The sequence below is a fragment of the Malus sylvestris genome, chromosome 8 (genome assembly GCF_916048215.2).
Source record: "Malus sylvestris chromosome 8, drMalSylv7.2, whole genome shotgun sequence".
NCBI classification, from domain to species: Eukaryota; Viridiplantae; Streptophyta; class Magnoliopsida; order Rosales; family Rosaceae; genus Malus; species Malus sylvestris.
This window is the reverse complement of record NC_062267.1, coordinates 4,374,487-4,445,757: the sequence shown is the minus strand read 5'-3', so window position 1 is coordinate 4,445,757 and position 71,271 is coordinate 4,374,487. Positions and strand designations below refer to the sequence as shown.

At 37.6% G+C, this 71,271-nt stretch overlaps 4 protein-coding genes, 1 long non-coding RNA gene and 2 other non-coding genes across 9 annotated transcripts; 5 read left to right on the top strand and 2 right to left on the bottom strand.

Annotated features, from left to right (window-relative positions):
* Window positions 1–2,115: 2,115 nt before the first annotated feature.
* Window positions 2,116–4,251, bottom strand: LOC126631222 (stromal cell-derived factor 2-like protein). The gene is made up of 6 exons (XM_050301394.1): window positions 3,863–4,251; window positions 3,638–3,778; window positions 3,415–3,555; window positions 3,127–3,176; window positions 2,901–3,030; window positions 2,116–2,426 (listed from the first exon to the last, which is right to left on the bottom strand). The coding sequence occupies exons 1-6, from the start codon at window positions 3,962–3,964 to the stop codon at window positions 2,343–2,345; spliced, it is 648 nt and encodes a 215-aa protein (XP_050157351.1). The 5' UTR covers window positions 3,965–4,251; the 3' UTR covers window positions 2,116–2,342.
* A 2,641-nt stretch (window positions 4,252–6,892) lies between these two features.
* On the top strand, window positions 6,893–13,911 carry LOC126632097 (sister chromatid cohesion protein PDS5 homolog C-like). Its single transcript, XM_050302324.1, has 14 exons — window positions 6,893–7,216; window positions 8,473–8,676; window positions 8,779–8,960; window positions 9,117–9,243; window positions 9,328–9,525; window positions 9,998–10,048; window positions 10,156–11,076; window positions 11,171–11,281; window positions 11,516–11,589; window positions 12,197–12,248; window positions 12,412–12,498; window positions 12,576–12,619; window positions 12,998–13,072; window positions 13,148–13,911. Exons 1-14 carry the CDS (start codon window positions 7,115–7,117, stop codon window positions 13,716–13,718), a joined length of 2,799 nt encoding a protein of 932 aa, XP_050158281.1. The 5' UTR covers window positions 6,893–7,114; the 3' UTR covers window positions 13,719–13,911.
* A 15,148-nt stretch (window positions 13,912–29,059) lies between these two features.
* LOC126631244 (uncharacterized) lies at window positions 29,060–34,585 on the top strand. 2 transcript variants are annotated; one of them, XR_007626332.1, is made up of 3 exons: window positions 29,060–31,680; window positions 31,781–31,861; window positions 32,010–34,585. It is a non-coding gene; the product is annotated as an uncharacterized LOC126631244 (long non-coding RNA). The 2 variants fall into 2 exon arrangements; XR_007626331.1 differs by having other exon boundaries at window positions 29,060–31,861.
* Window positions 34,586–35,907: 1,322 nt separating this feature from the next.
* Window positions 35,908–35,991, top strand: TRNAL-CAA (transfer RNA leucine (anticodon CAA)). Its single transcript has one exon. It is a non-coding gene; the product is annotated as a tRNA-Leu (tRNA).
* Window positions 35,992–36,506: 515 nt separating this feature from the next.
* Window positions 36,507–42,143, bottom strand: LOC126632892 (transcription initiation factor TFIID subunit 5). Of its 2 annotated transcripts, none has more exons than XM_050303422.1 (19): window positions 41,852–42,143; window positions 41,017–41,098; window positions 40,834–40,912; window positions 40,615–40,712; window positions 40,464–40,520; window positions 40,287–40,374; window positions 40,100–40,209; window positions 39,644–39,745; window positions 39,358–39,509; window positions 38,820–38,930; window positions 38,668–38,737; window positions 38,549–38,588; window positions 38,293–38,454; window positions 38,086–38,162; window positions 37,850–37,966; window positions 37,427–37,692; window positions 37,249–37,344; window positions 37,094–37,169; window positions 36,507–36,990 (listed from the first exon to the last, which is right to left on the bottom strand). In XM_050303422.1, exons 1-19 carry the CDS (start codon window positions 42,040–42,042, stop codon window positions 36,937–36,939), a joined length of 2,028 nt encoding a protein of 675 aa, XP_050159379.1. In that variant the 5' UTR covers window positions 42,043–42,143; the 3' UTR covers window positions 36,507–36,936. The 2 variants fall into 2 exon arrangements, with proteins under 2 accessions (XP_050159379.1, XP_050159378.1); XM_050303421.1 differs by having other exon boundaries at window positions 38,293–38,457; window positions 41,852–42,136.
* A 985-nt stretch (window positions 42,144–43,128) lies between these two features.
* On the top strand, window positions 43,129–43,247 carry LOC126633588 (5S ribosomal RNA). Its single transcript, XR_007627095.1, has one exon. It is a non-coding gene; the product is annotated as a 5S ribosomal RNA (ribosomal RNA).
* A 13,622-nt stretch (window positions 43,248–56,869) lies between these two features.
* On the top strand, window positions 56,870–58,801 carry LOC126631682 (CBL-interacting serine/threonine-protein kinase 5-like). Its single transcript, XM_050301809.1, has one exon. It carries the CDS (start codon window positions 57,269–57,271, stop codon window positions 58,589–58,591), a length of 1,323 nt encoding a protein of 440 aa, XP_050157766.1. The 5' UTR covers window positions 56,870–57,268; the 3' UTR covers window positions 58,592–58,801.
* Window positions 58,802–71,271: the final 12,470 nt, after the last annotated feature.

Below are 71,271 nucleotides of genomic sequence, written 5' to 3'. Positions count from 1 at the left end.
TTCTTTAGTACAAATGTATTTATTAATGGAGACGTGGGTAGGTTGAGCACTAGGGCCTCTGCAGCTTCTGGATTGACCATCAATGTATATGGTCTGATTTGAATTGTTTATAAATGAACACACAAACTGCAAATGCATGAAGGTGCTTTCCGGTGAAGGTAGGTCAAGATTTTAAATGCCATTACGTTTCTAGGCAATAAGAACCATTTATTTACCAAAACAAGTTCACAAGAACTCCGGGAGGATCCTCGCCGGATCCTCTGAGAATTTTGAGGACCCTCCAATTACATTCATTCATTGTACATTATGTGGTAAAAAATCATTGTAAATTTTTTATTTAAAATTAAATATAAACATTAGTTGACAAAAACTGACCGCACGATGTACGATGAATGGAGATCCTCACAAAAAAGGATCCGGCAAGGATCCTCTCTCACAGGAACTGATCTAAAAATAGGGTTTTTCTATTAATTAATTAGTATTTAAGGTGTGTAAGTTGCATCCTCCCATGATAAGTGCAATTCATTTTTGGGTATAACCTTCTCAATCTACAACAAACATCACCTCCGTAACGAAGCCAAATACAGAGTTGAAATGATTTGTAGAGAATCTCGTGCCACCCAACACATATCGATCACATAATGGCACAAAATGGTATATAGATTTTCGGTATGTCAAATAATTCGGTTGACATAATATGATAACGGTTTGCCATTTTATTATTGGACAATTTTTTTGGCCTAAATCTAATTATTTTTTAAAGGCAAACTCAAGTCCCAAAACGTTTTTTTTTCTTCTCAATTTTGTGTTCTTTTAGCTCATATTTTGTAGCCTAAAAGTGTCATGAAATAAAATATTCATCATTCATCTTTATGGAAATTACTTTTTAGATAAAATTTAATTAATAGGAAACTGTTATTAGTACTCCAAAAATTTAATTTCACACTTTTCATTAGTGTTTTTTTTTTTATCCAAGTATAGAAAGTTTGGAGTGCAAGTGTCAATAACAATTTTCAATTAATATTAATTACAATATATATAAAATTATACAGAATGTAATTATATAATATTGGTTACATATGGTATACTAGCGTTGATGGTTTTGGATATCATTACGATAGTGAATTCCATGGTAGAGGGAGTAGTTTTAGTCACTATCCACCATTATTTTCCTTCCCAATGAGTACACTTCTAGTTCGATGTTAATTCCATCGTTTGTCGAAAACTTCGATAGAGCCGCACGGTTAGTTCAGCTTTTATTCTGGTGTGGGATCGGCAGGGCCAAAACACACGTCATTCATATTTTTTGTGGAAGGTGTCCTACAATTAACGTGATTAAGAAGCTTACTCAAAGTTTTTCTCAGCAGAGAATCTGATAAGACCAAAATACAGATGATCTATATCACCTCTACCTAAATTTTTCTCATGTCACGTCATGTTTTTCCATTCTATAACAACGACAGGATTACCATGTAACTTTATAACTCGGTTAGTTAGAAGCATTCACTCGTAAAGGCCACGTGTTCGGCTCACCCGCCCTCCCCCCAACTGTTACCATCGTTCATGTAAAAGAAGTGAGCGAGGACCACCAGCGCATGTAAAACGTTGGCCCAACACACGGAAAAGGACGGTGGCGATGAGAGCGATGGATGGGTTTACAACAAGAAGGTAACTCCTGTGGTTACCTGATGCATAAGCTTTTTCCTCTTTCTGTGGAGGTCTTTGTAACTATGCAGGGATTTACGAGTAAAACAGTATTAACGAAGGGTTTTTAAAGGCTTTTTCTTCAATCAAACTATGCACCCTGAGACGGCAGCACCTATCCAAAGTCACCGTATTGACGCGTTGCTTCGACAGTGACTAAAAACGCTTTCAGATAGCCAACAACGTTATAAGAGCATTTGGCAGAAAAACTAAAAAGACATTGTGAATTGTGAAAGCAGTAAGCGGTTTTTAGTGCTTTAAACACCTACCTAGTACTTCAACCAGAAAACACTTAAAATCTTTGATAAATACAACGAGTGATCAATCAAGGTAGTGATTTTCGTACTCTTCTTTTCTCCCCATGCATTGCTTCATGTTTTTTAAACTTCTAGTATAATCAACGGAACAACGGAAAGAACAGCTAGAATTATTTGATTAATAAAGCAGTGAAACACAAATACAGGGATTTACGAGTAAAACAGTATTAATGATATAAGGTAACAGATGGTAAATCTTAACATACTTTTCTTCATTAGAACATCCTACTAGAACTGTTATGGGACCAGGTACCAGCTACCAAAAATTCCAAAGCCCACATACCTGTTTTCATAGAGTTATTCGTCCTAAATGACCAACTTCTACTTAGTTTCGGTGACTGGAAGGTACACGCCTTCTGATGCCAACCAAACATTGTCAGCGCGTTTATCTTTCACACCACAAACCTGCATCATGGCAAATGGAATGTATTAGCACAGCTTTAATAATAAATCAAGGCATAAAGTTCAGCCAACACATTTCCAGACAACACAAATAAAATTGTCTACAACTGCCATAGATAGATATGACAATTGTATTTAACATATTATTTCTTGCACATTTTAACATTCAGAAAGATTGTCACTAATGACTTTCAAGAAGATGAGTGAAGCAATCGTTTATGCTTAAGTTGAGACGCAGATTCATATTCCTTTAAACTACAGAACTTTGTATAATTGCGTGATGATGAATACAAAATACGACCAGAAGATTTCATTATCAACCGTAAGTTAATCCTCATCAGGACATCTAACTATCGAGTTTAGGACATAATTAATAATCAGTACCATTATCAACAATTCAAGCAAAACAAGTTAACAACATATTTGTAATTTCATTCTCATTTTCATAGAAATGTGGTTGAGTTTAGGTTATCTCACCTCCTGCTGTCCCCCAGCTATGCGGGTGTACTTCTTGTCATGACTATGTAGATAAGCACCTGTGTCAACATGCTGGAGTCGAACCCTTTGATCTTGCTTCCAGGTCTTCCCACTCCCTTCAATTGTCAGCCTACAAAATACCATACCAACACAATGCATCAGAAACACTGATGAGTGATGACCAAGACAGGCAAACTTTTTACGAACATATCAATTTGCCACTCACCTCCAGTGATCACCGGTATCAGATTCATTTTCTCTCCCGAAGCAGCTCACCTACACCCACATCAACTTATACAAGTCACTGAACCTAGTAACAATCCCAACCTCGTCCACACTCGGACGGAAAGAGATTAAACAGTCTACAAATGATACTCAAAAACTCCATAGACAAATCAAGTCACAAACTTTATGCCATTCGACGCGTCAACCCAATTCATAGTTACAAACAAAAAAGTAATCACAAACACAACCACACAAAAAATTTGGTAAGAAAAATAAAGATTTTCCAAACCTCTTGGTTGCTAGAAATGGGGGATGCATGCAAATGGCTGTGCAGCCATTTCCTAGTCTTCATGTGCTGCAACCTGATGATTGTCCCGCTCGGAATGCTATCGCCTTGCTTGGCAGATGTTTCCAGCTCAGGTTTAACAATCTGCAAAAAACCCAGTTCAATATCTGCAACAAAACACCACCAAAGACACAGAGAATGCGAGAGAGAGAAGAAATTGACATACCCAGTAACTATTAGCGTCGTCGACATTGGGAAAACCAGTGACAGACTGCTGACCGCTACCAGAGCCATACGGCACGTCGTGTGAATGCAAGCGAAACTTGGTCTTCTCATGCCTGAGCTTCAATACGGTGCCGTACGTGACCTGCCCAGATCCCATTTCATAGTATCAAAATCTCCAAACAAAACAAATAAAAAATCTAATCGGAAATGGGCGGCCGAGACGAACCTCAACGCCCTCGGCGGTGGAAGTGGTGGCTGCGTAGCCAGTGTCGAGATCATCGAGGTTGTAGATGAGGAACACAGCTAAGCAGAAGAAGCCGATCGCCATAACGAAGAGTAATCCTATGAACCAGTTCCGTTGCCAGATGGGGAAGTCAGGCTCCGAAGCCCGGCTGGGTATGATGACTCGCCCCACGACCCGACGCGGCTCGGCGGACGACGACGGCGTGGAAGAATTGGAAGGTTTTCTTCGCGTCAAACTCGGCGAGCCTGGAGGCGCCACCGTGAGACTTCCCTGAAAAGGGAATTCGAATTCTTGATTTGGGATTTCGGGGTTTCGATCTGTCACTGCGACTCTCTCTCTCTCTCTCTCTCTCTCGTCGTCTGTGATTTGTTAATGTGCCTGTTTTTCTGTACGGCGGACGCTGCTGCTGTGACATGTATTCAGCGAATGGGAGGTTCACACGTGGACGTTTGGATGACGTGGAAGCTTGTTAGTGGACGTATCGTGTAAGACCACGTTGCGGCCCAAATACTTCTAGCCAGCTTTGAAAGATTGGGCTGAGCTTTGTTGGGCCTGTTAATGGATTGGGTACGATTCAAGCCCATTATCTTTGGTACTCACTGCCCCCTAGCAGGCATTTTTCCCGGAGAGTGTTTTTTTTACTTTTTATTTATTTATTTTAAATTTTCTGCACCCACTCTTACGTTTAGCCTTTGATTTTTTTTTTTATTAAAGAAAGCTAATAAAAAAATGTTTGAAAACTTTAAGTTTTAACAATAAGGACAAAATAAAAGGTAAGGTGAATAGTATCAAGATTGACTTTTTAGTTTAAAAATGTAATTTTTTTGTTAAAATTAACAATATTAAGAGCTTTTCGTTAATTTTTTTTTTTTTAACTGGTGTGTCGTAGATGAAAAAAATAATGTATAAATGAGTTTGAAATTGATTTACCTGTAACACGTAAAACCAAACTACACCAAAGAGTTTCAAATTCATTTATCTATAAACTCGAGGTGTTGCGTTGGTATCCCTCCACCCAAAATTTTTTTTTTTACCGGTACATAAAAGCTCCAACTGTCTGTTTATACGCCACCCAAGCATGACATGCAAAATCGTAAATGTTACATGACTACTGACATGTTGCGATGTAACATAATATCCAATAGATTATAATTAAATTGATGAACAATACTCAGTCGCTCTTGATTTACGTTAGAGCAACTCCACCCATGGAGCCCTCATTCCTGATAATCCATTATTCAATCTACCATATTGAACAGTAACTGCTTTTAATGAATAGTAACTACCATTAATGAACAGTAAATTACCATTTGCATCTCCACCCTTGGAGACCTTCCCCCCCTGACAATAGGCAATAAAATATTAGTTTTTTTTGTTTGTTTAAATAATACAAAATAAAATTATTTGTAATTTCGGATAAGAATTTTTAAATCGTTCTCGTTGCGTCATGTGTCATTGTGGTGTAAGGTAGATGGAGAATAAGTGGTATTTATAGAAAAGTAAAAAGAATTTTTTACAATTTTTTTCAGATTTTTTTCGGATTTTTTACATTTTAAATTTTTTTTTATTCAAATAATTAATTTCTGCCGTTGGATTTAAAAAAATTTGAATTCCAACACTCCAGATTGTGCCACGTGTCACAACTGTAACTTTTCTTAATTTTAAAACTATTTTTTTATTACCCTTGCATCGGACGGCTGATATTTAAACTTTTTGGGATCGAACGGACCGTGGGAAGCCACGTGGCTTCTCATCGGTCACTGGACATCTCTGCGCGCGCGGGGCCTGGCCCCTGATTTCCCGTCGGGCGACGTGCTCCCACTTGCGAGTGAGGGGCACGCACCTGACACACAAAAAAAAAAAAAAAATAAGGCTTTGCCCTCAGGTTGTAGGCCCGTCGATTCCCCACCCCCCGGCCCTCAGGCTCCCACCCTCACTCGGGCTCTCCAAGGTTGGAGCATTGTCCACCGAGCCTCGGGCCCTTTCCTCTCCCTTGTCCCCCGAGCAATGTCCATGGGTGGACTTGCTCTTATGCTACAAACATTAAAAAAAATAAAATTGAATTAAGTTTCCAATTCTATAAATAAAATTTTCTTAATAATAGTTTTGGTAATAAAAGTTTCCATAATTGATATATATATATATATATATATATGTATATAGAAGTAGAACGACCTCCCTCCCTCCCTAATTACACATGATTTTTTATTATTCATCCCTTTTTCCCGCTTAAAATTTGTTACATTTATCTTTACTTATAAATTATAAATTTAGATCTCTTTACCCATATATGATATAGTTTTACATATTAGCGCTCAACTAATAAATAGAGATTGAGCTTCACATCGGAATGAGAATCTCACATAGTTATGACGTCATAGGCCCGTCGTATGATTGTTCCAATGATATATTCAATCAAGCAAGGGTAAAATAGTCACAATTGTTATATTTTATTTTAAATTAGTCTAATTAATGAGAAGGGATATTCGAACTCGGATGAGTAGCATGAAACATATTCATTCTAACTAATGCAGCTAGTCTTCTACGTGATGCAAATTTCGATCACAAACATTTAGGACTAAGATATTTGTAACAAATTTACTTTAATACGACAATATTAATTGAGTTAGAAAATTCGAATCAAATATTTTCAATAAAACTATAAACGCTCTTAATCACTTTACTTATAAATCTCATTGCATAAATCATTTCGACGAATATAATATAATATATTTCAAATGTCTATTCCTTTTTATCCACTTACCAAAAACTTCGAAAATTCTTTCGTTTTCAATAATTTATTCACTCGAGCAAAAAAAAAAAAAAGAGGGTCTTCCCAAGAAAAAGGGAAAGCAGCATCAAATCCTACGGTCCAAGGACGCCAGGTGGTCCCCATGGGAAAGATTCAAAGGCGGATTTGAAATCCGAAATTGAACTCGAATTCACAAATCCCGCGGATTCCGAAAGTAAAAATAAAAACCAGAGGGATCCATCGCCCCACGATATTTTATTTTTTTAATGCAAAAAAATAAAATTCGAATAACTCTCTCTCTCTCTCTCTCTCACTCGCTTTCTCTCTCTAAAAGGAAAACCCTAACTTTCTCTCTCCAAACAAATTTTCCGCTTTCTCTCTCTTCGATTCGTGTGGTTCTGGGCCTTCAATGGTGTGAGATTAGGGCTAGAGCTGCGAGATTGTCAAGGATCTAGAGCAAAGAAACAGGTGAGGGGAGGAAAATGGCGTCGGCAGAGAAAGAGCTCGAGGCACAGCTTACGGAAGCTGGGAATCAGCTCTTGGAACCTCCGTCTTCCGTCGACGACCTCCTTGATGTTCTTGACGTAAGCCCTAATACCTCTAACAATTTTTTGGGTTTTCTTCTTCTCTTCGTATTCTGAAGTATTTGCGTCTCAGTTGCTTTCCTTCCGTGGGTTTTGTTTATTAAACTGAGTACTGTGTGATTATTTGTAAATTTAGTGAAATGGGGATTCAATGTTATTGTTCAGAAACCTTCTGATGTGGGATTCAAGTGGGTTTTAACATTTCCATTTTTTTTCTTATGATTTGTGCTAATTTTTTTCCGTTATTTATATCCTGGGCTGCATGTTCATGTGTTTGGTATTGCTTGGATTAAGCGTAGATTGGGGCAATACTTTCATATGCCATGCAGGAAGTTCTGGCTAGCTTTTCAAAGCTGGAATTTTGTGTTTTAATGAGGTTGAGGGCGAGGGGTTTGAGTCTCTAGCTCACTTTCCTTTTGAGCTTCTTAACTTCTCTAGCTCACTGTGCGGATAGCATGCGGGGTTAAGTCATTAATGACTGAGCTTAAAGAGAAAGACAACGATGCATATCTGCGATGGTTTATAAATGGTATTCTGCATTTAACAATTACCAAGTAAGCTATAATTTGTTAGAATGATAAAGGGTTTTAGGTGTTTTAAGGTTAGTCTTTATCGTATACAGCAAAGGAAGTTAAAATGATCTCCTGATATGTATATGAAGGTAAGTTATTAATGTTCACCATGACTAATAATTCAAATTGAAGGATGACATTTCAAGTTCAATTATGTTTCATTAATGCTTTTGAAGCTGGACATTTAGGATAGAGGAAAGCCATTTCATTTGTGATTTTTGTTCCCTGCTTGCTCAAGCAGAGATTTAGAAGGAGTATAATGGAAAGATTTTTGGTTGCTTTGAATTACTTTTTCCTAAAAAGGATAATGGTATACACAAGCTTGGCATTACATTTTCCTAAAAAGGTTTTCCTTACTCTTCATTTCTACCGTACTTCATGAAATTAAGTTTATGCTTGCGCGTGTGCTCACACACGCATTAAATTGTTATTTGTACCTTTCCTTAAACAAGGGCATTTATTTATTTTATTTTAAAGTTTGTTACTGTTGTTTGTATTCTTTCCGGTTAATGTAGTTTTTTAATAAACTCACCTGTCATGTTCATTTCTTCTCCCTCTGGTTTCTGATCTAGCTAATTCAAATTTGTCTACACAGTTTTGGCATAGATTGAATTGTAAAATTCTTCTTGTGCCAGATTGTTCTTTCCCTAATATTGTATTGTTCTTTTTGTGGTGATATTTTAGAGAGTTGAGAATTGTCTGTCGAAGGTAGAACAGTCACCTACAAAGTCAATGCAAACTGCGCTTTCTCCATCACAGAATGCATTGGTTGCTGAGGAACTTTTCAGGCATCCAAATCCCGATGTCAAAGTTGGTGTTGCAGCTTGCATCAGTGAGATAACAAGAATAACTGCACCTGATGCACCTTATGATGATGAGCAAATGAAGGTAACTGGGATTTAGATCACTAAACTGATTATTTATTTGTAGAGTCTGCTCATGTTACATTTAGAAAAAATTCATTAAACCTTCTAAATTTTATGCATGCAGGAAGTCTTTCATCTTATTGTATCTTCCTTTGAAAATCTACATGACAAGTCTAGCCGATCATACGCAAAGAGGGCTTCGATTCTTGAAACTGTTGCGAAGGTCAGATCGTGTGTGGTGATGTTGGATCTTGAATGTGATGCATTGATCGTTGAAATGTTCCAGCATTTCCTTAAGGCAATAAGGTACAAAGTCATAAGTAGAGTTGGAGTCACCACTTTATGTGTGTATAGACTATAGATACTATATTTATTATTTGTTTCCACTTGTGGAGTAAAACTTGCAAGCTGATATGTTATAGAAAACGCAACATTATATATCTGTATTTTTATATGTTCCAGGGATTATCACCCAGAGAATGTTTTCTCATCCATGGAGACTATTATGACTCTTGTTTTAGAAGAAAGTGAAGAAGTTTCTGCTGAGCTACTATCTCCCTTATTAGCTAGTGTGAAAAACGACAATGAGGTGAATAATTGTTTTTGATTGACCATTAGTACTTTCTACATCCTGTTTTATTTGTCAACTTACTAACCATTTTTTTCTTTGCAGGATATTCTACCAATTGGACGAAAGTTGGGGGAGAGAGTACTTGAAAGCTGTGCCACTAAACTTAAGGATGACCTGGTAAAAGAAGTAAAAAGCTTGGGCATTGTTTTTGATGATTATAGTAAAGTTGTAGCCTCGATCTGCCAAGAGGCAAGTGATGATGCTGAGCAGAATGAAGGCCGTGATGCTGATGGAAATGTGGTAAGATGTTCATTTGCAAGATTAAGACATTTTATACGCATTTCTTTTGTTCATAATGATAATTGTGTAAAACTTCATAGTTTTCTGTTTCCTCAACAAGGTTATCTTTTTGATCCCTGATCCACTCTCTCATTCCTTAACTCGTTCAAAGGTTTCTTTTGTTCATAATGATAATTGTGTAAAACTTCATAGTTTTCTGTTTCCTCAACAAGGTTATCTTTTTTATCCCTGATCCACTCTCTCATTCCTTAACTTGTTCAAAGGTATTGGTGTTTATTAATTTTTTTTTTCATTTTCTTCTCTTGGGGGGGTGGGGGTTGGTCTGGTTACTTTGGTTGTTCTTTCATCCACAGTCAAACAGCCCGTAGTTGGCTGGTGATAACATTACATTGATTTGTCTTTGCGAACCAAGTCAGCAACTTGGGATTCCTCTCCTCTGCTGTACAACTTGTATTAACTTTTGCTACTGCAGGCTGCCGAGGAGAAATCAGCAATTAGGGAATCTTCCGATGAGGCAGCCCAGGTGAGTTTCTTCTGTCAATTTCTTCCTTTACGTACTTTATGCTTCTATTAGGCAGAAATTATATTTGATTGAAGTGGGTTATTTCACAAGTTCTCTTTATTTTGCAGGTAGATAAAGAAAAGGCAGAAGCGCCAGTTTCTCCTGAACGAATTGATCCAGCTGTTGACAGATCTTCAAAGTTAGTTGTGAACAATGGTAATGCAGAGACTGGCGAAGATGATTCTGTAGCTGAGTCGAATGCCTTGAAGAAGGAAGAGGAGGGCGACAATACCGAGGATCAGAAAGATCCAAACGCATCAAGCAATGGTGAACCTGATAGTTTGGAGACTGAGAAAGCTGCTGATGCAGAACAAATTCCAGAAAAAGCTACCAAAGAAGGAGCAGGGAATTCTGATTTGTCAACAAAATCAACACAACCTTCAGAAAATTGTCAAGCTGATAATGAGGAGGATACTGAGACACAGCCAGAACATAAGAGTAAAACAGAAGATGTTCCCAGCTCACCTCATGAGGATCCTTCTGTGGAGGCAGCTGTGCAATCGGAGAATGAGAAAGTATCTGATGTTAACCTCTCTTCAAAGCTATTGGAAAAGGAACCTGCTGGTGTTGCTTCTCCATCCCCAAGTGAGAGCCTTCCTGATGTAAGTCGCTCCAAAAAGGCTGGAAGGAATAAGAAGAAAGATAGTTCTAATAAGGGGGCTGCACAATTTGCAGATGATGAACACCAAAAGGTTACTGATGGAACCAGTGATTCAGAATTAAAAACAAGTAGACGCTCTGGGAAAAAGGCATCTGCTGGGGTTTCTAATGAGAATAAAAGTCCAACTGTGATGGAGACATCTAGAAAGGAAAGTGCCACCACAAGCGATTCAGAGGCAAAACAGAAGTCAGCTAAGAAGGTAGATGGGAGCACTAAAACTAGGGATGGGTCTCCTATAAAGCAAGCAGTAGATAAGAGAAAGCGGGGTCGTGGAAAAGTTACCCCGGCAAAGGCTGCAACAAAATCTTCAGCTAAGGATGATGACAAAGTACTTTCCTTTGGCACTTTCAGCTATTCCTTGGGCACTGCCAATCGTTTTTATTGTTAAATACAGTTTTAATAAAATTACTGTTGTTATTTAGGAGATGTTGTCAACACCAAAGTCAGCCCCAAAATTAACTAAGGATGAATCTCCCCTGGAGGAGACCCCTAAGACCAATTCAAAGAGGAAGCGTGCTTCAGGAAAAGAGAAGGTATGTATGCTTTGGTCTATGCTACAATTTGTATGTTTTGTTAAAAGAATTGTGTGCTTTCCCCTTGATGTTAAGGTTTACTGTTTGTGAACACTAGTGCATATGGCGTTCTTCACCTTTTCCAAGATTTTGGAATATTATTGTTAGTTTTGTTCATTGTGTAGTAGTGGACTTAGGGTGATCAGATATCTATGATTATGCCTTCTCTTATATTACTGTTTTCTTCCTATTTAGGAATCTGGTGACAAAGATCATGGTGAGGAGATGGTTGGATCAAAGATTAAAGTTTGGTGGCCAAAAGATCGTACGTAAGTACTGACCTTGCGTTCAGTATTTCCTCAATTTATTTCTTGCCATGCTGCGGGAGTCTACACGTGAATGTTTGGATTTCTAAGTTTGGTTCTTTTTTGTTTTATATATCTAAAATTATTTGGCCTCAAGTTTGCATTTAAAAAAATAGTAACTAAGTTGCACTATCTGTGTGATTCTACACAACTTAAGTTGCACTATGTTTTTGCAATACATGCATCATTCTGCATCTAAACTTGTGTTACCTAGGTGTCAGTTGATGAGTGCAGCATCTTTCTGGAAGCCTTTTAGGGTGTTTGGAAGTTGGCACATATTAGAGTCTAAGTTGTGCAGTAGAGATGTTCTGCCTTTTTAGCAACCTGTGATGACTTCAGCCTTCATTTCCTTTAATTCTCATCTATTTTCATTTTCTAGGGGGAGTGGGGATACATGATATCTTGCTAAAGTTTCATTGTAAAATTGGGTTGTTAAACTACTGCTAGAACTTTTGAATTTTTCCAGAACTATTTATTTTTATTTTTAAAGAACTAGATTAAGGAATTTGTTTATGGTTGTAAAACGTGAATTTTTAGTTTGTCATTTAATGTTTTATTGACAATTTTACAGGTTTTATGAAGGTGTTGTCACATACTTTGATTCTGCTAAAAAGAAGCATAAGGTGAGATGCCAACTATGGAAGTCCCCATCCTTATTTTGTACACCTTATTCATTTATGCTTAATTGAATTAATTGCTAAAAAGGATCATTCTGTTTCATTTTATTTTGTTTAAAATGAAACTTTATTTACTTAAATTCTTTGTACTTGGTCCATTCTTTCATAGGTATCATATACTGATGGTGATGTTGAAACACTAAATCTTAAAAAAGAGAGGTGGGAGTTTGTAGCAGATGACCCTGACTCGGATGAGGTAAAGTCACTGCCATTCTTTTGCTACATTAAAACATTCCATACTCAATTTTTGTGCTGAGACATTTCTGTTGACAGGAGCAAGGTACTGATCAATTGAGTCATGATGCTTCTTCTGACGTGTACGTATTATTTACTTTTGATGTGTACTTTACATATACGACTTTAACATTAGTCTTTAAACTAGTTTCTGGATTATTGTCTGCATCATGCCTTAGGTTGAATATCATATCCAGATTATGTTATCACATCTTTGTATCCTACTGAATTTCTGATGATTGTCACCCTTTGTGTACTTAGTTTGTTAACATGTCATGGACTTGTATTGATTTTTTTTTTCTATTTGATGATTAATCATTGTTTAGGATTTAACATTAAATCCGCAATACCGGAGTTTTCAATTCCTGGAGTGGTCTGTAAAGTTTTGCTTCAATTATTTTGCATGTTTGTTTTTTGAGAGTTGTGATCATATCCTCTTTAATGTTTTGCTGCGCAACCAGGCCTTTGAAGAAGAAGGTGAAAAAAACTCCTGATGACTCAACTAAGAAGGAAAAGATGGACACTTCGCCCAAATTGTGAGTGCGATTTTTGTTACTTAAAGTTGATGCCATTATATCTGTAGTTTTCTAACTTCCAAGTCAATCTTATAGGGGTGGAGGAGCTTCCTCCAGCAAATCGAAAGGTGCAACAGCTAAGTTTGATCGCAAATCGAAAGAAAGCAGTAAAGCTGATAGCAAATCCAAAGGTGGTTCTGGAAAATCAGATGACGAACGTATTGGAAAATTAAAGGATCACACTCCAAAAAGTAGTGGTAAATCGGTTGATGTTGCTCAGAAGACATCCAGTAAATCGAAGAACAATGATACCCAGACGCCTAAAAGCACCAAATCCAAGGAAGATGACAGCACCGCACAAAAAGCTTCCACCAAGTCCAAGCAAGACACACAGAAGGCTGGGAAGTCAAATCAGAGCACATTAAAGACTGCCTCCGTTTCCAAAGGTAAATCGTCTGCTAGCAGCGGGAAAGCAAACGCCAACGGTACAGGCAAGGCAAAAGCTGCTTCAAAACCGACCAAAGAAGATGAGGATATGAAGGAAGCCTCAAGTGATTCTGAGAAAGCGCCAGAAAGCACACCAAAGGGGAAGTCCCCAACTTTAGCCAAGGTACTTGCAAGCGAGACCAAGTCTGGTAAGAAGCGGCGAAGAGGAAGCAAAAGTTAATCGTCTAGTCTCGCCTGTGACCGTGAGTTAGTTTTTCCATCATTATTGGAATGATTCCCAGATTTGTGGCTAGAATTGTTATATTTGCGTTCGATAGGGGTAACGTAGTTTTCTGTTTATGTCGATGTTCTAGACGGAATTAATGGCAGACGGTAGAGAAACTTTCGAGCTAGTTCCATTTCATCTTCCTCTACTGACCGTCTCATCTTTTAATCGCTTTTTTAAGCTTCCGTTGGCGAGCTCCAGCCTCCATTGCTGGTCAGAGTTTGATGTTGGTCTGAGATTTTGTGGTTTTATTTGTAAATTATGATGGCCAATCCAATTCGCCTAGTAGTATTCGTCGGATGTTGGTTTAGGCAGAGTTTCTGCATTTTTTCGCTTAAAGTTTGAATCTGCTGTGCATGGAGTATATATATCTTCGTACCGTAGATATTCTTAAGTTCGGGTGCCCGTACAAGGATTTACATGTAGCGCTTCGTGTCAATAAAATAGATATGAGTTTTGGTCCTCGTGTCTTTGTTTTATTAACATGATAAACAACATTTGTGATGTATTTGTGTCGTGTGTCATGTAAGTTGGTCTTTCATACAAAGAGTGGGATGCGGTGCTTTTTGTGCGGTTAGACGACATGCAGTTTGGACGCTTGCATGTAAGAATTAGGAAAACTAATGAAAAATGATTGAAAGTTTTAAGTTTTAACGATAAGGACAAAATAATGGGTAAAGTGAATAGTAGCATGGTTGATTTTTTAGTGTAAAAATATAGTTTTTCGTTAAAATGATTGAAAGTCTTTCGTTAAAACTTCCGTAAGAATTTCTTCTTCTTCCTTATTAGACTGCATCTGAATTTCATTGCAGAAATAAAGCGCGTTACAATTGCAAATCAAAGCGAAAGGATGAACGAGTTTGGGCCTCTAACGGTCGCATCTAATCTGTATAGTGCAAGTTGGACATTTCATGCTGTAAATAAAATGCAAACATTTTTTTTAAAGAACTTTAATGAAAAGCTTATGGTACTGTTCATTTTAACGTAAAACCGTATTTTTACACTAAAAAATCAATCATGGTACTATTTACTTTACATTTATTTTGTCCTTATCGTTAAAACTCAAAGTTTTCAAGCTCTTTTCATTAGTTTTTTTTTTTTTTTTTAAGGAAACAAACGGGTAGTTTTAGAGAGATCACCTATTTAAATTATATGAAAGTGGTTGTTGATAATTAGATTACTACTCAAGTATTGATTTACGTGCTTACTTTTTATTAGTCACATCATATGGTTTACAATCACCTTTGGTAGAGAAGTTTTTATTTTTTAAATTAGAAGGTGTTAGAATCACCTTTGGGTGAAAAAAATTTAAAAAAAAAACATGTAAAATGTAGTTTGCATGAATTTACTTTGCGGCCCATAATTTTATTTGTGGTAGAAAAGTAAATTATCTTTTCACCCTCTTTAGTTTACTAAGCTTTTCATTAAAGTTCTTTAAAAAAAATGTTTGCATTTTATTTACAGCATGAAATGTCCAACTTGCACTATACAGATTAGATGCGACCGTTAGAGGCCCAAACTCGTTCATCCTTTCGCTTTGATTTGCAATTGTAACGCGCTTTATTTCTGCAATGAAATTCAGATGCAGTCTAATAAGGAAGAAGAAGAAATTCTTACGGAAGTTTTAACGAAAGACTTTCAATCATTTTAACGAAAAACCGTATTTTTACACTAAAAAATCAATCATGGTACTATTTACTTTACATTTATTTTGTCCTTATCGTTAAAACTCAAAGTTTTCAAGCTCTTTTCATTAGTTTTTTTTTTTTTTTTTAAGGAAACAAACGGGTAGTTTTAGAGAGATCACCTATTTAAATTATATGAAAGTGGTTGTTGATAATTAGATTACTACTCAAGTATTGATTTACGTGCTTACTTTTTATTAGTCACATCATATGGTTTACAATCACCTTTGGTAGAGAAGTTTTTATTTTTTAAATTAGAAGGTGTTAGAATCACCTTTGGGTGAAAAAAATTTAAAAAAAAAACATGTAAAATGTAGTTTGCATGAATTTACTTTGCGGCCCATAATTTTATTTGTGGTAGAAAAGTAAATTATCTTTTCACCCTCTTTAGTTTACAAAGAAATTTTTATTAATATGTAGTTTTAGATAATTAAGGATTTTGACCTTTAATGCTTCACCCCACAAAACCCAAGAAAAAACAATAGATTTTTTTTTTTTTTTGTCAAACGATAGATTTTGTTAAATTAGATGTTAGGTTAGTCATAGACGAGATTTGAACTCACGTCATCATGTAAGGGCTTAACCCGCTTCACAATAGTAGTAAAGGTAACTTGAAAAACAAGAGAGAAATTGACTCTAGTATTTTGTTTGGGCTTTTGCTTATTACTCTTTTGTGCCATCATAGCAAGTTCAAACTCCATCTTCTTATATAAGAACCCATGTCAAGTTGCCATACTATTTGCCTACTTTATCAAAGTTTATGCCACTCGCACGTTTACTTTCTCCATGTACTAAGGTCAAATATTCATGTTTAGGTCACGCAATTCTTTCATGTACTAATATGCATATTGGGAGCAAATTTGCTTCTAAGATTGAGAATATATTCTCGTGTTCATGGAACTTGATTTCTTCATATGTTAACTAACGTATTGAGAGAAAATTAGCACTTAAATCAGGAGTATATCCCCTTGTGTTTGGTACTGGGACAAAATCAGCTCTTTGGAGTTTATACCCTTGTCCTTGTGTTCATATGTTAACTCTTAAGTATTGAGAGAAAATTTGCTGAGCCAAATTGTCCATGAGATTGATATAACTTTTCACTTTGGTCATTGAGATTTAAAATCGATAGAAGTAGTCCCTGAGTTTGTTCATCGATAATCATTTTGGTCATTTAAATATTCTCAAATTTTTAATGGATATTTTTTTACATAAGGACCAAAATGATTGATGTAGACAAATTCAATGACCACTTCTATCACCGACCAAAACGAGGAGTTATTCCAATTTAAGGGATCATTTTAGATAAAAAAACTTATATTCTTTTATGTTTTCTCTTTAGTTTCTTCATATGCTAACTTACGTATTAAGAATAAAATCTGCTATTCAATAAAGGATACATCCCTTTGTGTTTATGTCATTGGTTTCTTCATATGTCATTGGTTTCTTCATACTTTGAATGCTCTACACCTACTTCGAGAAATTATTGATTGGAAAGGCCTTATAACTTCAATGTGCATTGTAACGATATCCGCACATGCGCACAACATCTACTGGTCATCTATTTGTCCCCCACTTAAGGTAGTAGTTTTTGGGAAATTAGTAGCTTGCAAATTGTTGGTGCTTGTGGAAACTTAAATTCTCAAGTCCCCGTCGCCAGATGCTGTGTATTTCTGGCTCTCTTATCCCTGCACCTGACAATTTTGGCCAAATGTTACTGCAAAGGTGCAATGTATATGGGTCGGATCATTTTCCTAAGGAACTTACGGATTTTGTGATCGTGACCGTTCATTATACATCGTGCAGTTAAAAATCATTTTAAATTTTAAATTTAATATAAATAGTACTTAATGATAACTAACCGCACAATGTACGATGAACGGCCACGATCACATAATCCTTAGAATCCCTAGAAAAAGAATCTGGCAATGATCATTTTCCATGTATCTGTTACCAAAAAAAAAAAGGTGCAATGTACCTTTAAAGAAAGGGCCACAAAACACTTGAAGAGATGGTTCATGTATCAAAAGTGACTTTCCTTTTGTCATCAGTCAAATCTTTATGTTCTTTAATTCAAAAATCAATTTGTATGTCACGAATACACAACTTCTCGTGACATGAAACTGGTAGGCTCTTTACAAACACTGTATGCTGATAGACTCTCTACAGACAATGTATGCATCTAGCCCTAGTTTCAACCACCAAAATAGCTCACACACAAATGAATCTTAAAATATATCCAAAACCTTATTGGCTTATATGTTTTCCCAACTAATTTTCTTTCCAAAATATGAATACTAGCATGAGCGTTCGCACTAATGTAAAAAGCGCAATAATGATAACCCTAGTTATGTTCAATCTTAGCATGCAGATCGGATACTTTGCATTTCTCCGCATGGGTATAGGTATTGGAATGTATCACACAATTGATAATATGAAGAGTAGCTCAACTTCTTATAAGTTGTTACATGGTTTGGTCTCTCATCGACGTGGAATTTTGTCCTCACATTCTCACGCGCCCCTCATGTGAGGTGAACTTTCAAGTCTAACGTGTAGACAATACAAATTGAGTGACGTGGAGTATATGTGACTGTTAGATTTCACAAGTGGGCCAACCTGCTCTAATACCATGAAAAAAGTTGAGATTTTGCCATAAAACTAATTGGTAATATGGGGGAAGTAGCTCAACTCTTTATAAGCTCTTACATTATTAATTATTTGATCCCTCACCGATGTGGGACTTTATCATCATATTCTCACAAAATAACAGTATGGTGTGTATAGAAAGAGATCAATCAACAACTTTGTTGGGTACTTAACTTTGTTATTATTATAAGGGAAATGAAACTACTTTGTTATTATTATAAGGGAAATGAAACTAACACAGTATTTTTCTCCTTTTGCACACTTTTGCTAATTTCTTGACTTCTCTTTGATTTTTTAAATTTAAAATCCAAAAAAGAGAGGTGTGTAGATAAAGAAATGGAGGTGTAAAATTAAACAAAGATTAGACCCTAAGTGATCGTGGTCATGGTCGCATTTTAATATTTTCACGTACGTACGAAGGAGGAACCATTAGAACTAAACAAAGATTAAGGATTCCATATGAAGGTTAAGGGTTACACTTGCATCTGCACATTGCATTGACAGTTGACACATGGGGTTGGGTTGCAAGTCGCACTTTGTAAAGATTCCTAGACAAATATTAGCCATCAACTGTGGGGATGAAATTGGGAAACAAAAGGTTTCTTAATCATATATCTTTTATATGTCCTATTTTGATTTGATTTTGTGTGTGTGTGTGTGTGTGCGTGTGTGTGTGTAAACAATATAAGTTTAGGTATTCACAGTTGACTTGAATGATAATTTGAGGGTGGGGATGGGTAGTGATAGATTATGCTATGCTTTCCTTGGAACAAAAGGAGATCCTCACACATGTTACAAGTCACAACACCAGGGCCGATCCTGTGTTTTTGGGTGCCCAGTGCGAAAGCTCAAAATGTGGCCTTTTTTAATACGGAAACAAAATGTGGCCTTTTGAGTACACGAGCCATTTCCTATCATAAATTTCACCCGTTGGTAATTTTCGATCATAGTAGTGTGAGGAAAATTTTCTAGAGAGTTTGTCCTTAGGATAAGTGAGATTAGTTTCTCGAATTGGCCCATTTTCTACAAGCAAGTTTCTCATTTCTGCATTAAGACCATCCCAAACTCTTGGATCATAAATGTTTATATGGAAAATAGGTTCAGGAGATTCAATATTTTCCTCTACACCAATATGATCATCATCAACATTTAAATCCACATCACCACCATTTTCATGGTCTTGAGACTCATCACCAATATTTTCTTCTAAATCACTACCATTTTCATGATCATGAGACTCCCCAATAACATTTTGTGGCTCTTCACCAACATTATTTTCTCTCAAATTTTCAACTGACTCATTCTTTGTAGAGAAAAATTTATTAAGAGATCCTCTTAAACTTTCGGCAATTTCGTTATCCTTTGCCTTTTTTTTTCTTTTCATATTACCAGAGAGTTGTTTCCTAAAAGACATGGCTTCAATAATTTGTTTGCAAAAATTACCTACACATGATATAACAAAATTTTCCTATCAAAATTATCATTCCAACACATTATATATTATAAAAACACTAACACATAGTCAAACATATTATACAAATTGAACCTAAAATTGGGTTTGAAATGAAATCAAATAATTCAATAATCAATTAGTCAAGAATTCAATTCATCATTCATCAACAACAATAATTCTATACATCAATTATCAATTTATTATATAATTCTATATCACTTGCATTGCAAAATTTTATATTAAATTATAAATTGAGAATTAAAATTTTAAAAATTTATCTCAAAACTAATTTTGTCTCCATGCTTGAGAGTTTGGAGCAACCATTAAAGCTTGTAGCAAAGAAGTTGGGACGGCAGAGCAAACCAAAGCACCAATAATTCAAAGAAAGAAAAATGATGGGCAGGGAAGGCAAAGTGAGGGATGTAGGGAACAAAAGGGAGGTGGGTGGGTGGGTGGGTGGGGAATCGGGAAAGGTTAGAGTATATTAGGGATTAAGGTTTGATTGGGACCACTGGTCCCTGTTATGTCTTGTTTTTTTTTTTTTTTTTTCTTTTTCGGCTGGGTCTTTCTGGGCCCTTTTGTTGCCTTTGGGCTCTTGCCAGCCCCTATTTGGGCTGTGAATTTTTTTTTTTTAATACTTAGTTATATGGGTTTTTTTTTATTTTGGTGCCCTCTTTATTTTGGGGCCCTGGACAGTTGCCCCTGTGGCACTGGGCCTGGGCCGGCCCTGCACAACACATATCAATATTAATGGTTATTGTTTTTCCTTATTCAGTAATGGTTATCTTTAGGATCGAAGTAGAAATTGATTAGACGAAATCTCACATTCCTTTTTTACGAAAATGATATCCGCACTTTTTTTTTGTTGATAACGAAGCATAAACAAAAAAAAAAAAAAGATTACATAAGAATATCATGAGGTCACAAGATCTTTGCTATATATCACATTATTTTTCTTCTTTTACCCATATATAAGATTACATATGAATATTACGAGGTCACGAGACCCTAGCTATACTCATATACAAAAGCATAGTTGATTTGTTGTAGTATTTGACCTTTACTAGGCCATATGTTGCTTTTGCGATTAATTCAGTTTGCCAATTCATAACTTCACCAACTGCAATTCATTTTGGAGCTGTCAAGAAAATCCTTAGGTACCTTCAAGGCACAATCCATAGTGTTATTGTGTCTTTTGCAGATATAGTGGCCAATCTCACTACATTTTTAGATTCTGAGTGGGCTACAGATCTTAACACTAGAAGGTCAGTCACAAATTATGTGGTTTTTCTGGGTAACATTTCAAATTCTTGGCAGTCTAAGAAGCAAAGTTCAATTTCAATGAGTAACCATTGAGGTAGAATAAAAGGTTCTAGCTCATACTACTGTTGATATTACTTGGGTTAGGTGCATTCTCAAGGATTTGGGTGTTGTTTTGTCCAATCCACCAATCATTCATAGTGACAACATGTATGCCATAATATTAAGTGCAAATCCAGTGTTTCATTCATGAATCAAACACCTAATCAAAATTATTACTTTGTGAAAGAGAGAGTTCAAAAAGGAGACTTGGAAGTGACCTACATTCCCACTGATGATCAAGCAGCATATGTGTTAACTGAGGGTCTTCATAGTCCTTGTTATAGAATTAGTGGATGAATAATGAATGCCCACTCAAAGTTGTAAAGACTTAGTAATAGTGAGTAATAGTGTTTGATACTTTCAAAAGTATCATCATTATATTTCGATGGTTGTAGTTACAGGAGTCGCTCTATAAATAGAGCACTTCGTTTGTTATCAAATACACTGATAAAGAAAGCAAGAGAAATAATATCAGTATCCCTCCCTCTCTTTATCTGCCATCATTTTTGTGTTATAGCTACTAAAGTAATAGTGTGATATTTTGCACTTGCTTTGCTCATGTCCTTAGAAAGGTTATCTCTCTAACTTTTGCCTATTTATAACAGTCCTTCATTTGTTAGACATTGTTACAATCTCAAGCTTAGAAATCCTAGCTGAGATAGAGGGGAGATGTTCAATATAGTTGACTGCGGCCACCTCATCAAAAGTCTGTTAGTGTTACCACAGCATCAAAAGTCTATTAGAAGTTTGTTAAATCTGTTAGTGTTAAGAAGCTCTTATGTTTGCTTAAGAGCTACGAAGGCTTTCATGCTTTATATAAAATGAAAACTAATAAAAAGGGTTTGAAAACTTTGAGTTTTAACGATACAGACAAAATAAAGGGTAAAGTGAATAGTACCAGGATTGACTTTTTAGTGTAAAAATATGGTTTTTCGTTAAAGTGAACAGTACCATGAGCTTTTCGTTAAAGTTCCCTTATATAAATGACCAGAGTCATTTGTAACCATCATCTTATGTTTGCTTAAGAGCTATGACGGCTCTCATTTCTCTGCTTCTTCTTTTCTCTCTAGTTTTCACTTTCATTTTCCTCTGTATTTTTTCTGTGTTCAATTCTGCATATTGAAGAAGTTAAGGTTCCACCATAAAATCAATTGCAATATGGAGAATAGCCCAACCTCTTATAAGCCCATGTAAGGTTCCTCCTCTCATCAATGTGAGACTCGTTCTCAACACGCCTCCTCACGTGTGGCGAATTTTCAAGCCTAACACATGGTTAATGCAATGGGATGACAGGGTGATTTGAATCGCGTGTGGCCGTTTAGCTTCACACGTGGGATAACCTGCTCTGATATTATGAAGAAGTTAAAGTTCCACCACAAAACCAATTGGCAATATGGGGAGTAACCCAACCTCTTATAAACTCATACAAAGTCCCTCATCTCATCAATGTGTGACTCATTTTCAACACATATTTGATATATGTTAATAAATTGATAACTCTTTAAAGAGATCTAGACCCCATATATTAACTCAACTCAATTGCTATGAGCTTAATTATTTTTTTTGAAGCCAGCTTAATTATATTTACGGACAAAATTGAATGATGTTCTTTGAGATTTTGTATGGAGACACCTTGAAATTCCGAGTGGTCCATGAATGATGAGTGAAGACCCCATAAATGTGGTTAAATTAATACAAGTATTTAAATGGAAAGAAAAGGAAGTTAGATGGTCCATGCATGGTCGGGGAGGACCACTTGAAAAAAGAAACTTTCTTGCTATTGTATTATGATATGTGTTTCGTCCGTATTTCAAGCACATTGAAAAATCTATTGACTTTAAGGGCGTGTTCTCTCCTTCCCATAAATATATGCATCAATTCTTTCCTGTATGTTGTGCAGTAATTGACTACCTTTAGTTCTTCAACATGCATGGTAATTGCAGATCACTTGCTAGCTCATTACTATGGAGTAGAATTCTCTCTCCTCTTTTTTTTTTCCTTCCCTTCACTCCCATCCTATTTAAATGGTTACGGTTAAATCACGTAAACATCTTATATTAATTTTTTATACAAAGAAAAAGACAAAATAGAGAATGTGAGAGGAGGGGATGAGAAGAGTAGGGAAGAGAATCCTAGTCCCATTACTAAATACATTTTTCATTTTTCATTTTTCTTAAGTAATGTATTTAAAGGAGACATGAGTTTAGTCTAATTGACTAGAGCAGTGTGCTCTGCTTTTTAGATCCAATTTTGAATCCCTCTCATCTTACTTTAGATAAACTTAATGTAATTATATACATTTAACAGTATTTTTGTTTTGTTCTTATTTTTGGTCGTGCCTCTTTTCTTTTCCGATGATGTTAACCCAAATAATTTCGAAAATTATAACAAAATTTCGGGGCAGATGCTGCAGAAAGACAAAAAGGACAATAATCAAGAGTATATATTTTCACTTTGTTAGTGAGTATTTGAAATTGGAATAACTTTTTCAGCATTTTCACTTGTACGATTTGTTATTTTATTAAGCCACAAGCAAATGAATGAATATTTAGCCAAAAAATGTGAGTGAAGTGAATAAATATTCTACCTAAACAAGAATATATAAAATTTCATCTCGTACAGCTCAAAATGAAACACCAAATACTAGTTTTAATGGATGCGTGTAATATAAAATTTGAAATTGATTAAACCAACTGCATTTTTTTCGTTATAACTAAAAAAAAAATAAGCATGATTCTGCGAATTTCTTCTAAAAAGTATTTAAGAAATCGTAGTATTATATATATATATATATATATGATTCATTAGACTAGGATTGGAACGGGACTTTATTTGGCAAAATATATTCCTTGAATGGGAATGATACTGATTTGTCCCCGTCAACCACACGATGGCACTAATTAACAACATAAGCCTTAAAACAATTTTAACGTGTAGTTCTTGGTCACATGATATCTTCTGCAGTATTATTTGCATTGCTTCCTGCAGGCTATTCTAAGACCGATTTATAATTTTTACTTTTTGTGGAAGAGCCGAATTAATTTGTTTATTTGCACAAGTAATATTAGGCAAAAAAAAAAAAAAAGAATTAAGCATAAGAGTATAATTATTTCCCACTACTGAAATACAAGTCCCTTGCAACTTATTTCTACCATCATTAGTTCTCTTGGTAGGTGATTCTTGCAGGTGACATGTTAACTAGGAGATGATGAATTTGGATTTTATATACTTTAAACAATTTTTCTCTTTCAACAATTGTTGGTTATGGAATTGAAATCGAACTTCTTTTAACAAATTGCAAATTGAAAGCCAGAATTTGAGTTTTAAGATATAGGAATATGTAAGGAAAAAAAAAATTCATACATACCATTATTCGTAATCCAAATATGAATATGATTTTTGCATTAGTGAAAATAAACTCGTAGTGTATGATTTTTAAACATAAAATTTTACAGTATTTCAAAGTATTCTTTATTTTTTAAATTCTAACCGTTAGCTTTTGGTTAATGTATGGCTCAAATGAGTTAGGGGTGAGGATTGGAGATCAGAAAGTACTAAAGAGCGACTGTTTTCGCTACCTATGATCTATCTTGCAAAAGAACAGAGAGTTGGATGGAGACCTTAACTATAGAAAACAAGCTGGATGGATGAAGTGGAATAGTGCATCTGGCGTGTTGTGTGACAATCATATGTCACTGAAGCTCAAGGGAAAATTTTATAGGACGACAATAAGGCCATCAATGCTTTATGGCACAAAATGTTGGACGGTGAAGCATCAACACGTACGTAAAATGGGTGTAGCGGAGATGAGAATGCTTCGTTGGATGTGTGGGCACACGAGAAAGATAAGATTAGGAATGAGGATATTCGAGGTAAAGTAGGAGTAGACGAAATTGAAGGAAAGATGAGAGAAAATCGGTTACGATAGTTTGGACATGTGAAACGAACGCTCCGGTTAGAAGATGCGATTATAGGACAGAGGTTCAGGGCCAAATGGGTAGAGGAAGACGTAGGAAAACTTTGGAAGAGACTCTAAGAAAAGACTTAGAGTACTTGGATTTAATGGAAGATGTGACACATAACCGAGCGCAATGACATTCTAAGATTCATACAGCCGACCGTACTTAGTGGGAAAAGACTTTATTGTTGTAGCTTTTGGTTAATGTATCTTTAAAAACCTCAAGTATAGAACAAATTAAGATACTGGGCTCCACAAACTATGGAGGAACTCATCTTCAAAATAGTTCTTGACCAATACATAGAATTTCTTCCTTGTGATTGGAATGATTTATATTATAAAATACTTTGTAATTTTTTTTAAGGTAAACTGCCAACTTAGTCCTTGAATTATCACTTCAATGAAAATTAGGTCTCTAAACTATTTTTTTAGAAAAATCAGTTATTAAATTATAAAAATCTACCAATTACATCCCTAATATTAGATTCGAAGTTACTATATTCAATTTTTCGTCAATTTGAATCATGTTTCTTGCATGTGATACACATTGGAGGGTAGATTGGTAATTTTCCATAAAGAAATAGTGTTTGGAGTTAACTTTGGAGGCTAAATTGGTTGTAGATTCACAATCTATATGAAATGTTAAGGGCTTAAAGGCGAGAAAATGACGATATTACACTCTAAAGTGTGTCAAGTGACTTAAATTAACGAAACATTGGATAAAATAGTTTTGAATATAATAGTAGGGATGGAATTAACAATTTTTAATGAATTTAGAGACTTATTTTACCGAAAATAATTAAGGAACCTAATTTTCATTGAGTGATAGTTCATGGGCTAAATGGGCAGATCACCCTTTTTTTAACAGAAAATCAATTAAAATTTAACGATTCAATTGCAATAGATTAGGCAGACAATTCAAATACTTTTATTAATTTTATGCATCTTTAATTAACTATGAATCTCAAAGTTAAAAACCTCAAGTATAGAACTAAGATGCTTGACTCCACAAATTATGGAGGAACTCCTTCTCAAAATAGTTCGTGGTCAATACATAAATTTTTTTACTTGTGATTGAATAATTTATATTATAAAACACTCGGTAAAATTTATTTTAACAGAAAATCAATTAAAATTCAATGAATCAATTGTAGCAAATTAGGTAGATGATTCAGATACTTCTATTAATTTTGGCTATATATTTTTATACACTTGATTTCAATGACCAACTGATTTTAAATTTTATTATTGAAAAGAGATTTTTTATGGCTTATTTTATCAACACCCCACATATTGTTGAATGATCCCACAAAATTAATACACCCCACATTTGCTTTTTTAATCAAAATTTATCTTAATACACCCCACTTAATTTTCCATAATACCCTCACACCCCACACCTCAACATACACCCCACATTTTCTACATATACCCCATACTCTTCATATCTTAAAAAAGAAAAAAAAAAATTTAGCCCTCCCCCTTCTCTAGCAAGAAACAGCCACAATTATTCTTCTTCTTCTTCCACGCCTCGCCAAATGTTGATTAAAGAGTAACATTGCTTTGATTAAAAACTTGAGGTCACAACATTTAAAGGAAAGGCCAATGCTTCAATTCCTCCATTTCTTTTTGTTCGGATTTCAACCCAGGATAAGCAGGACAATGTTGCGAAACCTAAAAGATGTGTACGCAAAAGAAAGGGACCACCTTTTGGAGCTATCCTCGAAAATATGTGGAAACCATATATCCTTAAAACAAGACTTGCAAATGAGGGCCTTTGTATTGCTTCTCTGAGTCGAACAGCCAATTAATAAGACTAATTAAGGGGTTACTTGATTTTGTATGGAAGATTGATTTGATTGAAGAAATCAGGTTCAGAAAGATGGAAACTGCCCAAGTAGGAATATGAAAATGGGGACAAAAGTTGGGATTAATTGATTGAATATCAATTATCAATGTGAAGTGTATTTGGTTTTGGATTAAGATTCTCTTATGAGTAATTTCTTCAGTCACGTCTTTGTAGTTTTATTGATTAGGGTTTTGTTCTATGTACAATGGAGAGTGAATGGTTATGAGAGTTAAAGAAGATAAATAATATTGGGATGAGTTATTTGGGGTGTATTTAGAATTATTTTAATTTTTTTATAATCTTATGAGGTCGAAATAGTCATTGCATATTAAGGCATACAAGTCATTTAATATTAAATTTTAATGTGAGATGTATTCAACATTATATGAAGTGCTAATAAAAAAAAACTATTTTTTATATTGTGATCTATAATATGAATAATTACCATCGCATGTAGAAAGTATAGAAATTATTCATTGTTAGACCAACTCCAATGGTGGGCTAAAAACCAAATTACTCTCCAAAATTTCCCCTTAAACCCATTTCAACCCAAGAGGAAATTTTGGGCTAAATGCTAAATGCTAAATCAAGGCTAGATTCCCCCCAAAATTTAGCTCAGAAATCGGAATTTAAACTTTTCAATATTTATCGGAATTAAAATTTTTTTAGATTAAAATGTTCATAAAATTAATTTACGATAATCTACATATTTATTTTAATTTTTTTTTAATTTAACAAAAAAAATAGCCTAAGTTCATTCTTTAATAATCTCGGGCTAAAATTTTAAATTAGAACGGTTGGAGCAGAAAAGCTATTTCTAAGCTAAAAGCTAAATTTTTCATATTAAAATATTTAATTTTTAGCCCAACCATTAGAGATGATGTTCTTAATGGCATTGACGATTAAGAATCATACAGGCATGTGTCGGCAAACAGCAGAAGCCAGAAAGCAAAGGAGTAGGAAGGGTAGGGTTTTATGCAATTGTTTGACAATATTGCCCTCGGGAAGGGCTACTGTGAATGGTGGATTTGGGCGGTTGGCATGTCAAAGAAGGGAAAAGCACCAAGGTAGAGAGCTTGTCTCCCTCGATGGCGCAGTCCTATCAGCCACTCACCCCAACTTCCAAGAAGACACCCGTCCAGAGTACCTCACCCTACGATCATTGCAATCTGACGGCAGGGAATACGGCTGGTTTCATACTAAAACCCCAAGCCATATCAATCAATGGCTACAAATCATTTCAATTAAGGGCTTCCTTAAAAATCCTTTAAAATGATTAAAAATAGTTAGAGAAAATGTTTTTGAAAAAACATAGTTCATTTGCATTTTTATTGAAAATTAATTTTAAAAATATTTAAAAAAAACAGTTCCAAATCAATCCTAAGTGTGTTTTAACCAACTTCAGTAAAATTGCCTCACTAGGATAGAGGATAGCTTTGAGGTTAAACCAATCTACAGAAATCCTAATTTTTTAAGCAGTCGCTTAATTATACTGCCCTATCAAAGCTTTTTATTGAGAACTTGTATCTATATGTGGAACACCATGGTGGTTTTTTAACACCAATATCATATAGTGATAGGTGCTAAAGTTCATACACATTACATTGCTTAATTGCAGCGGATGCATTGTCAAACCATGGTGCTATATGATCAAGGTTTTCTGGGTGGGATCCAGCTCCTAATTTCATGTCGTATTTTTGCAATAGAGACTGATTGGGGTTTCTTAAATAGTCATTTCGGCTTTTCTTGTATTGTTTTCGCTAGCTAGGTCTGGTTTTATTCATGTCTCCTTGCTGTATTTTATTTTCGGCTTTTGTGTTTTGGTGTCTGCTGTATTTCATCACCCTTACTACTGTCGTTTCTCAAAGTGTGAAAAAGAGGGAGACTTACATGGAGTGACATTAATCTCTATCAATTGCATTACTCTTTTCAACATAGTTGATAATTGTCATAAGTGTTACCAATTCATATTTATTTATGCGAATCGGCAACACTTGATAAATTTCAATTAAGTTTTTAAAATAAAATATCAACTATATCAGTTATACTATAATACGTGATAAAAATATTACATGACAATCTTATATCATATTATTAACTGTGTGACAGATGCAATCAGAAAACTCTCACTCCACCTATGTGTTGTAAAGAACACGTGTTACACGTACTCTGAAACAATCTCAGCCAACCAATTATTCGTCTCAACACACACAAAATACTAATCAAGAGTCGTCTCTGTCTCTCGGTTAATCTTTAGGTTAATCTCAAACTTTGTTTTCCTTTTTTATCGAAAAAGCTTTATTTGTCTAAATAGAATTGTCTTCCCAAAAAACCAATCAACTCATATCCCTCTGTCTTCCTCTCCTCCCACCACAAACCTTTAAAAAACATCAAAATCATGAGGACTTCCCTTATTTGACCGGTCTGGGTTTCGCCGTTCCCGCACTGTGGATTCCCTCAGGTCACTTCTCTGGCTACGTGTTACGGACACCTGTACGTCCCGTTCTGCATGATAGAGAGAGAAAAAGAAAGGCAGGGAGGAGATAAGATCGTAAATAAGAGCAGTCAATGAAGAGAGAGAGACAGACAGTAACACAGAGACAGAGAGAGAGAGAGGGTAGTACATAGCAGCAGTACAGCTTCTTTTGGTATTGGGGTTTGTGGAGGTTGTTCCTATTTTTTCTTCGTTTTGTCTTTCTTTTTTGCCATTGAGCGAAACCCTAAATTTATTTTACACAAAAATAGTATTACTCGTAGATTTTTCTGACATTTTGGTACCTTTCCTTATATGGGTTTTTATTTTTCTTTCTTTCTGGGTTCTCAGATCTGACTCGTTTCAATCAGTCTTTTTATTACTTTCTTGCTTTCAAGTTCTGCTTTCTTCACAAACTTTTTCTTCTTATTAATCAAAAGAAATTGGCAATTGGGTAGTTATATTATTGTGGTGAGTGTTAATTTGGTTGGGACTTAGGGTAGAAATTGACAGAAGAGAGTGAGCACATAGAGGCACTTTGCCATAAAGCGTATGCCATTGCTTTTGCGTGCTCATGTCTCTTTCTGTCAGCTTCCCCATTTCCACCGCCGGATTAATATTAAGTTCTTCATTTTTTCCTTCTCATCCCCATCCTTCTTCTGGTCTTTCTCTTTATTTTATTTCACCAGTTCCCCTCTCTTCTCTCTCTCTCAAAATCTTTTATTTATGGTGCTTAATTAACTGCTCAAAAGGGGATTCCGACTTGAATGTAAACTGAATCCCTAAGCCTAGCGTAGCTAAGAGAGCATGCTCCTGTTACTCTCTTGAAATCGGTAAGTGATTATATGTATATTATATCAATTATTTTATGTTATCTTATCAGAAACTGGTGAAATGAGAGCGTGACTTTTGATATTGTTTTATATATAAGAAGGTGGATGTATCTGTTTACTGTGCGAAATTAGCGGCAAAAAACCAGGTTATCAAGCATAGCATTAGTACGGGACCATCATTCACGCTCTCTGGTATTAGTATGGTCCTCCCTTTCTTTCCCTCCCTTCCTCACTCGTCATCTTGAAACCCTGATCTAGTCCAAAAATTGGTAATTTTGATCCTTTTTAAATCCATACGCGTGCGATTCTAACTTGAAAAATGGTTCTTTGTTTGGACTTTATTGTTCTTTGGTTTAATTAATGGATTTCTGTAGAACCCTATTTAGCAGCCTGAGTAGGGTTGATTTCGTCCCATTGATTACAAAATTTTATTTTAAACTAGCTAGTTAGTTAATTTCAAACCCATTATCTTTGAAATTATCATCAGTGAATGCATATAGTTCTTATAATTCTATTGTGATTTAATGTGATGATCGGAGATAAAATGAACATGGTTTTGTTATCTGTCTCTTGTTTGTCTGGTTGATTTTGCAGATAAGGCTTATGGATTGATATAACTGTCCACCCATTGTCAAGTTGTAAGGTTTATTTTTTTCCTTTTTTTGGGCTTGTGTATGGAGCTGTATCTTTCAAGTTTCATCAGATGAAAACTTATCAGGTATGAATTTGCTTTCCGAATGATCAAAATTGATCTGGTGGTTCATTTCTTGCACCGAATTTATGTATATTTTCATCTATATGATCTATGGCATACATATATTTATTTGGATTTTATTTTTAGACTTGTGTCTCTAATTAGACGCTGCTGGTAAGTATTTCTAACCCAATTAAATAATGGAACTTTATATATACTGCAGTAACATGAATAGTTTCAATATGTGCTTTTATCTTGCAGTGAAATTTATTTCATACATATATGTCCACAAACTGGTTTTTTTTTTCTTTTCAAAATGGAATGCGCTGTTAGCAAACAATAATGACTGTGATAGACTAGTAAGTTTTCAAGCATGGATTGATCTTATATTAATTTTAGAATTACATGTCAAGTATTCCTTATAGCATCAAATTTCACTTTGAGTTTGAAGTTGCTATACAATTGAAGCCATTTTTTGTTGCTTAACATTGATTCATGCCCAAAATTGTATTATTTCTTGAATGGTTACTGGTTACGATTGTAAAATAGTAACCATTTAGTTAGTTAATTTGTGTGACTGTTTGTTGTAATTTCTCATGACATTTGTTTAGATATTTTTTTCGCTATTACTTTTTCATGTATCTATAGAATCTAGACATTTTGTGGTCCTTCTTCCTTTTTCCATCGACATTCCTGTAAGTTGATATCCATGCAATGCAATTAATTTTTAACATCTAACTCATTGTATTTGGTTTTTCATGTATCTAGCATGTAGACTTGTGTGTGGCCACAAGAACAAAATATTATTCTATATAGGTTCTACATATAAAACACTAACCACATCCCATTCTCAGTACGTTTCTTCGATGTTATGAAGGCATAAGTCAACAAATTATTCCAGCAAATATGCATGGAAGTTATATGTCAAATCGGTACGGGATATAACTAACTTGCATGTGAATGTGAGGTACTGTTAGGCTTTTGATGGTGTTCATAAGATTCTATGTTAGGAGAATGTACATACAGATCTTGCTCATGCTGTTTTTTTGTTAAATTTTGTGGTCCAGATTCACTAATCTGAGCAACATGAGCATTTTTTTTGACAAGTCTAGCTAGGAGGAACAATACCCTTTTAATTCATGTGATTGGTAAGCCAATTAAAGATGACTTCAGCCTTATCTTTCCAAAGTACAAATAAAAGAGAAAAAGTTGCTTTGGCTTCGCCTCATATTGAGCTTGTTGTGTTCCTCGTGTACTAAATGGCTTACCATCTCAATCACATGATACTGGCATCAGGGTCCAAGCTTGAGGGTTGGAACTTTGTAGTACTGCATGCATGCGCTGGGATTAACAACCACCACATACATTGTCCGTGGTGACCACTTTATTGTCTGGGATCGGAGCATAATGTTGCTGCGGTGTTCCATCAGTACTTACTGATGTGAGAAGCGGAAGTGAAAGTTTGGGGACGTTTTTCAGCAATCCCACCAAGTAAACAAAAAATGGAAAGCTCCACATACCTAGGAAAGATTAAGAGACTGTATCTCCATCTGATCTTTTGTTCTATTTGCTTGTTTGTTGTGTGGTTAATGTGATCGATGTTGATGATTATCTATATCTTTCAAAATTGTTGAAAATCTTCTTTTAGATCGACGGGCTCAGGGGGCCCATTCTAACGACACCAATACTGTCTCTAATTTTACCACATGCCCAATCCGTCAGGTATGATGTCTTACCACAAAAGGCCTCAATATTAGTTAGAGTAAGGTAATCATATTTAAAGCCACCCTTGTTGACTTCCCCCCACCGATGTAAGATTCCAACACTCCCCCTCACATGTAATCCCATTTAGTGGTTCACATGTGGAGATCCACACATCGACAATTGAAACTTAGAGGTTGGCTTCAATGGAGTCCATACTTGTTTTCAATCTTTTTAGGAAGTGCCTCTTAACAATTCAGAGGTCGACTTTATGTTAAGAGTCCAAGCTTGTTTCTAAGCCCACACTTCTTGATGACAAGCCTTTGGCTTGCACGGGCCCATAACCTTGGGCTCTGATACAATGTTGAAATTTTTTTTTTAGATAGACGGACTTAGGAGCCCATTCTAACGACACTGATATTGTCTTCAACTTTACCACTTGCCCAATCCGTAAAGTGTGGGGTTTTACCACAAAAGATATCGGTCTTAGTTAAAGTAGAGTGATCATATTTAAAGCCACCTTCGTTGACTTCCCCCATCGATGTGGGATTCCAACAAAAATCCATTATTGTTAGAACATAAAAAATATTTCGTGCTTTACTCTTCATAGGGTCCTCAAGCAATTCAACTAGTGAAAATTGGTGGATTTGGAATCAATAGCATATCTGTTAAACAATTGATTCCCACACTATTGAAGATACGGTAAGGACATTTCTAATTGAACTATACTCATCATTTCATGATATTTTGATTGATTTTCTTGTGCTGGTCATTGTTTCATTTTGGTGAAGAACGAAAGAATGTATGTACCTCTGTCCTCAAAATAAGTTTAAGTTGGTCGTTATCATATACATTTTATACTACAGTCCAGGAGCGCATATCATGTTTAGTTGCTAAATAATTCTAGTTAGGAGTTCAATGGCTTGGTAAAATTTCAAACATAAGTCCTTTTTGTATGGTTAAAGTCAAATCTTCGTTGAACTTTACTCATGAGTTATGAATTATTGATAGATTGGTATAATGGTTACAATTAATGTTAAATATTGTCCAGATTTTTTTTTAACCGACAATACTCAAGATTTGAAACGTAGCTATCTAGCTTCCATCTTGCTGGCTCATAATCCAGTGTTCCATAGTCATACTAAACACGATTGATGTGCATTTCAATTGCGAAAGAGTTCAGTGTCAAGATCTAAGAGTTCATCACGTTTTTTCTCTGAACAACTTGAATACATTATGACAAGTACTACATTCTCCACAGTTCTTATATATCTTAGAAACAATCTCATGATAGAGAGAGTCCTATAGTATGAGATTGAGGGCAGATAGCCTGATGCCACATCAGCAAATTCATACTGATGTGGTGTCTGTTCAAACTATAGCTGTGTTAGTTTAGAATGTAGTGTAATTCTTAATTGTGTCATTTAGGAAAGTACATAAATATATAAAGTCTGCCTTGCTTCAGATGTAAATACCGATTTAGTTTTAATGAGAAAAAGCTTTGTTATAAGCCCTAGAATTTCTTTGCTTATTTCTAAATCAATTGGTGAATCTCAGTCCAGATCATGAATTCGTTGAAAGATCATAAATGTCAACCGGTAAGTTTGGTATTTTTAGGTCAACCATATTTGTGGGGGGAGATGGCGTGAAATATATACTTATGTATCGCTTATATGGAAACGAAACTTTGGAATCACTTACGAGGTTGTGTCTGCAGGAGTTATAAATTGTTAAACATTATTTATTATCTTTCAGAGTTTCATTCAAGTGTATCTTCCTTCAAACATATAAAGTTTAAGCCTGCTTCTGCTATATATTCATGTGTGATTCCCCCTTGTAGATGAGACTTTTTCTTTGATGATTGGTTGTTATTGTGTATTTAGGTTTTTGCTAAGGTTTTGATCAGGAGCTGATATACACACGTACATTTAAATAATCCAAATTCTTGTGAAAAATTGCAGGATACTATTGATTCATCGTTGACACGAATTGCCCTCTTCATACAGTTAATCCTCTTACAATGTTCAATTATTATTTAGTGGTAGATGCCTTTTTGTACAAGGCTTTAATGGAAAAATCATTGTATGTATGTTCTTTTTTACTTTTGAACAAAATTAATTCTGGGAATGGTTTTTTCATAGAAGTATATGGAAATATGGTATGCAGAAATTTGCCCTTGCTGAGTATATATATATGGCGACTTCTTCTTTTCTCCCCTTTGATAATGGTCGTCTCTTCGTTTTTTACTTCATCCGAATATCACCTAATTGCTTTATTCCGATATTCAAACTGCTTGCGTAGGGTTTCTGGTTTTAGATCAATTCAGAAACTCCGTTAAGCTTGTATCTCTCTAACTATGCTGTTAAATGGACGTGATTGATTGCATTGGAGTGAGAAAATACCTGTGCTTTGTCCAAAATTATGAGCTTAGTTATGCATGTATTATGGCCGATTGCATGTACAGGTTGTTTATCGCTGCTGTTGGCGGCAAGTTTTTTCTGTTTGGTCAGAGAAACTGGTGCATTTCATGGTGCCAAAAGTTCCTTGGGTGCATATTTTACTATGGCCAAGTACTGTCCTTTTTTTTGTCCAACCAAGTACTGTCCTTTTTTTTGTCAAACCAAGTACTGTCCTTTTGCTGTTATCTATTAAGATTTTAGGATTCGAGGTCAAGTTTTGAATCCGGATCCCCTTTGTGAGGATTCCAAACATCTGTAAATTATATTCGTTTATTGTACATTGTGCAGTAAAAAATTATTTTAAATATTTTTATTTAAAATTAAATACAAATAGTACTTGACAAAAATTGACCGCACGATATACAATGAACGGACACGATTTACAAATCTCCAAGATCCTCACCAAAAGGCACCAGAGAGGATCTTATTGGGTCAAGTTTTACCCTTGATTATCTAAAAAGAATCTGGGTCTTGTAACGAGTTCAGCCCTGTCAATGCTCTCAGAAACCAAATCAATTAGGGCTAAATAGACAAGCGCCAAGTTAATCGGAAAAACAAACAACTCTAGGGGAATGAAGATAGTTTGTGCGCTTCATTCTCTAATTAGTATATTTTTTTAGTGGTTGTAGACCTACTTAAGTCGTTATAATAGATACAGTTCCTTGCTCTACCTTTGAAATGCGAAATGCATTCTCCACTACGTTGCAGAAACGTATTTCAATCAAATATTCATCCACTTCTCACGATGAGTTTACCAAAATCACTCCACAACTTTTAAGTTTTTATAAAAACCCCTTTAAGAATTCATGTTTTTTTCCTTCTGTAAAGTGCAATGTTGTCAAGGGCTAACATGTAAAAAAAACTGACAAACTAATATTCAATTGCAATAAAAGGAACATATAGTTGAAATATCAGCAGCTAGAGCTTAACTGAGATGCATGAAATGTTGCACTGGTTTTGTACTTCTGCTTATTGATCTTGGAATTTTAGTGAAGATATATATATAAAATTACCTTAACCACGAACATGATCCAGTCAGGATGGCCGAGTGGTCTAAGGCGCCAGACTCAAGTTCTGGTCCTCTAACGAGGGCGTGGGTTCAAATCCCACTTCTGACATTTACTTTTTCATTTTATTTTTAATTTTTAATTTTTTTAACGATATAACAATGGAAGAAATCATGAATGGAAAATGATACCAAATATTGGACTCACATTTTCTTTCGTTGTGTTATGTATTAGTAAACGCAAGATAAATGAATGAAAAATAATCCAAAAAATATTGGACTCACTTTTTCGTTCGTTGTGCATTAGTAAACGCAAGATATGTTAAGAATGTGAGTGATACTCATACATATCCAACTCTTGTTTTGACTCGTGTAGTGGTTGAGAACGAATTTCAAGCTCGTATTCTATAAGGTACATCATAAGGTTGATTCTTGTTACTGGTGAATCACACATGATGGCCAGGGAGATTAAAAATCCCTATGCGAGTCTTTTAGCCTCTGGAAAAATGAACGACCATGATAAAACCACTGGCTGGTCTCATTTTTGGAAAAAATAAAAATAAAAATCTCACAATCTTATTCAAATTTCAAAATTGCTTGTTTAGTCTGAGATTGGGAGATTATGAATTACCAATTTACCATGAATATTCTGAAAGTTAGGGTTAAAAACACAAATACAAATTGTTTCTCGTACAATCATTCTTTACAAAGAACCGTAGGAGCCATTAAAACCCTACTTTAGGGGCATGAAAACCATACGAGCGGAAACGATCAATTTTGCACTATAAGAGCGCAAAATCGAGGGTTTTCTGTTCATTTACTCGGAGCCATTGTCGCAAAGGGATCGAGTACGAAACTACAATTTATGCAAAATGTATCCGGGGACAATAAAAACATGCACCATTTAACTATCACAGAATCTCTCAATGTGCCGTGACACACGAGGTGCCTTACCGACTGTTGGCACACAGCAGCATTTGAAGGGCCGGTCACGAGACTTGTACAGCACGTTACGAGACCTTTCCTCGAGTTAGATCAAGCCTAGACGGAGTGAACTTTATACAGTTTTTGAAAGTACCCCAGAAGCAAATAGAAGGTTTCTTCGAGAAAACTGCAACCAGAACAAAATCACAAACATTAAATGAATTCTCACGTCTTTATAATTATTGAGCAAAGATGGATAAGTTGCTGTTATTGACAATTTCTGCATTTACCCGTAACGAGTAGACAGGAGTAGACTTGGTCGGCAAAGTCCTCAATGATCGGAGTCTGCTGGTATTTCCACTTTTGCTGATCGAAACCATAATGTTAGTGAAATCACTGTGTTTACAGAATCTCATAAGAACGAAAGAAGAGTTGAGGAGCTCACTTTTCTTCAGTTCTTGGCAACTTTGTACTTGCAGTAACATCCCACAGTTTTACCGTACAATCAGCAGACCCAGAAGCAAGAAGCGAACCCTCACCACTGACATATCAAAATCTTACTTTAGAGTTTAGACAGTTTTCTAAACGGAATATTATGGTACGAGAAAGAAAAGATGTTCTACCTGAAATCAAGTGTCCATACGCATGAGGTGTGACCCATCAAAGGTGTAACACATCGCCCAGTTGAAAGGTCCCACATCATGATTGCGCCGTCTTCATCACCAGATGCCATGTAGCGACCGTCAGGTGACATTGCCAGAGACAAAACCATACTTCTGTGACCAATAAATATTCGGACACACTCTCCAGTTTGTACGTCCCACAATCGAACTGTTTTATCACTAGAGCCAGTAGCAATGTAGTTGCAGTTGGCATGCCATTGCACACACTAAAACAAAACAAAAAAAATCCACACATTAGAATTTGGTTGCATGGATTACAGAGGCAGTAATTCTATAAAAAACTGAACATCTTCAAATATACAACAATACAGTTGCAGACATAAAGAGAGAGAGAGAGAGAGAGAGAGAGAGAGAGTTACTGACATCAACATCAGATAAGTGCCCAGCCATTATTCTCAAAGGCTGTATTCTGTCCATAGACCAAATCCTTGCTGTTCGATCGTGTGAAGCACTGGCAAAATAATGACCAACAGGGCTAAACTGCATAAGCCAACCTCTCCCATTAGAGTAGAACCCCATGCGACCAAAAGTCAAGATTTAAAATCTGTTGCTAGAAAACGTGAGTGTACTGCGTTTATGTCAAGTTCAACCAGATATACCTGAACATCCCATACTGGGTAATTATGACCCTTGTAGCAAACAAGATTTGCATTTAATTTTGTGCTCCACAACCGAACTGCAGCATAGCAATGGAATTTCTTACTGTTATCGACTAGTCTATTGGTATGAGAGAGGGAATGGGGGGGGAGAGGGGGAGGGGGAGAGGGGGAGGGGGAGAGAGATATATAACAGTTTAGACAGCATACCAGTTGAGTCTGCTGAAGAGGAGAGTATAAAATCCCCAAGGGGATTGAATGTAGCTGAATAAACTGGCCCTGAATGACCCTGAAACAAGGTATATGGTTTTTTTCCACCATTTGACAAAACTTGTTCACTTGAAGTGGTGGTACCATTCTCACCCTGCAACGCTGCTGCACAAGCATAGTTCAATATAATTGCATATTTGCATATTTCACGAACAAGAAAAAAAAATCGTCACACAAAAACTACTATGAGACTTACAATCAAGGCCTTGTTGCCCAATCTTTGCCATATCCCATACCTGTTGAAGAATGCTTCAATATTAACACACACTTGGAGAGCAATATGCACAACAAGGAAGTAATAAGATAAGATGAAACCTTCAGCGACGAGTCTGAAAATCCACCAGCAACCATGGATCCATCATGGGATATAGACGAACAGTTTAAACTGGCAAATTGTTGAACAAAAAGATAAGTAATGGAGTATAAAATGGAACCCAGTGTTGGTCAGAGACAGTTAAGGGAATTACCCATTGTGTGTGTTGATGAATGTATAAAAGCTGACAGATGGCAGTGCAGCACTACTCAATTGCACACGGTTTCTCAAGTCTTCAAAGATTGACTGTTCAACCTCTGTGGGACTGAAGGAATCAACAAAAGATTAGTAAGTAACCTGCATTGGATCTCAAGCATGGACTAACAATTTCCTATACCCAGACCCTGAACAGACATGCAGCGAAAGGCTTCACTTAACAAAAGTATCTAATGAATCCATGTTCAAAATTACTATCTGTCCGTTAATAAAATCAATCAACTTTGCGTACTGGTAGCTGACAAAATCAACTCCCTTTTGATCTATGTAACAGCTTTTCATGGAACTGAAAATTCTTCATAAAACTCAAGCTCTCTGCTCCAATTGATCCCAACTTTATGGACTTCTAGTTTAAATTTAATAAGACTCATTTAAACAATTAGGAACCAATACTATTTTTTATCTCAACATACAGTTTCTAATATTAGCTACATCCAAAGTCAAATGAAAGGGGGGCAAGGGATCCCAGAAACTACATTACTGGCAGAGTAAGCTCTGGTTTGACTCTTGGTACTGCAGTTACAGGGGTAGCCTCAGGGCGTGCAGTTTTCGCCGTTGCACCAGAAGCCTTGTCCTTTTTCAACTTTTTGTTTGAAGCCCCCTGTTTAGCTCCTTCACTTGATTTTTTCTGAAAAAAAAAAAAAAAAAAAAAAAACAGATGAAAAAGTCAATGATATCCAGTCCATAGTTACAAACACATTACTTCAGTAATTGTACTTTGAAGCTATGAAGTTGTTACAGCATTTCAAAACATATTTGCACCTTATTCTCATCCCCATCCCCTTCTTTGCTTTCTCCTTCTGGTTTTTCAGAGTCTAAGGCCCCAGCCTTTTCCAAACGTTCTTCAAAGGAATCTTCGAGCAACTACAAAAAAATATGAGTGACATATAAAGTCAGGAAGTACACACGTGTCTGCATGTTTTACACAAAACTTGCCTTATTTCAATAAACATATTTTTAAGTGATTATTAAAATATAAACCCGTAGCTTTGGGTAACATGTTAATCGAAAATGCAAAAGCAAAAGAACCCTTATCTTTCTAAAAGCAAGAAGATACTTCCAATATGCACCAAAATGAGTAATATTAAAAATTCTTGAAAAATCTTCATGCAGCTTCCAAACGCAAGTTTATTCATTTTCAGCAGAGAAATTCAAATAAGCACTAGAACCAGTTTGACATGCACACTATATAGTAACTCATCAGCATTCTTGACTCACCCCCCAATGTATTTCCTTCTGGTTTATCTGATTAGCTGAATCCAGGCTACTTCCAGTAAGTGTTACAGCCTCAGCATCTTCGGAAATTGAGCTGGGTTGTCCAGGAGAAACTACAGAAGCAATTTAAACATTAGATATTTTGTTATGCAGCATATCACCCTTTCAACCACAAGTCAAACCAATATACCTTGGAAGTTAATATGCTCATTGATAATCCCAAGCACTGTGGTGGATTGTGACTTGTGTAGAAACTGCAGCAGAAGCTCATACGAGTACTGGAAAGATAATTGACCCAAAAATATGTTGTTCAGCTATATATATACAAAGCCTACATAAATAACTAAAAGAAGAACCAGAATATTACCTGGCATATCTTTATGTTGACTTTGCTCTGCCTAAGAGAATGAGCAAATTCCATCTCCTGAGTAACAACAGAAATATGAGAAATTTTTTTAAGGTGTTGATGTAATCATTAATCAAAAATGCATTAATGAGAGTTTTCTGGGAGTAAACACCTCCAAATGAGAGGGAGAAAGAACGCCTTCCAACTTCTGTAGATCTCGTAGGTGCATCATTTCATGGTCTTCACGGAAGCTATTGAAAAATGTCCGAGCTGGTAACATGAACAAAGAACAGGTGTTCACTCATTGACCAGTAGTTACAAAGAACAGAGTAAGATATCAATGATAATCACATAAAACTATATGATACATGGCAAGAAGTAAGAGATATACCTTCTTGTATATGACCTTTAGCAACCAGATCCATGAAACAATGAATAAATACAGGATAGAGAACACGAAGCAACTCATGCTGCATATATAAATAAGGCCATTTTTTAATATGCAGAAAATATAAAACCTTTAAAGTATAAGAAATAAAATCCATAGAAAAATTAACTCAAAAAAGTAAGTTACCCTGTACAAATCTAGTGAACTGTAAGTCCATGATCTCAACTTGGCATATCCATCTTGATACTGTGCTGGACCTTCCTCGTATCTGTAAAACAAAGAATGCCAACTAAGGAATTAAAAGCAACCTCGAATAAAAAACACTAGAATGAACAAACAGAAACATAAGCATATACGTGTCCACGTAAAACGAATGCTTCTATTTCAGATTTGCCCATCGTCTTAGAAACACTGACGTTGAAGTGCATAATCAATCGAATAATGATTCGACTTCCATACTATAATCTTCTTTTTCGTACAGTTTCCATACATATACTGTACAACATTGACCTCAACACCCAATTTATTAGTACTGAGCCAATATTGCCCATGCTTTTATCCTTCCGGGAACTAGTTCTCAGCTCTCCAACGTTCTCAATTCTACTCATGCTAAAGTTCCAGGCTCCCCCCACTAAAACACCAATCGAAATTCCATTGTTCCATACAGAATATACTCAACTCAAGACACGCTAATTTCATAATATCCGGAGACCTTCATACTGAACAGATCTCAACAATGCGATTAACCTACAGGAAACTAGTTCTTAGCTCTCTGAAATTCCCAATTCTAGTAATGCCAAAGTCCGAAACTCACCCCACTAAAACCAATCGAAATTCCACTGAGAAATACTAAGAACTCGGCTCCTAAGTTCAAATTTCCATACATCAGGACCATAAAATCAAAATTGCAGCTAAACCCCGCAAGCATCACAAATAACCCTTAGAACCCAAAAATCAACAACAAATACGAAAAGGAAGTGCGAGAAAAACAAGAGAGAGAGAAGGTGGAGAGAGAGATTACTGGGAGAAGGAGAGGATGTGCTTGGCGACGTCGGGGTCCAATTGGGAATTGAAAGAGATCGGGGACGAAGAGCTGTTGGTATTCTTGTTTAGTTCTTCTTGAAAAGCGTTCTCCGCCTGCTTGAAGCCTTTCTTCTTCAAGTAAGCCGCCACGAACTTCCGCACGCTCTCGTCGTCCACCGCTTCAGACATCTCCGCCACCGCTTTTTGCAATCGCAGTTTCTCTCTGTTCGAAACTGTGAACGGAAAACCCCTCAGCGACTCAGTCCCTCTCGTCTCGTCCTGCCCTTCAAAATCCCCGGTTTTTGTCGTCGCTGGGCCTCAGGGCCCACAATTTCTCGAATCAACGATCCGAAGTCGTTGCGGGTTTCGGGCTCACAACTCTTGTAATTTTCCGTTAGTTGGGCCAAATCAACTTGCAATTGGTTTGATACTAAATTGGGCTGGGCCTTGTTTTTCGGAATGAGGAATGTGACCCATTGACGAATGAGAATGAAGATCATTCTCTCAACTCACTACGTCTTGAGTTCAAACTCTCTTCATCCTTTTACAAGGATAATTACATATATGGAATACTTGCGTTCTCTTCATGGTGAATGCACATAGCTCTCTTCCTTCGAATCGTGTATATTAACTGCATTAACTCAATAATTACAATCGTTCAATTTCTCAATCTTTATATGAAGATTATCCCTATAAAAAATCATTTGAATTGAAAATGATTTAGTTATCCAAATGTATAGAACAAATTGACGGTATAAGCATCAACTAACATATACATGATGAACAGTTCCCATTTATATAATACATTTAGACGACTAAATGATCTTAGATTAGAATACTTTTTTGTAAGGTTGATCTTCAAATAAAAATTAGGAATATAAACAATTTTGATTATGCAGTTTATACGATGAAGATATTTGTATAGAATGAGCATGTTTCTCCTACGTATACATGCAGTATCCACTGACCAACCCGAACGATATTTTGGCTCCTGCATGGGGCCGGGTTGTATTGTTAGTCCGTCCACCAACGCATGCTAAGTTCTTTTACAAAAGTACATAACAAAATAATATATAGATAACCTTATTTGTTAGCTCAAAAAATAAAAAGATGTATTTTTATAATATATAGATATACTTATTTATTAGCTCAAAAAAATGAAAAGATATATTATTATGAATCTTTAACAGGCACAACACTTTTATTGGCGGTGCATAAGCTCAAAAGAAAAAGAAAGACAACATAAGAATTTTATGAGGTTATGAGACCTCAACTGGATGCGATCATACCAACTCACATGCACCGGATCCCATAAGAACTCCGAAGTTAAGCGAGTTTGGGCGAGAGTAGTACTAGGATGGGTGACCTCCTGGGAAGTCCTCGTGTTGCATCCCCCCCACTGGCACAGAATGTTGGGCGGTGAAACATCAACACGTACACAAAATGGGTGTAGCGGAGATGAAGATGCTTCGTTGGATGTGTGGGCACACGAGAAAGGATAAGATTAGGAATGAGGATATCCGGGGTAAAGTAGGAGTAGCCGAAATTGAAGGAAAGATGAGAGAAAATCGGTTACGGTGGTTTGGACATGTGCAAAGAAGGCCTACTGACGCTCCGATTAGAAGATGCGACTATGGGACAGAGGTTCAGGGCCGAAGGGGTAGAGGAAGACCTAGGAAAACTTTGGAAGAGACTCTAAGAAAAGACTTAGAGTACTTGGATCTAACGAAGGACATGACACAGGATCGAGTACAATGGCGTTCTAAGATTCATATAGCCGATCCCACTCAGTGACTTGGATTTTCCAAGTCTCCAACCAAGAAGTTTTCCTCACTCGGGAAATTAAGGGAACACTACCCCAACCTACATGCTCCACTCAGAAAGCTTCAACATACAAGCTTCAACAAAAGAAAATTCAAAGAACTTAGCGAAGAAGGCTTTGGTGTATTTAACACAATACGTTGAAATGAAGGAAAGCTTATTTATTGATATCCCCGATAAGCTACAAATATGTACATATACATGAGTCAAAATAAACACACAAGAGGGAGCCTTCACAAAGGTTGCTTAGGAGAAGTCTCAGCAGTCGGTAGAGCCCCAGAAAGAGAAGGCACCGGAGGGGGATCATTTGGAGCCTCAGTACTGGACAGAACCCTAGAAGGAGGAGGCATCAGAGGTTGATCATTTGGAGCTTCATTACGCGGTACAGCCCCAGAAGACGAAGGCAATAAATGCCTTTGGAACAAACCCACAAATCTCTGATGATCAAGTAAAACCTGACCATCAGTTTCCTTCATCTGGTCAAGCTTCCTCTTCATGTTTGTAGCATAGTCATGTGCGAGCCGGTGCAACTGTTTATTCTCATGCTTGAGCCCTCTAATCTCCTGTTTGAGACTCATCACTTCAGCCGCCAATGATTCAACTTGGCGGGTTCGAGCAAATAGGCGTTGGGCCATATTAGACACAGAACCTGCACACTGAACACTGAGAGCCAGCGAATCCTTAACAGCTAACTCATCAGACCGTTTGGAAAGTAGTCTGTTATCTTTGGGAGTGAGAAGGTTCCTGGCCACCACCGCAGCAGTCATATCATTCTTCATCACGGAATCCCCAACGGTAAGAGGACCAGTTGGGGAGACGAAGGATGGGCGCCATATGTTGTCTGGAGAAGGCGGGGCTGCCTCTTCAACAAGGTTCAAGTCAAAACGACGGTCGGAGGGGCCAGACATTTTCAAAGGTGTTGAAGAGAGAAGAGGTCGGACAAATCAAGATCTTAGAAGTGCAAGAATGAAGTTTCTACTGGTGGAGATTCAAGTGTGCTTTGGAACTTAATGCCAGCCTCTATAAAAATCTGCACTCGACGGAGCTTCAGAAATCAAAGAGGCGCCTGCTCAGAAATCGAAGAGGCGTTTGCTTTCTCAAAAGTTGGGCTGCTTAGAGATCACGAGGGTTGATCTCAGAAATCGAAGAGCCGTTTGCTTTCTCAAAAGTTGGGCTGCTCAAAGACCACGAAGGCCGATCTCAGAAATCGAAGAGGCGCTCGCTTTCTCAAAAGCTGGGCTCCCTAGAGACCACGAGGGCCGATCTCAGAAATCGAAGAGGCACCTACTTTTCCAGCCTTGTCAGCACCTGTCACACGCACACTCAGCTTTGCGGAAATTATGGGCATTCTGTCAAAGACTTCTGGGGAAGTAGAAAACACAGGAATCTTACTGTTCAATCACCCACTTCCCACACGCAACAATAGCTCATGGGTACCACAGATAACTTTGCCAAAGTTCTCTGCCAAAGTTGAGCACGTGAAGCTTGCAGCTCCCACTACATCGCTCTGACCAAGAAGGGTAAAAGAATAGCAAAGAAACAGCACTAACAAAGTTTAGACCCATAAATTTTGAAGGTCTAGCTACCATATTATTACCCACAAGGGTAAAGGAACAGTACCACTGCTGGATAATTGGAAAGTCCATGTATGTCAACCTCTGTGCTTCGTGGCAAGGTAGACTAGCAAACATGCCCAACCTTTACTCACATTCGAGAAAACACTCCCAATAAGATTGCTTGCTCCAAAATCGAAGAGGCACCGTCCTCCGAATCTAAAGAGCCAGACTCCCAACATGACTACTTTCTTAAAAATCGAAGAGAGGGTAAAGGAACAGTACCATTGCTGGATAATTGGAAAGTCCCTGTGTGTCAACCTCTGGGCTTCGTGGCAAGGTAGACTAGCAAACATGCCCAACCTTTACTCACATTCGAGAAAACACTCCCAACAAGATTGCTTGCTCCAAAATCGAAGAGGCACCGCCCTCCGAATCTCGAGAGCCACTCTCCCAACATGATTACTTTCTCAAAAATCGAAGAGACACTGCTCCCCGAATCTCGAGAGCCAGACCCCCAGCATGATTGCTTTCTCAAAAATCGGTGAGGCACCGTTCTCCGAATCAATCGAAGATGCGCTCGCTTTCTCAAAAGCTGGGCTGCTCAGAGACCACGAGGGCCGATCTTAGAAATCGAAGAGGCATCTACTTTTCTAGCCTTGTCAGCACCTGTCACACGCACACTTAGCTTTGCAGAAATTATGGGCATTCTGTCGAAGACTTCTGGTGAAGTAGAAAGCACATGAATCTTACTGTTCAATCACCCACTTCCCACACGCAACAATAACTCATGGGTACCACAGATCACTTTGCCAAAGTTTTCTGCCAAAGTTGAGCACGTGAAGCTTGCAGCTCCCACTACATCGCTCTGACCAAGAAAGGTAAAAGAATAGCAAAGAAACAGCACTAACAAAGTTTAGACACATAAATTTTGAAGGTCTAGCTACCATATTATTACCCACAAGGGTAAAGGAACAGTACCACTACTGGATAATTGGAAAGTCCCTGTGTGTCAACCTCTGTGCTTCGTGGCAAGGTAGACTAGCAAACATGCCCAACCTTTACTCACATTCGAGAAAACAGTCCCAACAAGATTGCTTGCTCCAAAATCGAAGAGGCACCGTCCTCCGAATCTCGAGAGCCAGACTCCCAACATGACTACTTTCTCAAAATCGAAGAGAGGGTAAAGGAACAGTACCATTGCTGGATAATTGGAAAGTCCTTGTGTGTCAACCTTTGTGCTTCGTGGCAAGGTAGACTAGCAAACATGTCCAACCTTTACTCACATTCGAGACAACACTCCCAACAAGATTGCTTGCTCCAAAATCGAAGAGGCACCGCCTTCCGAATCTCTAGAGCCAGACTCCCAACATGATTACTTCCTCAAAAATCGAAGAGACACTGCTCTCCGAATCTCGAGAGTCAGACCCCCAGCATGATTGCTTTCTCAAAAATCGAAGAGGCATCGTTCTCCGAATCTCGAGAGCCAGATACCACAGACCACTTTTTCAAAGTGCTCTGACAGAGTTAAAACATGTGAAACTGGCAGCTCCCACTACCGTGCTATGACCAAGCAGGGTAAAGGAATAGCATTACTACTTGTTGTTAGGGAGACTCCTATATATGTCGACCTCCATCCCCAACGGACAGGCAGACCTGCAAAAATGCTCAACCCTTCATCATATCTGAGAGGGCACTCCCAACAAAGCCTTTCGAAATATTCAGCTTTCTTTCCCCCCGATAATACCTCTGCAAACAAGCTATACTAGAGCAAGAATATCTCATATCATCAGGGTTAAAAGCAAGAGTATCCCATATCATGCTTTTTCCCTGTTTTTTCTTTTGGCCTTGTTTTTACCTGCAAGACAAGGAGAAAGAGAGCAATCAGTCAGCACTTGGAATCAAGCTTCCAGCCAGGAACTGACTGCCTGGAACCCCTTACCTGATTACTTACCTGGCATTGCTCTCGAGTACTCATCTTCATCATCTTATGTTTCCAGGGAAGATTCCGCATCTGCTTGAGGAACAGATAGGGCAAGTGCGAAGGATACAAGGAAGCATGTGGAGACAAGCGTAACAGCACACGTGCCGATACATCCATTACTCTGTCAAAAGCAAAAGTATCCCATATCAGCAGGGTGGAACGTACTCTAGATTTGATGGACTTGTTTTGACCCTCAAATTCTTCAGTCGGCCTTATACTCTGGAGGAAACCAGAAAACCCTCCAGCTCAGTTCAAGAATAAGCCTGTGGAAAGTTACTTCTTCAAAAGCAAAAGTATCTCATATCATCTCTTCTCATTTTTCTTCTCTTTATCCTTCATGCTGCTGCAAGATGGGGAGAAGGTGAACAATCAGTCGGAGCTCTGATTGCTTACCTTGTCTGTCACCTCTTTCAGCAGACCCCCTAGCTCGGCGACTTGGGGGACTCCTACTACATGGTTTGTATCGCGCTTGACCAAGCCTGAAACTACAAGTAAGCTTCAAGTGAAATTGATACATTACCTTGTGCATCTCCACCAGTTAAAGATACCACCCCTGGATGGAGGAAGAGTACTTCCAGAGAAGATGCCACATCTACCTATGAGACAGATAAGGCAAGTCAAGACGACACCACACTCCGATACTTAGAAGTTTCGTGATTACGAGATCATTCTCCCACAATATTTCCTAATGTCATTTGTACTAAATCATTCACTCGTACTCACTAAAGGAGAGCTTGAACCTATGTACTTGTGTAAACCCTTCACAATTAATGAGAACTCTTCTATTCCGTGGACGTAGCCAATCTGGGTGAACCACGTACATCTTGTGTTTGCTTTCCTATCTCTATCCATTTATATACTTATCCACACTAATGACCGGAGCAATCTAGCGAAGATCACAAAAAGCGACCGTTTTCGTTACCTAGGATCTATCTTGCAAGAGAACGGAGAATTAGATGGAGATCTCAACCATAGAATACGAGCTGGATGGAAAGAGTGCATCCGGCGTGTTGTGTGACCGTCGTAGGCCACTGAAGCTCAAGGAAAAATTTTATAGGACGGCAATAAGGCCAGCGATGTTGTATGGCAGAGAATGTTGGGTGGTGAAGCATCAACACGTACACAAAATGGGTGTAGCGGAGATGAGGATGCTTCGTGGGATGTGTGGGCACACGAGAAAGGATAAGATTGGGAATGAGGATATCCGAGGTAAAGTAGGAGTAGCCGAAATTGTAGGAAAGATGAGAGAAAATCGGCTCTGGTGATTTGGACATGTGCAAAGAAGGCCGACTGACGCTCCGGTTCGAAGATGTGACTACGGGACAGAGGTTCAGGGCCGAAGGGGTAGAGGAAGACCTAGGAAAACTTTGGAAGAGACTCTAAGAAAAGACTTAGAGTACTTGGATCTAACGGAGGGCATGACACAAAACCGAGCGCAATGGCGTTCTAGGATTCATATAGCCGACCCCACTTAGTGGGAAAAGGCTTTGTTGTTGTTGTTGTTGTTGTTGATGAGACCTCAACTATATTTGTAACTAACAACCGATGACAAGAAGAAGGAGCTTGTTCAAAAAAAAAAATAAAAAAATTTAACCCAAACTGCATGAAAAACCCCAACGAGCCAAATCATCAACAACAAAATTCTTTCACAGTAAATGTGCCAATTTCACAAGATCAATTTTGGTGCAAAAGAACACGGCATGCTAAACTTCCCACAAAGTGATTATCCACTTTTGCATTTAAAGTCAATTGTATTGCAAATGCAGTATCTGATTCCACCATAATCTTCTTGATTCCATTATTCCACTCGAGTGCAGCCCAATAACACCCCCCCCCCCCCGGCGGCAGCTTCAATACATAAAATCTCACATCGACCAAGATTAGCACAAAAAACCAGAGTCCCATGCCCCTGATGAGTTTCTGAGGACACTACCAGCACCAATGAGGTCACCCTTACGACATCTATCAATGTTAAGCTTTACCTAATCCTTAGGAGTAGGTTCCTAATAAAAAAAAAAGCATGTGTTCAAAAGAGACTTCATGGAGGAAGCCATACTCGCATGAAGCCAATCTTTCAATAATAACTGATTTTAGCCAATCTTTCAATAATAACTGATTTGGGATCATTTGGGAGAGCAAAATCCTGTTCAAAAATACTTTTGTTTCGCCAATGCCACAAGAATCAACAAGGCATACAAAAACTAAGTCTCAATTCCAAATTGTCCAAGACTAATATTATGAAAGAGATTATATTTGAATCAATTATTAGTACATGCATCAGTATAAAACTGATTAGGAACGGGATAACTTTTCTAAATCTTAGTAGCAAATGAACAATCTCTAAAGACATAAATAATTGATTCAAAAGCACCATCACAACTACCGCATGAAGAATCCATACCCAACCCCGGCCGTCTAGCAACAAAAGCCAAAGAAAAGAGAGCACTTTAGGAGGAAGATGCAGCTTCCAAATAAAGCTCCATCGTCACTTAGTGTCTATATTATAATGTTTATTTTGTGTATGAAATAAAGAGATGATCAATTAGTTTTTGCTAAAGCTGCTTTAATTAATCAAGTTCATGCATCGCTTAAGATGTGTTTGTTGCGATGTTCTTTCTTTGAAATGACATGTGATTAAGTATTGGAAATTGTCTGGTTTATGGGACCAGAAGGTCAATATATTGTTTTATGGGGCCATAAGTGAATAATTCAAGATGATCGTGTGGTCTCCAGAAGCTCTTACTTTCTTTGTAGAGTTTTCCAGCCGTTGGATAAATTAAGATGCATAATTCTTGTAATTTAATTATGATTTATAAATGGAAGATGATGCAGCTGGAGAAAGAAGACCAAGAAAAGACCAAACCCACGGCAGGTCCCAGATGATGCAATTAGAATATCTTATATTTCCACTCAAGCTTGTCTATACAATCTTTTTTAGTGTTGCTATCTATACACTCATTTTTACTTCTCACACATTCTTCTTAATTTCCAGTTGTCGAATCGAATGAATTGAAGAAGATCAAAGAACATAAATTAACAAAAAGTGCATGAGAGGTAAAAATGAGTGTATATATAGCAACACCCATCTTATTCTCCAACATGCTCGTCTCTATTTCTTTTCTTTTTTTATTAAGCAAAAACAAGAAAAATGTACCTGACCTATTTTTATTGACAATCAAACACGAATTACTAATCTCACGTCGTTTGTGGAGCCAGCGAATATGATTTCCGATTTATTCACGAAAGATTGTTGTGTTTTTTATTAAACTAAAATTGTTGCAATTGATACGTAATACTCTTTTTTCTTAGTCAGGTTGAAGTCTTCAGGATTTTATTGAGATTGTATTCTCTTATATAGTATTGTACTTTAACTATACACATTGAAGTATGAGTGAAGGTATTCGATATCTGAACCATTTATGCAAAATACCTAACCCGTCCTCAACTCCAAGAGATTTTTCATTATGCTCGGAAAACAGGGTACACCACATATATGGCATTATACAATTATGAGGCTAAACTCATCCATTCCCCTTGATGTATGTTTGTACCATACTTAGGGCATCCGTATTTAGATCTCGTATAAATACTCGGATGACTTAAATGTAATTATGTAATAAATATAGGGGCAAATATGTAATAAGTGAGGAGCCCTTATTCTATAAAAGGGTCCCCTCACCCTCACAAACCTCAAGCCCCCTCACCCTCTCAAAGCCTCTCATATTCAGAGTAGGGCTCTCACCCTCACAATCTTCTTCAACATCTCAGAGAAATACAATATCAGTGTGGACGTAGCCTAAACATTGGGGTGAACCACGATACATCTTGTGTTATTTACTTTCTTGCAGATTCACGATCGGATTTACGTTGTTCCAAGACCCCTCCAGTTTTGTGCATCAACATTTGGCGCCGTCTGTGGGAATCGACACGAAAAACTATGTCAGTTCTCTTTCATTTTTTCACCTCTATCGTGAATCTACAAAATCTGTACCCAAGATCCAAAGCCAAACCCAGAACACAGACATACTCTAGCTCTCTCTCTCTCTCTCCTCCCAATTTTCTGAGATCGGGATCAATATGGGGGAAGAAAAAGGTGTATTGAATCATGTTGGTAGCAGATGTTCCCACACTTCCCACATCATAGAAATCATCATCACCACCTTCCCCTCGCCCGAATCAAGAAGATCATGAAGGCCGACGAGGACGTCCGTGTGATCTTCTCCGAGACCCCTGTCCTCTTCGCCAAGGCATGCGAGGCATGCGATTTCTTCATCCCCGAGCTCACCATTTGCTCTTGGCTCCACACAGAGGAGAGCAAACGCCAGGCTTTCCAGAAAACGACATTGCCGCCGCCATTACCCGCACCGACATATTCGATTTCTTGGTGGATACTGTACCCCGCGACAAGATCAAGGAGGAGGCAGTGGGTCTCGGAGATATGTTCGAGGCGACGGTGACAACGACCTCAAGATGATACTCAACTACGATGATTCCCTGCCAAACTTCGCCCAGCTCCGGAAACATCATCAACTCTCTCTCTAAAAACCCAAAAATGGTTTGAAGATTTCAGAGAGCTGAGCTCAAAATTTGCAGAAAGGCGAAAGATCTGTTTCTCGAGCTCGATCAGACGGTCCAAAATCCTTTAAAATCCCATATGTTAGTATTGTCCCAAATCGCCGACTCCTCGCAGTACTGCCTCTTGCATTCCTCGACGGACGCCGTCTCCCGCCCGCGCAGAAACGAATCGGTCGGTGTGAAGCTCCGGAGTCGGAGATCCTCCGCTGGAGAACCGATGGGTCCGCCAACCGAAGAAGAGGTCGTTGGTCTCTGCACCAAGAAGAAGAGGTCGTTGGTCTCTGCACCAAGAAGAAGAGGTCGTTGAGAAGGAAGGGCAGCGTCATCTCTGGATATGATTATTAACAGCCCATCAGAAGGTCATTATTTTTATTGGAACAATAGGTATGCCAAGACAAATCTAAGCTCGCTGCCCATGAAGCTGCCTTCAATGTCCCAATCTCCTAGCTTTCCAATGATAACTTCACGCAGGAGAACATGCAGTGAACAGAGAGAAAGCAAAAGCAAAAAGAAAAAGAAAAAAGATGAGTGAGAATGGATGGGCACGACCAGGCTGTCCAAGTAAAGCAAGTAAGTTTGCAAGCAAAAGATACCTTACAAAACAACATGGGTGGACAGGGAATGAGCGGGGAGATCAAGAAAAGCATCAAGAAAAGCAGAAAGCAAAAGAAGAAAAAAAAAAGCAAACATAGTTGCGGTGGTGATGGCATGCAGAAAATAGAATTATGGGCATGACCCATTGAGCAGAGGATCAGATTTATTTTTCAATGATGTAATTTATTTTTCTTATCTTTCGGAGACATCTGTATAAACCCTATCAGAGGGTAATTATAATTTAAAAAAAAAACGGCAAGCCCAAAGTAATGGGCTGGAATGTTATGTGGAGGGCAAAGGCCCCTATGCCCAAAAGAGTCAGGCCCTATGGCTCCAAATGTATTTGGCACCCTGCCGCTATTATCACTAACCAGGTGATCAAAAGTACGCTCAGTACTCCAAAATTATTAGGCAACCTGCCGCTATTACCACCAACCAGGTGATCAAAAGTACATCCAGTACTCCAAAATTATTCGGCAGCCTACCGCTATTATCACCAACCAGGTGATCAAAAGTACGCCCAATACTCCAAAATCATTCATGAGCATCGCTCATATCAATCATACATAAACATTCATGAGCATCACTCATGTCAATCAACATAAACATTCATGAGCATCACTCATGTCAATCAGCTTCAAAAGCTTCATTTACAGAGCTCTAGCTTCAAAAGCTTCATTTATAAAAGCTTTAGCTTCAAAAGCTTCATTTACAGAGCTCTAGCTTCGAAAGCTTCATTTACAAAGCTCCAACTTCGAAAACTTCATTTACAAAGCTCCAACTTCGAAAGCTTCATTTACAGAGCTTTAACTTTAAAACTTCACTTGCAAAGCTTCACCTGCAAAGCTTCAGTGCAGGGTATACAAATACCGCCTCCAAACAATCGCCACTTCGGCCCATACATGGATTCAATTTGAAGTCTCCAACCAACAGACTCTATTGACTGAAGACTTGGGGGACTACACTATATACCATATATTGGGCATTATAAAAATACTTGGGGGACTTAGCCCATTATTTATGTATTGAGGAGCGAGCCCTTATTCTATAAAAGGGACTCCCTCACTTTCATTATAGAGCACCCATTCTTCATGTACTGAGAAGCGAGCCCTTATTTTATAAAAGGGACTCCCTCACCATCATTAGAGAGCATCACCGCCTGCTGAGTAACCGTCTCGCCGCGAGCATCAACTCTAGCCCATCATTCATGTATTGAGGAGCGAGCCCTTATTCTATAAAAGGGACTCCCTCACCTTCAACGCCACAAGTCGAGCCAACCAAGGCAACATAAGCCACAACCAGAGCAGCCTCGCAATATGTGCTACTTCGAGTTGAGCATCATTTCAGATTGGGCACCGCCTCATATCGAGTATTAGTTCTAGACGACATCTAATTACTTCGGCTCACACATGGACTGAATTTCAAGTCTCCAGCCAAATGACTCTCTTGATTGAAGACTTGGGGGACTACTGTTTGTACCATACTTAGGATCTCCGTATTTAGATCTCGTATAAATACTCGGGGGGACTTAAATGTAATTATGTAATAAATAGAGGGGCAAATATGTAATAAGTGAGACGCCCTTATTCTATAAAAGGCCCCCTCACCCTCTCAAAGCCTCTCATATTCAGAGCATGGCTCTCACCCTCACAATCTTCTTTAACATCTCAAAGAAATACAATATCAGTGTGGATGTAGCCCAAACATTGAGGTGAACCACGATACATCTTGTGTTATTTACTTTCTTGCAGATTCACGATCGGATTTACGTTGTTCCAAGACCCCTCCGGTTTTGTGCATCAACAATGTAGATGATATTTCGTTTGTTAAAAAAAAAATTGGATGAAAGTTTTATTTTTCAAGTTTTTCACCATTTGTATAATGACATGTGATGTGATATACCAACTCACTGAAAGATCAACTCTCTCACATTTGCAAATCAAGATCCCGTTGTAAAGTGTTTTTCGTTGCTTATATTAGGGAGTGTTTTCTTATGCACGATTTCTTATATTTACGTAAGAGATAATCAAACCCTAAGTTTTTTACTTACTTGATTCCCAAGGCAAGAGGTGGTTTAACTTTTGATTAGGCATAAAATCTGTGCAACTTGTCCACCACTTGTGGGAGACTAGACTTTTGATCTGGAGAACAAAAATAAATACGACAATTCGAATTTGGGAAACCCTATTCGATTTTGAATTTCTTATGCAAAAGTCAACTCTTCCACTCGTTACTGCGTCGTATTATGATAACACTTTGACCAAGCAAATGAGTCTATATCACTAATAATACTAAGGTTTAGGAAGCAACTTATTGTTGGTTATAAAGTTCGAAACTCCCTTCATAACTTGCAAGAGAGTTTTTCTAGGTCGGCACCAACTTGTTTGAAACTTTTAATTTTATATTTATTAGAAAGAAAAATCTTGGCAAAGATATTTTTCATATACAAAAGCTGCAGTAATCACTTAGTACTAAAATCTGGTGATATTCATCTTCGCTTAAAATTGAGAGGTCTTAAGTTCAAATCTTATGAACGACGGCGAATTTGATACCAAATTAGATTGCCTATTGTGTGGCTTAACCGAACTCCCCCTCTCTATAGTGTGAAAATATCGATGTACTAAAAAAAAATTAAATAAATAAAAAACTGAAGTAATGCACAAGAATTAAGTGGCGGTGGGAAAATAAATGGATGTCATAACCAAACATGCTTCTTCTCCCTTAACCGAAAAATTACCCAGTCATCTATCTCCTTCTATCTCCAGCCATCGTCCTCTGCCACCAGCCCGTCGTGCATCCTGCCCTTATTCGTTCCATGTACCAGAGTCGGCCATAGCCAAATATCATCCATTATCTCTTTGCAGCCCTCCTCTTCCAATTTTCTGTCTGCTATCCTTCTGCTCATCCATCCCTCAAACCTCAAATCAGATCGATCAATTTTCTATTGACTCACCAGTACGGTAGTACCTAACTATTATTCTAAAAAATTTAGTCTTCTTAATATTGCCTTACTTTTTTATTGATTTCCTCTATTTTATATTTGTTTCTTACACAGAAAGGCTTTATAAAGGCTATAAATAAATATAGAAATACATAGAAATTCAAAAGAGAGCTGTTTTGTTTTTGAGTAGGAGTCTCTTTCCTCTAAATCCCCTCCCCTCCTTCCCTTCTCTTTCACTTTTCTCTGTCTCTCTATATAAAGAAGTCAATACAATAAGTCAATATCTTGTGTTGGCGTGGCTTAATCGTGAGCATTTAAATGAAAGGGGACTAGAAGAAATGAAAATGAGAAAGGAGAGAACCCAAAATTGTTTTGTTAATATAATTATAGAAATTAGAATGCCACTTAGTACTATGATCTAATGATATTTCTTTTCACTTGTAAGTGAGAGGTCTTAGGTTCAATTCTTGCTATATGCGAATTTGAACCATATTATTGGTAGCCCATTGTGAGGCTAAACTCACTCCATTCCCGTTAGTATAGATAATATCGTTTGTTTAGGAAAAAAAAAAAAAAAAAAAAAAAACTAGAATGTATGCTAAGTTGGTCTAGCAATCTTTCTGTTTTCTTAATACAGAAAGTTAAGTGATATCTATTTCAAGGTTAAGTTGGTCTAGCAATTTTTGGTATTTGACGCAGTCGCAGTAGATTTATTGGATTTGGTTTTTATTTTCTTAATTTTTCTCTTTGTTTTTTTTACCTAAATTATATATTTATTTTTGTTGCTTTTTTTGTGGCTATGATTTTTGGGTAAGGGTTACTTTTCATGATTTTGATATTTGAGCAATAATATTGTCAATATTTGATTAATATATCTTCTTTATTTAGTTTTGATTATTCATCAATCGAGAAAATTCTTGTTTCAACTTACTTTTCAAATAAATAAAAGGAAAACTATTGAAAAGTGATGTGGGCGGTTTATTCATGCACTCACTTTTAGTTTTCGCACACTCTTGTTAATTTTTTTTACCATTAATCCTCTTCAAGTTATTTAATTCAACGGCTGAAAATTTAAAAAGATGTGAGAAGTAAATGTGGTGTGGGTGTTTATAGCACTACCCTAATTAAAAGATGAACAAATGCTTCAAAAATTACATAGTGAAATTATTGGTTATTAGGAAGTGACTTATAGCTCAATTGATTATGAGCATTCGCCTATGCACCAGAGATCTTGTAGTCAAATCCCCCTCCCCATAGTTTAGTCTATATTATCCTATCATTTTGTCAAAAAAAAAAAAATTTATTGGTTATTGTTTTTGAGGATTTGGGTCGTATCTCGTCTTTGTACCATCTAGTTATATTATAATTTGTAACATTTCTCTAATAAAGATGAGACACATATGCGTTAGCGGATTTATCTCTATAGAGATATGGTACAAATGATGATATAAGTAGATGGTAAGTGTGGCACCACACTTGTCAATTATTAAAATCGAAGAAATATTAGGGTTTGTTATTTCTGGACCAATAAAACTCGTCCACTTGTTTCTGTAATCTTGCTCACCACAAGCCCTTGTGAAAACATGATTCTGTGTGCGTAGTCCCCGTTCTGACAGAAAATACCAGGTGCTCCAATGGCGTCATGCCAACCATCCTTCTGTCTCGCCTCCTCTCTCTCTCTCCAAATCCAAACCTCCCTCTAGTCTTTAAACCCCTCGAATGGAATCCACTCGGATCAGTATCTCAGCCACTCGTACCATGAGCCCAACTCCCCAAATTAACCAAAACCCATCTCAAGTCCCCTCTTTAGTTTCAATATTTCTCACCAAATCTCAATTAGACAACTCAAATAATTTGTTTAATCGCGGTTGGTGAGTCGACAATTCCGCGAATACAACTCTTTGACGAAAGAGCATCGTACTCCCAATACCTAATTTCCCAGCGTCAATGGAGGAAAGGACAGTGCTTTTCGGGAAGTACGAGGTGGGGAAGCTGCTGGGCAAGGGGACCTTCGCGAAGGTCTACCATGGCAGACAAATCGCGACGAACGAGAGCGTGGCGATTAAGGTGATCAGCAAGGACCAGGTGAGGAAGGAAGGGATGATGGAGCAGATCAAGCGGGAAATCGAAGTGATGCGTTTAGTCCGCCACCCGAACGTCGTGGAGCTGAAAGAAGTCATGGCGACCAAGACCAAGATCTTCTTCGTTATGGAGTACGTCAGGGGCGGCGAGCTCTTCGCTAAGGTGGCGAAGGGGAAGCTGAAGGAGGATCAGGCCCGGAAGTACTTCCAGCAGCTGATCTCCGCCGTCGATTTCTGCCACAGCAGGGGCGTCTCCCACCGCGATTTGAAGCCGGAGAATCTGTTGCTCGACGAAAACGAGGATCTGAAAATCTCCGACTTCGGACTCTCCTCTCTGCCGGAGCAGCTCCGGAACGACGGGCTTCTGCACACCCAGTGTGGGACTCCTGCTTACGTGGCGCCGGAGGTGCTGAGGAAGAAGGGGTACGACGGATCTAAGGCGGATATCTGGTCGTGCGGAGTTGTGCTGTTCGTTTTGCTGGCTGGGTTTCTGCCGTTCCAGGAAGAGAATCTGATGAACATGTACAGGAAGCTTTTCAAGGCGGAGTTTGAATGTCCACCGTGGTTTTCAACGGAGGCGAAGCGGTTGATCTCGAAAATGTTGGTTTCCGACCCGGAGAAGCGAATCACCATTCCGGCGATCATGCGCACGCCGTGGTTTCGCAAGGGGATGAAGAAACAGGAGGAGGTCACGGAACCCACGGAAGGTGTTGATGAAAAGTCCGACGGGAGCGACTCTCCGAAGTTCTTCAATGCATTTGAGTTTATTTCTTCGATGTCGTCCGGGTTTGACTTGTCGAATTTGTTCGAGAAGAAGCGGAAGGCCGGGTCCGTGTTCACGTCCAAGTGCTCGGCTGCGGCGATCATGGCAAAGATCGAGGCGGCGGCAAAGGGGCTGAGCTTTAAAGTGGCGAAAGTGAAGGACTTCAAAGTAAGGATGCAAGGGCCGAATGAAGGGCGAAAAGGGCGGCTTTCGGTGACCGCGGAGGTGTTCGAGGTGGCGCCGGAGGTGGCGGTGGTGCAGTTTACGAAGTCGTCCGGGGATACTTTGGAGTATGCCAAGTTTTGTGAGGAAGATGTTAGGCCAGCATTGAAGGACATTGTATGGACATGGCAAGGTGACGGTAGCGGTAACGGAAACGGGAAAGTCGACTGTGATCTAGTTCAAGACCGATTAAACGAAGATTAATGTGTTAAAAGTAAATTAATAGTAACAATCTTGGAAATACTGAACCTAATTTTGGGGTTTTTGGCTTTCACATTTTGTAGTTGGTTTTTTGTTTTTTGGGCTGTTTTCGGTTTTTAGTAAGAAGGAGGATTAATTTGTATATATTTTGTGATTAGAATGCTAATTAATATTTTGTAAGCGCCACAGTGGAATGTTGATAAACCTTGTAAAGACTTTAGCATTGATTTTCTGTAACTTTTTTCAACTCCAATCGCAAAACAGATGAACTCACTTTTTTTCTTTTAATTTCATAACGGAAATTACACTTATTCATCATGCGTGGCTATTTTTTATTTTCCGCATCAATTTGAGTAAAATCAATTTTCTTTTTATTATATCCTCACATTTGACATGTATTTACTTAGAATGATACCAAAAAAAAAAAAAAAAGTTTCGAAAACTTTTTGACGAAAGAATGTATTTTGAGTAAAATCTCACAATGTATAATTAATTAGTTTGGCCGTTCATATTCTAACAAGGGAGAAATTTTTCCAGATGACCGCCACATTAGCTTATTTGGAGTTCCCAACCAATACAATTTTAACACTTGCAAAAAGATTGTCATGTTTTGATATTTATGATAAGCATTAAATAAACAAAATTCCTAACATACCCCTATAGTTCAAAGAGAAAGAAGTCAGATAACTCTCCGACTACCCCCTTCCACGCCGACCACCCACCTCCATCGCCGCTATGTGATTCCACTGGTGACACTCCATATATTCTCTCTTCCTCTTGTTCTTTCCCCCTTTCTTTCTCGTTCTCCCCCACCCTATCCGAAACCACCCACCTCCGTCGACCCAGATTTGCTGTCTCCGACATCCGATTTAAGATTTGTCTTTCAGCATCCCTTGTGTCCGTCTCAGAAAGAGCACAAGAAAGAGGACAAAATATTGAGATGAAAAAGAAGGGGAGAGAGAAACGTGTGGGAAAGGGAGGGATGAGTGGGGTGGGGTGGAAGATGCAGGTCTCCGTCAAGGAGTCGGCCAATGGGGGAGGCATGGGAGGAGAATGGGTGTGGGAGGTGATTTGGAGACTGGGAATACAGGGAGTCAGTTTAATTTTATTTTTTAATTAATTGTATTTATGTTATAAGAATACATGTGTTAAGAGGTTATTAGTGGGGAACACCACTTGTAATGCTAAGGTGCGTGTTCTAGTCACATGGAAAAATTTCTCCTAATGAGGGAAGTAAGAGGGTTCGAAACTATTATAACAATTTAGGGAAGGGAAAATTTCGAACGTATGAGGAAAACCCAATAAATGTCAAACCATATACATATTCTAACCGCGTGAACTCTAACCATTTTTCTTTTCTAGACAAATAAAATCACACCCCTTAAAATTTAAAAAACAAACATCCATGTCACTTTCTAACCCAATAGCATAAGCCAAAATCACTTTGGATGCATAAGCTAAATTCACTTTCTAGGAAAAGGATCCTCCTTTTAATGGGAATCCTAGGGATCCTGTGATCGTGACCGTTCATCATACATCGTACGGTTAATTTTCATTATATACTATTTATATTTAATTTTAAAATTTAAAATAATTTTTTATAATACAATGTACGATGAATTATCAGGATTACGAAATTCCTAAAATCCCTAAAAAAGGAATCCGAGGAATATCATTTTCCCACTTTCTAAGTCAATAATCCTCAAAGCCAAAATCACATTGTTAATTAGTAATAAAATAATAAATGGGGGAGACCAAGTCAACAATGCTCAAAGACTGGAAGCTTTCAGAAGAAACTAAAAAAAAAAAAAAGTTTCCCAATAATATAAGGTACAAATTTGGCACCATAAGAAAATAAACCACATTCGTCATCTTAATTTAGAATTAATAAATGTTTAAAGTATACACGTCGACAATATAGTTCCACCTAATTATAATAGCTACTAGCCTATTAGCTTCTGGGACTGGTAGACTGGCAGTTGGAAAATGAAAAATATTATTATGGTGGAAACGGTTGCGCTTTCTCTCTCCGTTGTGGACATGGATCTTTTTCGGTTTCAATTGTCTTAATTTTATGGATCAATGAATTCGGATCATTAAAATTTGATTTAACGACTAAAATTATCATTTTAAAGTAAGCTTCTGTTTGTAATCGTTATATCAAATTTCTTAGGATTAAGACAATTGGATCCGGTGAGGATCCATGTCCTTCATCCACCATCTTTCTGGTGCAGTTTCTGACGCACGTCCAACGAGCTGAGAGGATGAGAGAACGCTGCTTCTCGAAAAAGCACTTTGGTAAGTTTGGTTATTGATGGATGTCACTGTACTCACTTTTAGTAAGCCCTAATTTTGGAAAATTGGGTAACAACATTCCAAAATGTTAATTTTTTTTTCTTTCAAAAAAGAGATTAATTGGTGGTTTCGTCACGGTAGTCCAACCTTTTAAAAGCCTGAAATACTCACAGAAACGTTTCAGCCTCTCTCTGACTATCATCGCGTGATTCATTGGCGTCAGGAATTGGACCTAATAATATGTTGAGACAAAAATATGAATATGAATGTTTGACCACATTATACACGTAAGTCACTCTTCTAAAAGTATAAGATTTATTATATGTTAGTCTTGCTCACTTTACGCTAATCACATTTAATATAAGACGTGCCTCAATCATATTTCCTTACTAAATTATTGAATGATACTGCACAAAGACCTAATTTCTTAATAGGGTGGGGAAGAATGCAAGGTATGTGTACTTTTCATCTCCACCATAATGCATAAATATGGTCCATATTTAAGAGAGATTGCCTTGCAAGTAATTGCATCAACCAATATTATGAATTTATGGTATTGCTCAAGTAACTTGTGACCCTCAGTCATTGATGTACTAATAAGATAGAGAAATATCATGTAGATTTATATACATGCGCCTTAATAATTGTGAATTGTTGTTGATGTAAGTGGGATATAAGATTTGCCTAAATAACTGAAGTCAAGGCTGGTTTTTTTGTTTTGAGTTGCTTAAATTTATTTAAAAAGTTGGAGCCTTAATTGTGTTTGATAGATGAAATAAAGTGTTTTTTTTCCTTTCCGAAATCATAGGTCCAAAACAGCATAAAGAAGAAGTAGCTCTACACATGTTTCTCAATAAAGTTTTTTTTTTTTCATTGAAGGCAGGTGAATAACACCAATTAATGAAACTTTCCTATCGACAAATCATTTCTCCATATTGTTTTTTGCTAAAAGAACTTTTAGCACTACAGTTTACCAAACACTTACCTGTTTTTTTCACAGCTGTTTATTTTCACAGCATTGCAAAAACATCTTTAAAAAAATACAACAACCCCGAACTAGCCCTCAATCAAATGCAAGTAAATAATTGACAGTAACACGACTCATGACAATGACATGTATGTATGACATAAACTTATAAAACATTATTTATGTACACCTCAAGATTTCCAGAACTTAGGCTGTAGTGGTAGTGTGACATACACTACACGAAGGCTAGAGTTCAACTCTTGTCTTGCCCTTATCCCTTATTGAATCAAACACAACACAAAAATTGATGTCGATAGAGTTTCCAACAAGTGCAGAAAAAATCTTCTGAGCGTTCATGCATGCATGCATGCATGACAAAACCGATAGGCATTGACTACGAGCAAGTTTCAATGTCCCGTATAGAGCAACAGATAATTAGATCCTTAAACACATGGAGTTTAACACAATTAGGTTTAGTGGATGCTTAATCAAGTTTAGGAATGGAGAAAACAAAGATGACGTACGTACAGCTCCATTACAAAACAAAATCTTATCTGCCGAATCACTTTCGTCTTTCAGTGGTAACTAGGGTTTAGGGGTCACTTATGTTCCCTACTCTGTGTGTTCTAGCTAGTTATGCAGGTAGATCCAACGAGGAGACACCACGTCACATATTTCAGATAAGATAAGGTTCTCACTTTAGGGGGTGGATTGTTAAGCCACTCAAGATTAAACCGCACAAATTATCGCATGTTTCTAAGTTTCTCAATGACCATATTGTTAGCACACATTAATACACTATGTTCTTGTAAATTAGCAAGCGATTATACTAATTGATGTAATAAGTGAATCTATTACGTCAAACAACTTATATTTGTGATGCGGTCGTGATTTAAATATGGTCTATGTTTTATAAAGGACCACAATATTAGGATCAGTCACGCATGCCACCATGAGCATATGGTGGCATATCTTAAACATTCTTGGCAAATGACTCACAAAATGATAACCGTTGAGATCACACGAGGGAGATATTAGCACTTCTCTTTCAGATAGAGAAGTAGAGGTTTGACTGGTGGTTTTTGTGGTTCAAGGTTTTGACTGGTGGTTAGACATAGGACACAAACACCGGATCGGATAAAAGTAGGCCAGAAAGGCCCAAACATTAAAAACTGGCCTTTTCATGGCCAGAAGGTGTCCATTTGGGTTTTATTACAACGGAATCAGAGTCCGCAATGACTGCGTGGCCTGAAGATTTCAATCCATATCAGTAGAAGAAGCCACATCGGTGTGTCCACCGGATCCAATGGGTTAGGCTGGACTGGGCACATAAGAGCATCTTCAATGTGAGTCTATATTTAAGAACTTCCACCACTATATTCGAGTACTCATTTAAGGATTTAAAAGAAATCTTTGAGACTCAAGGAATATTGTCTCCAACGGGAGAGTTCTTATAGTAGAATCCCTAAATTTGAGGTTTTTACGATTTTATGTGATAATTTGATTATGTGCACATTTTTTGTTTATTTTAACCTTTTTTAATTAATTTAACGTCACGTCGTCGTAAAATATTTTTTTTGAACATTTTAACAAACAAAAAAAATTCAAATTCTGACACCAATTTTTTTTTTTTTTTTTTTTTTCACAAAAACATAATTAGAATTGTTTCATTATTGGATTATGTCCTGACAAATTGATTAGGTAGGTAGTTGAAGGTGGGGTGGGGGGTTGCGGGGGAGGTGAAGGTGGGGTGGGGGATTGCGGGGGAGGTGGGTGTGTGGTGGGTTTTGGATGGGAGGGGAGGTGAAGAGAGTGGAGGAGAGGGAGGTGGTCGGGGGAAATGGGTTTTCAGTTTATTTATTTATTTATTATTTTTAATAGGATAAATTATTATAATATTTTTAATATATAAAAAATTATTTTTTTGCCACATGGCATAAATTTGGCAGCCACGCGGCACAAATACGGTAGCCATGTGGCACAAATGTAGCAGCCACGTCAGCTTCTAACAATTCAATGGATGGAAAATGTAACGAATGTATTATATTGAAATAAAATAGTACTTGAGGTATGAAAGTGAAATATTTTGAAAATGTTGTGTGAGATTGTAATAGACCTCAAACCTGAGGTGGTAGATGTTGTATGAGATTGTAATAGACCTCAAACCTGAGGTGGTATAGTGTAATTTACCAAAAAAAAAAACATTGATGATGCTGGGATCCGCGACTGCAGTTGCGTCAGTAGCTGTCTGGTGAGTCTAGCAATAGTCGAGAGTAGAGGCAAGTGAACTTCAGCTGCACAACATCAATTAAGGTTGTGGGGCCTATTTTCCAATCAAGGTTGTGTACCTATACAATCCCTATATGTGGGTATATACACCAAGTATTTGGTGATGGACTCACTTTCGGATCTATTTAGATTGTGCCACTAAGTACTACGGTTTTGTAGTATTCCTCTTCATTTGTAAGTGAAAGGTCTTAGTTTCAATTATCACTAAAGGCGAATTTGAATCACATTATTGCTAGCTTATTGTGAGGCTAAGCGCACTCTTTCCCCTTTAGTGTAAATAATATCGTTTGTTAAAAAAAAAAAAGTATTTTTTTTTGGGATAGAAATTAGAGTTTAGGCTCAATCTTGGGATTTTGTAACCACTGTGTTAATTTCATAAATAAACGAAAAGACTAATCGGAGATTGGGATAAAACCGAAAGGTTGTTTAATTATTTGAGAATTCATCCATTACATTCGGAGCCAAATGGTTTAAATAGACTTAATTATAGCCTTGCAAATGCTCAAGGGTCTTTTGGAATAGAACATTAATCTCACATAAATCGAAAGGTTCAATTTTTATTACGGAATTTAAAATGCGATTTTGGAAGCATAAACGGCCTCAGATGGCTAAAATCCATTATATGTCATAGAAAGGTTATGCGTTAGAACTGAGATGCTGTGCTCTTTTCGAAAAGGTATCATGAGCCCAACATGAAGCTTAGACGTCAAATTTGTAAATTTCTGTTGCGTCCTTTTGTCTTCCTTCGGCCCCATTTAGCTATTTGTTCTACATCACCAAGTCTTATTGACGACTTTGTAATTTCTCTTAGTCCTAGCCTTTTGTTAGCATCCAAACGAAAGACCTAATGGCGTTATCGATTAATCGATCGAGGAACTCCAAAGGGAGCATGTGGTGTATTTTTGTCTCTGAAAAAGTACAACAAAAAAGCAAAACACGTACATTATCAATTTATCATCATCGACGACAACAAAACAAGTGAAAAGCAACCTCAAAAAGTTCATGGACAAATGAAATAGGGTTTAATCATACATCAGCTGACGTAAACATGCTGGTGTAACGCAGTGACTCACATAAAAAAAAAAAACAGGATTATGCTTGACTCACCAACTTCTAGTCTTCTTCTTCTTCGTACATGATTTATATTATCATAGATGAAATGATTAATTAACATGTAGTGATTGCATACACAATGGACAAAAGTTGTGTACAATTTGGGTATTTTGCCTAAGTGCGCATGCATGGTGAATATATATATATATGGATTATGACATGATGTGTGTGGATGCGATCCCTCTCAACAATATGTCTAGCTTGTTAACAAAGACAAATTAAAATTGGTTTAATAGCAAATAATTTAAGACTTCTAGTTAACAAAAACATAAATTTCGACAAACACATTAGTGGCAGAAACACGCGTGGACGATTTGTAAATCAGAATTACATTAGTAAGAAAATTACTAGTGATTAATTTATATGCACGCAAATACAATTGACTAATATAATTTATACACATGGCAAATGGCCAAACAGTAGACACACCACGCCATGCATAGATGGAAAACCATTTTCTGTCTCTCTCTGTTAGGGCATGATAAAGAAGAGACCTTGTAAGATAATCCTAATTAATCAAACAATAGATGAACTTAGTTTCTATTCCTTAACATTTCTCCGTGGAAAAGGAGTTCGTTCAGTTAGTTTCCTGGAAATTTCTATGAAAGTTGGCGAGTGACAAAGAATATAATAATATATAACATACAAATAAACCCAAAAAAAATGATGACGTGCACAAGCTTACGTTATGCAGGTCACTAGTATATGATCCTACATACAAATTCCACACGACAAGATAGCTAGTTGCCAATAAAATCTTAAGATTTGTTTGGAATTATTTTTAAAATGATTGAAAGAGTTTTTAAAGAAAATATTTTTGGATTCTAAAAGTATTTAAAGTGTTTCATGCAACAAGCACTAATTATGTACTTCTTGTACGAAGTAATAAAGTGTTTTTTCAGCAATAACTTACTATTTTACTAAGAATGGGTTACAAAATCATTTTCGTTAAAATCACTTTTAGTCGTTTTAAAAACATTTTCAAATAAATCATTAGTCCTATTAGCTATTACCTTGATGCAATGACTTTGAAAAACATAGGAGATGGATATCAGGACAACTTTCTACCTCTACATGCGGCTGCAGTTTATGAACACGATCAATACACGGTTGCTTGCTTGGAGTTTTTTCATTTTAGAAAATAGCAAGAAACAACAATTAATTTGCTCTCTTGAATAGTATATTGACTCCAAGCATTACGACGTTTTATTTAGGTACTAACCCCTTCGAGCGCTTTTTCACTTATGTCGATTGGTTTTATCAAGTTGTCTCTTATGTAAATTGTAATCGTTTTTGTTCAATTATTTAAATGTTAGTAATTTACTCTTTTATGTGACTTTTTATTGATTATTAAATTATATTAAATTTACCTTTTATTATATCGAATTCCGCTTCTAAATTTTTTGAAGTTTCACCAAAATTTTATAAGTATATAATATGTATCTTGGTCTTAAAAAAATGATGTCCACCAACCTTCCATAACTTATTTAAATAGGATGGTACCTCAAATTTCAAAACTTTGTCATATGTATGATTCAAAGTTGTCGTATATATAACCTACATAGCCAATCTATACAAATGGTTGCAATCTTTGTATACAAAGACTATGGTGTTTTCAATGTGCTTATGAGTTCTAATTAATCATTGGATCATACAATAATTATGGTGAGAGCGAGTCATGGCGCAGCAGAAATGTTACTTTTTTGTGACCGAAAAATCACAGATTCGAGTCGTGAAGACACTTTTTTTGCAAAATAAGGATAAGCCGTGTACGGTAGACATTCCCTCTTCTCAAACTCTCGCAAAGCGAGAAACCTTGTTAGTTTAGAATCATCATTTTTTATGCGATAATCATGGTCTAAAGACTTCAAGATAGTTAAAGCAAAAGAAAGACTTGTATTTTTTCCATGGTTTTCTTCCACGTTGTAATGTCATACAAAAACAGTAATATATAGGATGATTGCATCAATACTATTCGACTTTTCATCTCTTCCTCCCTCTACCAAACGCTATAAGATCACGATGAGGATCGCCACACGGATATTATTCATCTAATAACCTATAATATTATATTATCAACTTGAAATATAGGACTACAAAGACTAACACACAGTAGCAGAAAAAAAAAATTCGAAAAGCAATAACATTAGTGTGGATGTAAATTTCTTCCTCTTGTTTTTGAACAAAATTACACCTACAAAACAAATAACACCTTAGGTCAAGGCCAATAGCCTCACGCGCCCACGATGAATGTGTGGGGGGGGGGGGAGGGGGGGTTTTGGCCGAAGAACCTCCGATGCCAAAGTTAGAATTTTGAGGGAAAAGTGTTTGAAGAATTTTGAGTATTTGGCAAGAGTGTAGACCTAGGTTTTTAGAGAAAATGGGGTAGTATATATAGGGCATGGCGGGCCTCCTTGGGGGAGAAGGTGGCCGGCCCTTTGTGGTGTTTTTGAGTGTATTTTGTAGTTAATTGGTAATTTAATTAGCCATTAATAGATTAATTAGGTAATAAATCTATTAATTAGCTAATTAACATAATTTAAAATGAATGTTTTGGGGGTTACCTTGTGGAGAAGATGGATGAAATAGGTTTTGAATAAATACCTATTTTGGGCACTTTTGACTTGATTGTGGGATGATTGTCCATTACTCGCGCATGGGAATTCTGGTGCTCATCAAGGGTAATTTTATCTTTTCTACCCAAAAATCCACGTGTCGTCTCTTGATTATTTTTGGCTCCACAAATGCCCCCACACCTGCTGGGCTGCTCGCGGGAAAGGGCAGCAAGTGTAGAGATCTCCAATTTTGATGCAGATTCTCTCTTGGACTTGGAATTAGATTCCTCTAAGAAAGGGAAATAAATCGCCTCCAAAGCCTATTTAAGCCTACCTTAAGTAGGGGATTAAATCAACTTCGGAGGGCAATTACTTATCCCTACAAGAAAGAAAGAAAGCTAAAGGATATTTGTTCCCCCTCTCCTAGCACTCTTCTTTGCCTGCCCGTGCAAATAACTGTCTTCTGTTGATTTCTTTGTCTTCTTCGTGCCGCACCGATGTAAGAAAAACTTAATTCTCCTTGTCTTCTTCTTGGGAGATGCCGCCACGGGGCAGCCGTTGGGGTGGTGCAGCACGTCGGCTGGCAGAGGCTAGGAGTCGGCTTGGCATGAGCCAAGAAGGTGGTGTGTCAAGGGCCATTGCTTGTGCTGCTCGGCTTGATTAAAGCCAAGGATTGGCTCAGCATGGGATGAGGAAGTGGCGTGGAATAGGCAACGGTATGGGCTGTTTGCCAAAAATAAGGAGCTTGAGTTTGATTTCTCAGCTGCCGTAGATGAGGCAGTCAAGGGTGGAGCTGCCAAGATCGAAGCTGTTGAAGATGAAGTGTCAGATGAGCGAACTGTTAAGTGCAAAAGTGACTGTTGCCCTATAACCATTTGCTGCCTGGTTGATCTTTAAACATTCGATCTTTTGAGCTATGTGGCATTCTCACACTGGAAAGCTTACCTAGATGGGTGTTGGGGAATTAGTTTACCCTCTCACACTGGAGAGCAATTAGTTTACCCTCTCGCACTAAAGAGCAATTAGTTTACCCTCTCGCACTAGAGAGCAATTAGTTTATCCTCTCGCACCGGAGAGCAAACCCATATAGGTGTTGGGGAATTAGTTCTCGCACTGGAGAACAACTAGTTTATCCTCTCGCACTGGATAGCAAACTCATATGGGTGTCGGGGAATTGGTTTACCCTCTCACACTAGAAAACAATTAGTTATCCTCTCGCACTGGAGAGCAAACCTATATGGGTGTCAGGAAATTTATTTACTTTCTCGCACTGGAGAACAATTAGTTTATCCTATCGCACTGGATAGCAGACCCATATGGGTGTCAGGGGAATTGGTTTACCCTCTCGTACTGGAAAGCAATTAGTTTATCCTCTCGCACTGGATAACAGACCTATATGGGTGTTGGGGAATTGGTTTACCCTCTCGCATTGGAGAGCAATTAGTTTATCATCTCGCACTGGAGAGCAGACCTATAAATGGTTTTGAGCAGCTGTTGTGGACAGCAGTTGAGGAAAACGGACAACTGAAATAATCCTCAGCCTGCGAGGTCTTGTTTGGCGAACTGCTTGTGGAACCCACGTAAGGGTGTAAGTGCAGCGAGCTGCTTCCAGAATTATTGTGCCATCATTAGGTGTTTCATTGTGTATGTTTTTGAGACTTGGTTGACACAAGCAACATGGCAAAATCAACACGGCTAGGAGTCGTGGTGCAAGATTAGCACAGTTATGAGCCATGGTAATAGGTCAATGGTTGCCGGGAGCCGTGGAGCAGGTAGGCACGGTTGTGAAAGCAAGGCTTGGGCCAGGTTGTGCGCAGCAGAAGGAATTGGACCACTAGGTCTGTGATGCTCGGCTACTTATGATGTTCTGCTTCAGTATTTAATCATTTGGAGTGTTGAGAACAAGGCCTGCCCCCCAGTTCTTGGTAGTTGGGCTGGTGTGTCCTTCTGGTACTTGTTTGCCCTCGGTGTGCCATTAGGCTGAGCTGTTGCGTTTGTCGGCATATAATTAGTCTTTGTATCTGGCAATCTATGTGGGGTAGTGTTGTCTGCTCGATCTGTCATTGAAAGATAACTCGCTTATGTTGGTCATGTCTCATCAGAGCACCTTGTCAATAGCTTCGTTGCGTGGGAAATCACGCAATCGCTCAGTCATGAGCCTTTCTACTTCTTCCTGAATTTTCCTTTGTTGGGGATGCCCAAGTTCTCGGCCGCCCCCAGTCGTGACCTGCTGGTTTAGGTTGCTCATCCATGTGTTTAGCTCATCTACGGCTCGGCTGCGGTGCATGTGGTATGTTTCTAACAGACGAGCAGGTAACTTGCAGGCTGCTGGTTGAACTTAAGCCGGATTGAGTGATTGCTTCTCTTCATCCGATGTGCTGCCTACTTTGATGTGAGGTGGATGATGCTCTTTGCGGGCCTTGCCGCGAATGAACACTTCTCCTGGAATGTTTCTCATGTTGATTATTGAAGTGTGGCCCCAACCATGAGTGTATGTTTGTCTGTGGGCCTAACTGAGAATGCACCCTCCTCCACGCGTTAAAACGAGAGTATACGTTATCTCGGGGGCCCAATCAGGAGTATAATTCGTTAGAACGCTCGGTTCGTGACTGGTCAAGTGGCTGCTTGCTGGGATGTTGCTGGAAAGATTCTTCGTCTACCCTTGTCCTATTTCGAGACACCTCGTCAAGGGCACATTGCATCTCGGTGTGCTGCAAGAGTTGATTCACCAAGGTCGTCTGCTATGCGAGGGTGCTCGTCAACTCTATAACTTGTCAAGACAAGTGTTGTTCTCCATTTGGGTTGGAATAACTTGGAAGGAATGTATCTCATTGAGCAGTGGAAGTGTGGTAGACTCCGGGCGCGAGATTTGAGTTGGGAAATGTCAAATCCATGGTAGTTGGCTCCTCGGCAGAAGCAGGCTGGGCCGCGAGAGTGGGTTGTTCGGCGGAAGCAGGCTGGGCCGTGAGAGTCGGCTGCTCGGTAGAAGCAGGCTGGGCCATTGGAGCAGGCTGGGCCGCGGGAGCAAGCTGGGATGCAAGAGCAGGTTGGGTTCAGCTTGACAACGCGTTGGGCATATAGTGACTTGGCTTGGGCCGTGACCTTGGTGTCGTTGGCCTTGGATGGCACAGCTCAAGCCATGGTGGTGACACCATGAACCTCGTCGCTGGTGGCTACCGTGGTGGTGCCGTTTCACTTATTATCATATTTAGCCTCATGGATCGCCACGGTCCCATCTCTTGAATATTGGAATTTTCACTTTTTGAATTTTCTAAATTTCTAGCCATTGTACTTCTTTTTTACATTTTATCAAATAATTTTTGCAAATAACAAATTCTAATAATAAAAACGTACAAAAAATCTACAAATGGACAAGAAAAATAGAAAAACCTTGGATGCGAGAGTCTTCTACGAGTGTGGGACTCAACTCTCAATGAAAGTACCAATTTGTGGATGCAAATTTC

Bases quoted from the DNA above. Each gene is read 5' to 3' on its own strand.
- LOC126631682 (XM_050301809.1), top strand. From the start codon at position 57,269: ATGGAGGAAAGGACAGTGCTTTTCGGGAAGTACGAGGTGGGGAAGCTG.
- LOC126631222 (XM_050301394.1), bottom strand. From the start codon at position 3,964: ATGGCGATCGGCTTCTTCTGCTTAGCTGTGTTCCTCATCTACAACCTC. The intron at 3,556-3,637 runs GTATGTCAATTT...GGTTTTTTGCAG, and splicing joins ACGACGCTAATAGTTACTGG to ATTGTTAAACCTGAGCTGGA. The intron at 2,427-2,900 runs GTGAGATAACCT...GCCATGATGCAG, and splicing joins TAGCTGGGGGACAGCAGGAG to GTTTGTGGTGTGAAAGATAA.
- LOC126632097 (XM_050302324.1), top strand. From the start codon at position 7,115: ATGGCGTCGGCAGAGAAAGAGCTCGAGGCACAGCTTACGGAAGCTGGG. The intron at 7,217-8,472 runs GTAAGCCCTAAT...GTGATATTTTAG, and splicing joins ACCTCCTTGATGTTCTTGAC to AGAGTTGAGAATTGTCTGTC. The intron at 10,049-10,155 runs GTGAGTTTCTTC...TTTATTTTGCAG, and splicing joins CTTCCGATGAGGCAGCCCAG to GTAGATAAAGAAAAGGCAGA.
- LOC126632892 (XM_050303421.1), bottom strand. From the start codon at position 42,042: ATGTCTGAAGCGGTGGACGACGAGAGCGTGCGGAAGTTCGTGGCGGCT. The intron at 39,746-40,099 runs GTGAGTCAAGAA...ATTTTTTTGTAG, and splicing joins AGAAGGAAATACATTGGGGG to TTGCTCGAAGATTCCTTTGA. The intron at 37,693-37,849 runs GTCAGTAACTCT...GTTTTGTTTTAG, and splicing joins GGCACTTATCTGATGTTGAT to TGTGTGCAATGGCATGCCAA.